This window comes from Salmo salar, chromosome ssa08 (assembly GCF_905237065.1).
Source record: "Salmo salar chromosome ssa08, Ssal_v3.1, whole genome shotgun sequence".
In the NCBI taxonomy this organism is placed as follows: domain Eukaryota; kingdom Metazoa; phylum Chordata; class Actinopteri; order Salmoniformes; family Salmonidae; genus Salmo; species Salmo salar.
This window is the reverse complement of record NC_059449.1, coordinates 22,578,900-22,650,562: the sequence shown is the minus strand read 5'-3', so window position 1 is coordinate 22,650,562 and position 71,663 is coordinate 22,578,900. Positions and strand designations below refer to the sequence as shown.

The following is a 71,663-nucleotide window of genomic DNA, read 5'->3' as shown; positions in this document are numbered from 1 at the left end:
GCATGTGTTGCCTATTTTTTTATAATAAAGAAAATGACGTTTGCATTAGTTACTTATTACAGAAGGCGTTTTTTTAAATAAAGTGCATACAAAGTACTAAGAAACGTCAAGTTCCATATTTAACTTTTTTATGTTCATTTGGAAATACCAAAAATAGCCATTTTGTATTTGCACACACAACAATGTGTTTGGTGTTGAAATAGTACAGTTATAGATGTCTTTACCTTTGCCTGCCTGCTGAGTTGGGGACCTACAGTCATATGTCTACAAGTAGAGATTCAGCTGATGTTTTATAGAGATGTGGGGCGTAATCTCACACCAAGAGCAACAGCATCAGAACATGATTAACCCTATCAGTCAAGAGATCCCAGCAAAAATTGGCTTTTCAATTATCTGACTTTAATTTATCTGCATGTCCAGTCCTTAAATTTAGCTTCACAATGAAACATTTTACAATTTTATTTTCAGGACAACAAGGGCTACAATTAGAACACAAAAAAGTATTTGACATAAACAGTTGCATTCATGAGTGTTATTGACAAAAACCGGATGAAAATGAATTGATTTATACAGCTAAAGACCAGTGATATGTGATATGACTAACATTACCTTGTCTAAACAACCCATTTAATCAGTAAACTATTGTTTTGTAACTGCAGCAGAGAGTATGATTTACAAGAAATCCCCTGACTGACTAGAAACAGACTTGCTCAGAACCCCTCCCCCCTTTCTAGTCAGTCAGGGGATTTCAGATGACTCAAACTGAAACAAAAACTAACATAGCAAAAATATTAATTAAACTCAATAAAGTAACATAGACTGGATGTGTATGATTCAATACATGTTTAGGTAGTACACGTGGTTACATACGTTTTTTGTGTTGTGCTATTTTTGATCTTCAGATAAAGGAGTGATTGGGGACTTGAGGGAGAAAGAGGGTCAACTCAAGACCACTTACACAAATCTGACTGCAGAGAGAGAACAGATGCAAAGAGAGAAAGACAAAGTTATTACCTTATGAGAGCTTCTAATGTCATGAAGACAATAATATATCATGATTTGATAGACTATCGATAATTGCTGTTTGTGTGAATAATGGCTTTTGCATGATTAAGGAGGAGTAGAATGAAGCCTTAAGTCTCTGGGATGTTTTGCCTTATTAGCCTGTTGGGGCTCGGGGGCAGTATTGAGAAATTTTGAAAAAAATATGTGCCCATTTTTAACTGCCTCCTACACCAACTCAGAAGCTAGGATATGCATATTATTAACACATTCGGATAGAAAACACTCTGAATTTTCTAAAACAGTTTGAATGGTGTGTGTAAGTATAACAAAACTCATATTGCAGGCAAAAACCTGTGAAAAATAGATTTAAAAAAATGTGAATTTTGTGACTGTACTATTTAGTGTCATTGTTTTATAGATACCATAGTGAGAAAGGATTCATTTCGCAACACCTACGGCTTCCACTAGATGTCAACGATCTTTATAAAGTTGTTTGAAGCGTCTATGATAAACAGAGAGCAAATTAGAATGCAAGGAAGTTGACATGTCATCACTTCATTTTTTTGCGCCTGCGCATAAATCTGAGAAGCGTGAGTTTGTCATTAATTGTTTATCAAGACATAGGATAGGTTATGTGAAAATATTACTGATGTTTAATGTTAAGAATGGACCAAAAGATTAATGCTAAACAAGGTTTGACATGTTTGAACGAACGTAAATAGATTATTTACTAGGTTTTTTTAGCTTTTCGGCGTGATTTTACAACCCCCCACCACGTTTTGTGGGAGCATAATGAACGCTAACTACTTGGTGTTATTTGGACATAAATTATGAACTTTGTCAAAAGAAACCACATTTGTTCCGGACCTGGGATTCCTGGCAGTGCCTTCTGATGGAGATAATCAAAGGTAAGGGGATATTTACAATGTTATTATCGATATTAGATGATGCTAACTGTATAGCATAGCTTATTGTTCTTAGCATAGCACCCCGTTTATTGCAAAATGTGATTTCCCAGTAAAGTTATTTTGAGATCTGGCCATTCGGTAGCAATTACGAGATGATAATATATTATTCTTTGAATGACAATATTATAATTTACCAATGTTTTCGAATAATAATTTTGTTATGTTCACCGGAAGCATTTCAGAGAAGAAAAAAATCTGAATTTCACGCTACAGTAAAATGCTGTTTTTGGATATAAATATGAACTTGATGGAACAAAAAATGCATGTATTGTATAACATAATGTCCTAGGAGTGTCATCTGATGGAGATTGACAAAGGTTAGTGCATAATTCTAGCTGGTTTCTGCTTTTGGTGACGCCTGACCTTGAATTGAAAATGGATGTTTGTACTTTTGTGGCTATGTACTGTCCTAACATAATCTAACTTTATGCTTTTGCCGTAAAGCCTCTTTGAAAATCGAACAATGGGGTTAGATTAAGGAGATGTTTATCTTTTAAATTGTGTAAAATAGTTGATTGTTTGAGAAATTGAAATTATTAGATTTTTGATGTTTTGAATTTCCAGCCTTGTTAGCAATCCCGACCCGGGGTTCATTGCTAACCTGTAGCCCCAACAGTTATTAAGTCATAGTGAAAGTAGAAAAAAGGGTTAAGCTGAATATTAGTGTGTCGGTTTGAAGAAGTGTCTTTGTACTTCCTGTGACCTGTGACCCCCAATATGTTATCTGGGGCAACAGTAGGATGAGAAGAGGAAGTTGCCCCAAGCGCTATGGAACCCAGACGAGATGAGAAATTGGCCCCAAGCGCTATGGATCCCAGACGAGAAGAGACCGCACTCAGTCAGCTGTATAAGGAAATAAGCAAACAGGAAACCGCTCACCCAGAGGCGGCGCTCCTTGTGGCCGGAGACTTTAATGCAGGGAAACTTAAATCAGTTCTACCTAATTTCCATCAACATGTTAAATGTGCAACCACAGAGAAAAAAAATCTAGATCACCAAGACTCCAAACACCTGTACTCTCCCTCGCCCTCCATTTGGTAAATCCGACCACAACTCTATCCTCCAGATTCCTGCTTACAAGCAAAAATTAAAGCAGGAAGCACCAGTGACTCAGTCTATAAAAAAGTGGTCAGATGAAGCAGATGCTAAACTACAGGACTGTTTTGCTATCACAGACTGGAACATGTTCCGGGATTCTTCCGATGTCATTGAGGAGTACACCGCATCAGTCACTGGCTTTATCAATAAGTGCATCGAGGACGTCGTCCCCACAGTGTACGTACATACCCCAACCAGAAGATATGTATTACAGGCAACATTCGCACTGAGCTAAAGGGTAGAGCTGCCGCTTTCAAGGTGCGGGACTCTAACCCGGAAGCTTAGAATAAATCCTGCTATGCCCTCCGACGAACCATCAAACAGGCAAAGCGTCAATACAGGGCTAAGATTGAATCGTACTACACCGGCTCCAATGCTCATCTTATGTGACAGGGCTTGCAAACCATTACGGACTACAAAGGGAAGCACAGCCGCGAGCTGCCTAGTGACACGAGCCTACCAGACAAGCTAAATCACTTCTATGCTCGCTTCGAGGCAAGCAACACTGAGGCATGCATGAGAGCATCAGCTGTTCCGGACAACTGTGTGATCACGCTCTCCGTAGCTGACGTGAGTAAGACCTTTAAATAGGTCAACATTCACAAGTCTGCGGGGCCAGACGGATTACCAGGACGTGTGCTCCGGGCATGTGCTGACCAACTGGCAGGTGTCTTCACTGACATTTTCAACATGTCCCTGATTGAGTCTGTAATACCAACATGTTTCAAGCAGACCACCATAGTCCCTGTGCCCAAGAACACAAAGGCAACCTGCCTAAATGACTACAGACCCGTAGCACTCACGTCCGTAGCCATGAAGTGCTTTGAAAGGGCTCACATCAACACCATTATCCCAGAAACTCTAGACCCTCTCCAATTTGCATACCGCCCAAAGAGATCCACAGATGATGCAATCTGAATTGCACTCCACACCGCCCTTTCCCACCTGGACAAAAGGAACACCTATGTGAGAATGCTATTTATTGACTGCAGCTCAGCGTTCAACACCATAGTACCATCAAAGCTCATCACTAAGTTAAGGATCCTGGGACTAAACACCTCCCTCTGCAACTGGATCCTGACTTCCTGATTGGGTCTGGTGAGGGTGACTGGAGTTGAGCTGTTGTGAATGCTAGAGGACTGGAGTTGGGCTGTTGGGGATTAGTAAGGGTGGAATTGGGCTGTTGAGGATGCAGAGGACTGGAGTTGGGCTGTTGGGGATAGTAAGGAGTGGAGTTGGAGGGCTGTTGGGGATACTAGAGACTGGAGTTGAGCTATTTGGGCATCGGATGACTTTAGTTGGGCTGTTGGGAGTTACTGGAGGACTGGAGTTGGGCTTGTTTGGGGTACTGGATGAGTTGGGCTGTAGGGGGTTGGAGGACTGGAGTTGGGCCTGTTTGGGGTACTGGATGAGTTGGGCTGTTGAGGACATTGGAGGACTGGAGTTGGGCTGGTAGAGGTGCTGGGATTGGAGTTGGGCTGTTGAGTTGTACTGGAGGACTGGGGTTGAGCTGTTGGGAGTGCTGGAGGACTGGAGTTGGGCTGTTGAGGTACTGGAGGACTGGAGTTGGGAAACTGTTTGAGAAGATGAATTAAAAGGCAGGACATGGAGGAAGAAGATCTGAGCGTCTTATGGTAGTTGGGAGCTGATAGTCAACTACAAACATTTTCTCAAGTTGATCAAATAGGCATACACATTTCATTTCCCTTGGAGCCTTGTATAGCTGAACAAATAATGTTAACCCTGATGTTTGTAGTTTACAGTGCCGTACCCAGTCTGTGTTAGGAGGGATGTTCAGCCTGCCTTTGTTGTGAGCGTACTGTACCCAGTCTGTGTGTTTAGGGAGGGATGACTTCAGCCTGCTTGTTGTAGTACTGTACTGTACCCAGTCTGTGTGTTATGGGAGGGGATGTTCACCCTGCTTGTTGTAGTACTGTACTGCCCAAGTCTGTGTGTTGGGGGGAGGGGGATGTTCACCCTGCTTGTTGTAGTACAGTACTGTACCCAGTCTGTGTTGGGAGGGATGTTCAGCCTGCTTGTTTTAGTACCAGTCTGCCATGCCCAGTCTGTGTGTTAGGGGAGGGGATGTTCAGCCTGCTTGTTGTAGTACAGTACTGGCACCCAGTCTGTGTGTTAAGGGAGGATGTTTCCTTTCTTGTTGTGGTACAAGTACTGTGCAGTCTGTGTGTTACGGGGAGGATGTTCAGCCTGCTTGTTGTAGTACTGTACTGTGATCTGTGTGTTTGAGGAGGGGATGTTCAGCCTGCTTGTTTTGGCAATGCATACTGTACAGTCTGTGTGTTAGGAGGATGTTCAGCCTGCTTGTTGCTTAGTACAGTACTGTGCAGTCTGTGTGTGTTGGGGAAGGATGTTCACCCTGCTTGTTGTGGTACAGTACTGTACCCAGTCTGTGTGTTGGGGGAGGGATGTTCACCTGCTTGTTGTAGTACAGTACTGCTTCCCAGTCTGTGTGTTAGGAGGATGTTCACCCTGCTTGTTTGTAGTACAGTACAACACCCAGTCATGTGTTAGGGGAGGGATGTTCACCCTGCTTGTTGTAGTACAGTACTGTACCCAGTCTGTGTGTTAGGGAGGGGGATGTTCACCCTGCTTGTTGTAGTACAGTACTGCCCAGTCTGTGTGTTAGGGGAGGATGTTCACCCTGCTTGTTGTAGTACTGTACTGTGCATGATCTGTGTGTTAGGGGAGGGATGTTCACCCTGCTTGTTGTAGTGATTACTGTACCCAGTCTGTGTGTTGGGGGAGGGATGTTCACCCTGCTTGTTGTAGTACAGTACCGTACCCAGTCTGTGTGTGTTAGGGAGGGGATGTTCAACCCCTGCTTGTTGTAGTACAGTACCGTACCCAGTCTGTGTGTTAGGGAGGGGATGTTCAGCCTGCTTGTTGTAGTACTGTACTGTACCCAGTCTGTGTGTTAGGAGAGGGATGTTCACCTGCTTGTTGTAGTACTGTGCTGTGAGTCTGTGTGTTGGGGGGGAGGGGATGTTCACCCTGCTTGTTGTAGTACAGTACTGTGCAGTCTGTGTGTTGTTAGGGAGAGGATGTTCAGCTGCTTGTTGTAGTACAATGCACTGTACCCAGTCTGTGTGTTAGGGGAGGATGTTCAGCCTTGCTTGTTGTAGTACTGTATTATTACCCAGTCACTGTGGTATGGGAGGATGTTCACCCTGCTTGTTGTAGTACAGTACTGTACCCAGTCTGTGTGTTAGGGAGGGGATGTTCACCCTGCTTGTTGTAGTACAGTACTGCACCCAGTCTGTGTGTTAGGGGAGGATCTCAGCCTGCTTGTTGCCAGTTACAGTACCGTACCCGGTCTGTGTGTTAGGGGGAGGGATGTTCACCCCCTGCTTGTTGTAGTACTGTACTGTACCCAGTCTGTGTGTTAGGAGGATGTTCAGCATGCTTGTTGTAGTACAGTACTGTACCCAGTCTGTGTGTTAGGGAGGGGATGTTCAGCCTGCTTGTTTTAACAGTACTGTACTGTACCCAGTCTGTGTGTTGAGGAGGGATGTTCAGCCTGCTTGTTGTGAGTACAGTACTGTACCCGGTCTGTGTGTTAGGGGAGGATGTTCAGCCTGCTTGTTGTAGTACTGTACTGTACCCGGTCACAATATGTGTTATGGGAGGATGATGTTCACCCTGCTTGTTGTGGTGGTACTGTGGCCAGTCTGTGTGTTAGGGGAGGGATGTTCACCCTGCTTGTTGTAGTACAATACTGTACCCAGTCTGTGTGTTAGGGAGGGGATGTTCAGCCTGCTTGTTGTAGTGATGCATTTTGCCCAGTCTGTGTGTTGAGGGAGGGATGTTCACCCTGCTTGTTGTAGTACTGTACTGTACCCAGTCTGTGTGTTAGGGAGGGGATGTTCAACCTGCTTGTTGTAGTACTGTACTGTACCCGGTCTGTGTGTTTGGGGAGGATGTTCACCTGCTTGTTGTGATACAGTACTGTACCCAGTCTGTGTGTTAGGGGAGTGATGTTCAACCTGCTTGTTGTAGTGCTGGCACTATTACCCAGTCTGTGTGTTTAGGGGAGTGGATGTTCACCTGCTTGTTGTAGTACTGTACTGTACCCAGTCTGTGTGTTAGGGGAGGGGATGTTCAGCCTTGCTTGTTGTAGTACAGTACTGTACCCAGTCTGTGTGTTGGGGAGGGGATGTTCAACCTGCTTGTTGTAGTACAGTACCTTGCAGTCTGTGTGTTGGGGGAGGGGATGTTCATGCCTGCTTGTTGTGGTGCAGTACTGCACCCAGTCTGTGTGTTAGGGGAGGGGATGTTCAGCCTGCTTGTTGTAGTACAGTACTGTACCCAGTCTGTGTGTTAGGGGAGGATGTTCAGCCTGCCTTGTTGTAGTACTGTACTGTACCCAGTCTGTGTGTTAGGGGGAGGATGTTCACCCTGCTTGTTGTAATGCAGTACTGTACCCAGTCTGTGTGTTATGGGAGGATGTTCACCCTGCTTGTTGTAGTACAGTACTGTACCCAGTCTGTGTGTTAGGGGGAGGATGTTCAGCCTGCTTGTTGTAGTACAGTACATTGCCCAGTCTGTGTGTTAGGGGAGGGATGTTCACCCTGCTTGTTGTAATGCTGTACTGTACCCAGTCTGTGGCTGTGTGTTGGAGGGGATGTTCAGCCTGCTTGTTTTAGTACAGTACTGTACCCAGTCTGTGTGTTAGGGGAGGATGTTCAGCCTGCTTGTTGTAGTACTGTGCTGTACCCAGTCTGTGTGTTAGGGGAGGATGTTCACCTGCTTGTTTGTAGTACAATACTGTACCCAGTCTGTGTGTTAGGGGAGGGATGTTCACCCTGTTTATTGTAGTACAGTACTGTACCCAGTCTGTGTTAAGGGAAGGATGTTCAGCCTGCTTGTTTTTGTGCAGTACTGTGGCCAGTCTGTGGGCATTTAGGGAGGATGTTCAGCCTGCTTGTTGGTACAGTACTGTACCCAGTCTGTGTGTTAGGGGAGGGGATGTTCACCCACTGCTTGTTGTAGTACAGTACTGTACCCAGTCTGTGTGTTAAGGAGGGGATGTTCCGCCTGCTTGTTGTAGTACAGTACTGTACCCAGTCTGTGTGTTTAGGGAGGATGTTCAGCCTGCTTGTTGTAGTACAGTACTGTACCCAGTCTGTGTGTTGGGGGAGGGATGTTCACCCTGCTTGTTGTAGTGATACTGTACAGTCTGTGTTAGGGGAGGGGATGTTCAGCTTTGCTTGTTGTAGTACTGTACTGTACCCAGTCTGTGTTTGGGGAGGATGAAATCATCATCGAATCGAAAAGTCATCATCGAAATCAAGTCAGATCATCGAAATCAAAAAATCGAAAATCGAAAAATCATCGTGAAAATCATCACGAAATCATCATCCCGAAAGATCATCGTAAATCAATAAATCGAAGAAAATCATCATCATCATCAAAATCGATCCAAATCGTCGAAAATCATCATCGAAAATGTCGAAGCTCGAAAATCATCATCATCATCCATCGAAAAATCATCATCATCATCGGCAATCGAAAATCATCATCGTCATCGAAGAGTCATCATCGTCATCAACGTCATCATCATCATCAAATCATCGAAATCATCATCGTCTATCGAGAATCATCATCATCATCGAAATCGAAAATCATCATCAATAATCGAAAATCGAAAAATCATAATCGGAAATCATCATCGAAAACATCATCGAATCATCGTAAGTCGAAATCATCATCAAATCGAAAATCGTTCTCATCATCATCATCGAAATCGCGTCGAAGTCCGTCGAAAATCATCATCATCGAAAATCATCATCAATCGAAATCATCATCAATCGTAATCATCGCGTCATCATCATCATCGAAATCATCATCGAAAATCATCATCGAAAATCATCATCAATCCGAAAATCATCATCGAAAAAATCGAAATCGAAAATCATCATCATCATCGAGATCAAATCGTCAGGGTCGTCAGAAGTCGTCGAAAATCATCATCGAAATCATCATCAGAAAATCATCATCCGAAAATCATCATCATCATCGAAATCGAAAAATCATCATCGGGAAATCGAAAATCATCGGCATGTGTGTCAACATGAGTGTCAGTCAGTCTGTAGTGTGTCAACATGAGTGTCAGTCAGTCTATAGTGTGTCAACATGAGTGTCAGTCAGTCTATAGTGTGTCAACACGAGTGTCAGTCAGTCTATAGTGTGTCAACATGAGTGTCAGTCAGTCTGTAGTGTGTCAACATGAGTGTCAGTCAGTCTATAGTGTGTCAACATGAGTGTCAGTCAGTCTGTAGTGTGTCAACATGAGTGTCAGTCAGTCTGTAGTGTGTCAACATGAGTGTCAGTCAGTCTGTAGTGTGTCAACATGAGTGTCAGTCAGTCTATAGTGTGTCAACATGAGTGTCAGTCAGTCTATAGTGTGTCAACATGAGTGTCAGTCAGTCTGTAGTGTGTCAACATGAGTGTCAGTCAGTCTATAATGTGTCAACACGAGTGTCAGTCTATAGTCTGTCAACACGAGTGTCAGTCAGTCTATAGTGTGTCAACATGAGTGTCAGTCTATAGTGTGTCAACATGAGTGTCAGTCAGTCTGTAGTGTGTCAACATGAGTGTCAGTCAGTCTATAGTGTGTCAACATGAGTGTCAGTCAGTCTATAGTGTGTCAACACGAGTGTCAGTCAGTCTATAGTGTGTCAACATGAGTGTCAGTCAGTCTATAGTGTGTCAACACGAGTGTCAGTCTATAGTGTGTCAACATGAGTGTCAGTCAGTCTATAATGTGTCAACACGAGTGTCAGTCAGTCTATAGTGTGTCAACATGAGTGTCAGTCAGTCTGTAGTGTGTCAACATGAGTGTCAGTCAGTCTATAGTGTGTCAACATGAGTGTCAGTCAGTCTGTAGTGTGTCAACATGAGTGTCAGTCAGTCTGTAGTGTGTCAACATGAGTGTCAGTCAGTCTATAGTGTGTCAACATGAGTGTCAGTCAGTCTGTAGTGTGTCAACATGAGTGTCAGTCAGTCTGTAGTGTGTCAACACGAGTGGTCAGTCTATAGTGTGTCAACACGAGTGTCAGTCAGTCTATAGTGTGTCAACATGAGTGTCAGTCAGTCTGTAGTGTGTCAACATGAGTGTCAGTCAGTCTATAGTGTGTCAACACGAGTGTCAGTCAGTGTATAGTGTGTCAACATGAGTGTCAGTCAGTCTGTAGTGTGTCAACATGAGTGTCAGTCAGTCTATAGTGTGTCAACATGAGTGTCAGTCAGTCTATAGTGTGTCAACACGAGTGTCAGTCAGTCTATAGTGTGTCAACATGAGTGTCAGTCAGTCTGTAGTGTGTCAACATGAGTGTCAGTCAGTCTGTAGTGTGTCAACATGAGTGTCAGTCAGTCTGTAGTGTGTCAACATGAGTGTCAGTCAGTCTGTAGTGTGTCAACATGAGTGTCAGTCTATAGTGTGTCAACATGAGTGTCAGTCTATAGTGTGTCAACACAAGTGTCAGTCAGTCTATAGTGTGTCAACATGAGTGTCAGTCAGTCTATAGTGTGTCAACACGAGTGTCAGTCAGTCTATAGTGTGTCAACATGAGTGTCAGTCTATAGTGTGTCAACATGAGTGTCAGTCAGTCTGTAGTGTGTCAACATGATTGTCAGTCAGTCTATAGTGTGTCAACATGAGTGTCAGTCAGTCTATAGTGTGTCAACATGAGTGTCAGTCAGTCTATAGTGTGTCAACATGAGTGTCAGTCTATGTGTGTCAACATGAGTGTCAGTCTATGTGTGTCAACATGAGTGTCAGTCAGTCTATAATGTGTCAACACGAGTGTCAGTCAGTCTATAGTGTGACAACATGAGTGTCAGTCAGTCTGTAGTGTGTCAACATGAGTGTCAGTCAGTCTGTAGTGTGTCAACATGAGTGTCAGTCAGTCTGTAGTGTGTCAACATGAGTGTCAGTCAGTCTATAGTGTGTCAACACAAGTGTCAGTCAGTCTATAGTGTGTCAACATGAGTGTCAGTCAGTCTGTAGTGTGTCAGCATGAGTGTCAGTCAGTCTATAGTGTGTCAACATGAGTGTCAGTCAGTCTATAGTGTGTCAACATGAGTGTCAGTCAGTCTGTAGTGTGTCAACATGAGTGTCAGTCAGTCTGTAGTGTGTCAACATGAGTGTCAGTCAGTCTATAGTGTGTCAACATGAGTGTCAGTCAGTCTATAGTGTGTCAACACGAGTGTCAGTCAGTCTGTAGTGTGTCAACACGAGTGTCAGTCAGTCTGTAGTGTGTCAACACGAGTGTCAGTCAGTCTATAGTGTGTCAGTCAGTCTATAGTGTGTCAACACGAGTGTCAGTCAGTCTATAGTGTGTCAACATGAGTGTCAGTCAGTCTGAAGTGTGTCAACACGAGTGTCAGTCAGTCTATAGTGTGTCAACACGAGTGTCAGTCAGTCTATAGTGTGTCAACACGAGTGTCAGTCAGTCTGTAGTGTGTCAACACGAGTGTCAGTCAGTCTATAGTGTGTCAACATGAGTGTCAGTCAGTCTATAGTGTGTCAACACGAGTGTCAGTCAGTCTATAGTGTGTCAACACGAGTGTCAGTCTATAGTGTGTCAACATGAGTGTCAGTCAGTCTATAGTGTGTCAACACGAGTGTCAGTCAGTCTATAGTGTGTCAACATGAGTGTCAGTCTATAGTGTGTCAACATGAGTGTCAGTCAGTCTGTAGTGTGTCAACATGAGTGTCAGTCAGTCTGTAGTGTGTCAACATGAGTGTCAGTCAGTCTGTAGTGTGTCAACATGAGTGTCAGTCAGTCTATAGTGTGTCAACACGAGTGTCAGTCAGTCTATAGTGTGTCAACACGAGTGTCAGTCAGTCTATAGTGTGTCAACACGAGTGTCAGTCAGTCTATAGTGTGTCAACATGAGTGTCAGTCAGTCTGTAGTGTGTCAACATGAGTGTCAGTCAGTCTGTAGTGTGTCAACATGAGTGTCAGTCAGTCTATAGTGTGTCAACATGAGTGTCAGTCAGTCTATAGTGTGTTAACACGAGTGTCAGTCAGTCTATAGTGTGTCAACATGAGTGTCAGTCAGTCTATAGTGTGTCAACACGAGTGAGTCAGTCTATAGTGTGTCAACATGAGTGTCAGTCAGTCTGTAGTGTGTCAACATGAGTGTCAGTCAGTCTATAGTGTGTCAACATGAGTGTCAGTCAGTCTATAGTGTGTCAACACGAGTGTCAGTCAGTCTGTAGTGTGTCAACATGAGTGTCAGTCAGTCTATAGTGTGTCAACATGAGTGTCAGTCAGTCTATAGTGTGTCAACATGAGTGTCAGTCAGTCTATAGTGTGTCAACATGAGTGTCAGTCTGTGTGTCAACATGAGTGTCAGTCAGTCTATAATTTGTCAACACGAGTGTCAGTCTATAGTGTATCAACACGAGTGTCAGTCAGTCTATAGTGTGTCAACATGAGTGTCAGTCTATAGTGTGTCAACATGAGTGTCAGTCAGTCTGTAGTGTGTCAACATGACTATAGTGTGTCAACACGAGTGTCAGTCAGTCTATAGTGTGTCAACACGAGTGTCAGTCAGTCTATAGTGTGTCAACACGAGTGTCAGTCAGTCTATAGTGTGTCAACACGAGTGTCAGTCAGTCTATAGTGTGTCAACACGAGTGTCAGTCAGTCTATAGTGTGTCAACACGAGTGTCAGTCAGTCTATAGTGTGTCAACATGAGTGTCAGTCAGTCTGTAGTGTGTCAACATGAGTGTCAGTCAGTCTATAGTGTGTCAACATGAGTGTCAGTCAGTCTGTAGTGTGTCAACATGAGTGTCAGTCAGTCTGTAGTGTGTCAACATGAGTGTCAGTCAGTCTATAGTGTGTCAACATGAGTGGTCAGTCTATAGTGTGTCAACATGAGTGTCAGTCAGTCTGTAGTGTGTCAACATGAGTGTCAGTCAGTCTGTAGTGTGTCAACATGAGTGTCAGTCAGTCTATAGTGTGTCAACATGAGTGGTCAGTCTGTAGTGTGTCAACACGAGTGTCAGTCAGTCTATAGTGTGTCAACACGAGTGTCAGTCAGTCTATAGTGTGTCAACATGAGTGTCAGTCAGTCTATAGTGTGTCAACATGAGTGTCAGTCAGTCTATAGTGTGTCAACATGAGTGTCAGTCAGTCTATAGTGTGTCAACACGAGTGGTCAGTCTATAGTGTGTCAACATGAGTGTCAGTCAGTCTATAGTGTGTCAACATGAGTGTCAGTCAGTCTATAGTGTGTCAACATGAGTGTCAGTCAGTCTATAGTGTGTCAACATGAGTGTAGTCTATAGTGTGTCAACACGAGTGTCAGTCAGTCTATAGTGTGTCAACACGAGTGTCAGTCAGTCTATAGTGTGTCAACACGAGTGTCAGTCAGTCTATAGTGTGTCAACACGAGTGTCAGTCAGTCTATAGTGTGTCAACACGAGTGTCAGTCAGTCTGTAGTGTGTCAACATGAGTGTCAGTCAGTCTATAGTGTGTCAACACGAGTGTCAGTCAGTCTATAGTGTGTCAACACGAGTGTCAGTCAGTCTATAGTGTGTCAACATGAGTGTCAGTCAGTCTATAGTGTGTCAACATGAGTGTCAGTCAGTCTGTAGTGTGTCAACATGAGTGTCAGTCAGTCTATAGTGTGTCAACATGAGTGTCAGTCAGTCTATAGTGTGTCAACATGAGTGTCAGTCAGTCTGTAGTGTGTCAACATGAGTGTCAGTCAGTCTGTAGTGTGTCAACACGAGTGTCAGTCAGTCTATAGTGTGTCAACATGAGTGTCAGTCAGTCTGTAGTGTGTCAACATGAGTGTCAGTCAGTCTGTAGTGTGTCAACATGAGTGTCAGTCAGTCTATAGTGTGTCAACACGAGTGGTCAGTCTATAGTGTGTCAACATGAGTGTCAGTCAGTCTGTAGTGTGTCAACACGAGTGTCAGTCAGTCTATAGTGTGTCAACATGAGTGTCAGTCAGTCTATAGTGTGTCAACATGAGTGTCAGTCAGTCTATAGTGTGTCAACACGAGTGTCAGTCAGTCTATAGTGTGTCAACATGAGTGTAGTCAGTCTATAGTGTGTCAACATGAGTGTCAGTCAGTCTATAGTGTGTCAACATGAGTGTCAGTCAGTCTATAGTGTGTCAACATGAGTGAGTCAGTCTATAGTGTGTCAACATGAGTGTCAGTCAGTCTATAGTGTGTCAACACGAGTGTCAGTCAGTCTATAGTGTGTCAACACGAGTGGTCAGTCTATAGTGTGTCAACATGAGTGTCAGTCAGTCTATAGTGTGTCAACATGAGTGTCAGTCAGTCTATAGTGTGTCAACATGAGTGTCAGTCAGTCTGTAGTGTGTCAACATGAGTGTCAGTCAGTCTATAGTGTGTCAACATGAGTGTCAGTCAGTCTATAGTGTGTCAACATGAGTGTCAGTCAGTCTATAGTGTGTCAACATGAGTGGTCAGTCTATAGTGTGTCAACATGAGTGTCAGTCAGTCTATAGTGTGTCAACACGAGTGTCAGTCAGTCTATAGTGTGTCAACACGAGTGTCAGTCAGTCTGTAGTGTGTCAACATGAGTGTCAGTCAGTCTGTAGTGTGTCAACATGAGTGTCAGTCAGTCTATAGTGTGTCAACATGAGTGTCAGTCAGTCTGTAGTGTGTCAACATGAGTGTCAGTCAGTCTATAGTGTCTCAACATGAGTGTCAGTCAGTCTATAGTGTGTCAACACGAGTGTCAGTCAGTCTATAGTGTGTCAACACGAGTGTCAGTCAGTCTGTAGTGTGTCAACACGAGTGTCAGTCAGTCTATAGTGTGTCAACATGAGTGTGTCAGTCTATAGTGTGTCAACATGAGTGTCAGTCAGTCTGTAGTGTGTCAACATGAGTGTCAGTCAGTCTGTAGTGTGTCAACACGAGTGTCAGTCAGTCTGTAGTGTGTCAACATGAGTGTCAGTCAGTCTGTAGTGTGTCAACATGAGTGTCAGTCAGTCTGTAGTGTGTCAACATGAGTGTCAGTCAGTCTATAGTGTGTCAACATGAGTGTCAGTCTATAGTGTGTCAACACGAGTGTCAGTCAGTCTATAGTGTGTCAACACGAGTGTCAGTCAGTCTATAGTGTGTCAACATGAGTGTCAGTCAGTCTATAGTGTGTCAACACGAGTGTCAGTCAGTCTATAGTGTGTCAACATGAGTGTCAGTCTATAGTGTGTCAACATGAGTGTCAGTCAGTCTATAGTGTGTCAACACGAGTGTCGTCAGTCTATAGTGTGTCAACACGAGTGTCAGTCAGTCTGTAGTGTGTCAACACGAGTGTCAGTCAGTCTGTAGTGTGTCAACACGAGTGTCAGTCAGTCTAAAGTGTGTCAACACGAGTGTCAGTCAGTCTATAGTGTGTCAACACGAGTGTCAGTCAGTCTATAGTGTGTCAACATGAGTGTCAGTCTATAGTGTGTCAACACAAGTGTCAGTCAGTCTATAGTGTGTCAACATGAGTGTCAGTCAGTCTATAGTGTGTCAACACGAGTGTCAGTCAGTCTATAGTGTGTCAACATGAGTGTCAGTCAGTCTGTGTGTCAACACGAGTGTCAGTCAGTCTATAGTGTGTCAACATGAGTGTCAGTCAGTCTATAGTGTGTCAACATGAGTGTCAGTCTATAGTGTGTCAACATGAGTGTCAGTCAGTCTGTAGTGTGTCAACATGAGTGTCAGTCAGTCTGTAGTGTGTCAACATGAGTGTCAGTCAGTCTGTAGTGTGTCAACATGAGTGTCAGTCAGTCTATAGTGTGTCAACATGAGTGTCAGTCAGTCTATAGTGTGTCAACACGAGTGTCAGTCAGTCTGTAGTGTGTCAACATGAGTGTCAGTCAGTCTATAATGTGTCAACACGAGTGTCAGTCTATAGTCTGTCAACACGAGTGTCAGTCAGTCTATAGTGTGTCAACATGAGTGTCAGTCAGTCTGTAGTGTGTCAACATGAGTGTCAGTCAGTCTATAGTGTGTCAACATGAGTGTCAGTCTGTAGTGTGTCAACATGAGTGTCAGTCAGTCTGTAGTGTGTCAACATGAGTGTCAGTCAGTCTATAGTGTGTTAACATGAGTGTCAGTCAGTCTATAGTGTGTCAACATGAGTGTCAGTCTGTGTGTCAACATGAGTGTCAGTCAGTCTATAATTTGTCAACACGAGTGTCAGTCTATAGTGTATCAACACGAGTGTCAGTCAGTCTATAGTGTGTCAACATGAGTGTCAGTCTATAGTGTGTCAACATGAGTGTCAGTCAGTCTGTAGTGTGTCAACATGACTATAGTGTGTCAACACGAGTGTCAGTCAGTCTATAGTGTGTCAACACGAGTGTCAGTCAGTCTATAGTGTGTCAACACGAGTGTCAGTCAGTCTATAGTGTGTCAACACGAGTGTCAGTCAGTCTATAGTGTGTCAGCATGAGTGTCAGTCAGTCTGTAGTGTGTCAACATGAGTGTCAGTCAGTCTATAGTGTGTCAACATGAGTGTCAGTCAGTCTGTAGTGTGTCAACATGAGTGTCAGTCAGTCTATAGTGTGTCAACATGAGTGTCAGTCAGTCTATAGTGTGTCAACATGAGTGTCAGTCAGTCTGTAGTGTGTCAACATGAGTGTCAGTCAGTCTATAATGTGTCAACACGAGTGTCAGTCTATAGTCTGTCAACACGAGTGTCAGTCAGTCTATAGTGTGTCAACATGAGTGTCAGTCAGTCTGTAGTGTGTCAACATGAGTGTCAGTCAGTCTATAGTGTGTCAACATGAGTGTCAGTCTGTAGTGTGTCAACATGAGTGTCAGTCAGTCTGTAGTGTGTCAACATGAGTGTCAGTCAGTCTATAGTGTGTCAACATGAGTGTCAGTCTATAGTGTGTCAACATGAGTGTCAGTCAGTCTGTAGTGTGTCAACATGAGTGTCAGTCAGTCTATAGTGTGTCAACACGAGTGTCAGTCAGTCTATAGTGTGTCAACACGAGTGTCAGTCAGTCTATAGTGTGTCAACATGAGTGTCAGTCAGTCTATAGTGTGTCAACATGAGTGTCAGTCTATAGTGTGTCAACATGAGTGTCAGTCAGTCTATAGTGTGTCAACACGAGTGTCAGTCAGTCTATAGTGTGTCAACACGAGTGTCAGTCTATAGTGTGTCAACATGAGTGTCAGTCAGTCTGTAGTGTGTCAACATGAGTGTGTCAGTCTATAGTGTGTCAACATGAGTGTCAGTCAGTCTGTAGTGTGTCAACATGAGTGTCAGTCAGTCTATAGTGTGTCAACATGAGTGTCAGTCAGTCTATAGTGTGTCAACATGAGTGTCAGTCAGTCTATAGTGTGTCAACATGAGTTCAGTCAGTCTATAGTGTGTCAACATGAGTGTCAGTCAGTCTATAGTGTGTCAACACGAGTGTCAGTCAGTCTATAGTGTGTCAACATGAGTGTCAGTCAGTCTGTAGTGTGTCAACATGAGTGTCAGTCAGTCTATAGTGTGTCAACATGAGTGTCAGTCAGTCTATAGTGTGTCAACATGAGTGTCAGTCAGTCTATAGTGTGTCAACATGAGTGTCAGTCAGTCTATAGTGTGTCAACATGAGTGTCAGTCAGTCTATAGTTTGTCAACATGAGTGTCAGTCAGTCTATAGTGTGTCAACATGAGTGTCAGTCAGTCTGTAGTGTGTCAACATGAGTGTCAGTCAGTCTATAGTGTGTCAACATGAGTGTCAGTCAGTCTATAGTGTGTCAACACGAGTGTCAGTCAGTCTGTAGTGTGTCAACACGAGTGTCAGTCAGTCTGTAGTGTGTCAACACGAGTGTCAGTCAGTCTGTAGTGTGTCAACACGAGTGTCAGTCAGTCTATAGTGTGTCAACATGAGTGTCAGTCAGTCTGTAGTGTGTCAACATGAGTGTCAGTCAGTCTGTAGTGTGTCAACATGAGTGTCAGTCAGTCTGTAGTGTGTCAACATGAGTGTCAGTCAGTCTGTAGTGTGTCAACATGAGTGTCAGTCAGTCTGTAGTGTGTCAACATGAGTGTCAGTCAGTCTATAGTGTGTCAACATGAGTGTCAGTCTATAGTGTGTCAACATGAGTGTCAGTCAGTCTGTAGTGTGTCAACATGAGTGTCAGTCAGTCTATAGTGTGTCAACACGAGTGTCAGTCAGTCTATAGTGTGTCAACACGAGTGTCAGTCAGTCTATAGTGTGTCAACATGAGTGTCAGTCTATGTGTGTCAACATGAGTGTCAGTCAGTCTATAATGTGTCAACACGAGTGTCAGTCTATAGTGTGTCAACACGAGTGTCAGTCAGTCTGTAGTGTGTCAACACGAGTGTCAGTCAGTCTGTAGTGTGTCAACACGAGTGTCAGTCAGTCTAAAGTGTGTCAACACGAGTGTCAGTCAGTCTATAGTGTGTCAACATGAGTGTCAGTCTATAGTGTGTCAACATGAGTGTCAGTCTATAGTGTGTCAACACAAGTGTCAGTCAGTCTATAGTGTGTCAACATGAGTGTCAGTCTATAGTGTGTCAACATGAGTGTCAGTCAGTCTGTAGTGTGTCAACATGAGTGTCAGTCAGTCTGTAGTGTGTCAACATGAGTGTCAGTCAGTCTGTAGTGTGTCAACATGAGTGTCAGTCAGTCTATAGTGTGTCAACATGAGTGTCAGTCAGTCTATAGTGTGTTAACACGAGTGTCAGTCAGTCTATAGTGTGTCAACATGAGTGTCAGTCAGTCTATAGTGTGTCAACACGAGTGTCAGTCTATAGTGTGTCAACATGAGTGTCAGTCAGTCTGTAGTGTGTCAACATGAGTGTCAGTCTATAGTGTGTCAACATGAGTGTCAGTCTGTAGTGTGTCAACATGAGTGTCAGTCAGTCTGTAGTGTGTCAACATGAGTGTCAGTCAGTCTATAGTGTGTCAACATGAGTGTCAGTCTATAGTGTGTCAACATGAGTGTCAGTCAGTCTGTAGTGTGTCAACATGAGTGTCTGTCAGTCTATAGTGTGTCAACATGAGTGTCAGTCAGTCTATAGTGTGTCAACATGAGTGTCTGTCAGTCTATAGTGTGTCAACATGAGTGTCAGTCAGTCTATAGTGTGTCAACATGAGTGTCAGTCAGTCTATAATTTGTCAACACGAGTGTCAGTCTATAGTGTGTCAACACGAGTGTCAGTCAGTCTATAGTGTGTCAACATGAGTGTCAGTCAGTCTGTAGTGTGTCAACATGAGTGTCAGTTAGTCTATAGTGTGTCAACATGAGTGTCAGTCAGTCTATAGTGTGTCAACATGAGTGTCAGTCAGTCTGTAGTGTGTCAACATGAGTGTCAGTCAGTCTATAGTGTGTCAACATGAGTGTCAGTCAGTCTGTAGTGTGTCAACATGAGTGTCAGTCAGTCTGTAGTGTGTCAACATGAGTGTCAGTCAGTCTGTAGTGTGTCAACATGAGTGTCAGTCAGTCTATAGTGTGTCAACACGAGTGTCAGTCAGTCTATAGTGTGTCAACATGAGTGTCAGTCAGTCTATAGTGTGTCAACACGAGTGTCAGTCTGTAGTGTGTCAACATGAGTGTCAGTCAGTCTATAGTGTGTCAACATGAGTCTCAGTCAGTCTATAGTGTGTCAACATGAGTGTCAGTCAGTCTATAGTGTGTCAACATGAGTGTCAGTCAGTCTATAGTGTGTCAACATGAGTGTCAGTTAGTCTATAGTGTGTCAACATGAGTGTCAGTCTATAGTGTGTCAACATGAGTGTCAGTCAGTCTATAATGTGTCAACACGAGTGTCAGTCTATAGTCTGTCAACACGAGTGTCAGTCAGTCTATAGTGTGTCAACATGAGTGTCAGTCAGTCTGTAGTGTGTCAACATGAGTGTCAGTCAGTCTATAGTGTGTCAACATGAGTGTCAGTCTGTAGTGTGTCAACATGAGTGTCAGTCAGTCTGTAGTGTGTCAACATGAGTGTCAGTCAGTCTGTAGTGTGTCAACATGAGTGTCAGTCTATAGTGTGTCAACATGAGTGTCAGTCAGTCTGTAGTGTGTCAACATGAGTGTCAGTCAGTCTATAGTGTGTCAACATGAGTGTCAGTCAGTCTATAGTTTGTCAACACGAGTGTCAGTCAGTCTATAGTGTGTCAACATGAGTGTCAGTCAGTCTGTAGTGTGTCAACATGAGTGTCAGTCAGTCTATAGTGTGTCAACATGAGTGTCAGTCTGTAGTGTGTCAACATGAGTGTCAGTCAGTCTGTAGTGTGTCAACATGAGTGTCAGTCAGTCTATAGTGTGTCAACATGAGTGTCAGTCTATAGTGTGTCAACATGAGTGTCAGTCAGTCTGTAGTGTGTCAACATGAGTGTCAGTCAGTCTATAGTGTGTCAACATGAGTGTCAGTCAGTCTATAGTTTGTCAACACGAGTGTCAGTCAGTCTATAGTGTGTCAACACAAGTGTCAGTCAGTCTATAGTGTGTCAACACAAGTGTCAGTCAGTCTATAGTGTGTCAACATGAGTGTCAGTCTATAGTGTGTCAACATGAATGTCAGTCAGTCTGTAGTGTGTCAACATGAGTGTCAGTCAGTCTGTAGTGTGTCAACATGAGTGTCAGTCAGTCTATAGTGTGTCAACATGAGTGTCAGTCTATAGTGTGTCAACATGAGTGTCAGTCAGTCTATAGTGTGTCAACACGAGTGTCAGTCAGTCTATAGTGTGTCAACACGAGTGTCAGTCTATAGTGTGTCAACATGAGTGTCAGTCAGTCTGTAGTGTGTCAACATGAGTGTCAGTCTATAGTGTGTCAACATGAGTGTCAGTCAGTCTGTAGTGTGTCAACATGAGTGTCAGTCAGTCTATAGTGTGTCAACATGAGTGTCAGTCAGTCTATAGTGTGTCAACATGAGTGTCAGTCAGTCTATAGTGTGTCAACATGAGTGTCAGTCTATAGTGTGTCAACATGAGTGTCAGTCAGTCTATAATGTGTTTGCATCCACATGCTCGCCTCCCTCCCCCATAATGTACCCTTACTTGGCAACTTGTGATCCAATCATCACGTCTCCCTCCTTCATCATCGTCTGGCTGTAGGGTCTCATGTAAGGGTCCACACTGAGGAACACAGCCTCCAACAGGACCTGAACAGTGGTCTATTCATTAGTACACACCGTAGCGAAATATTTTGCAACTGAAAATATTTTGCTACAAAAATGTGTAATTTCTTAAGGGGTGTATTCATTAGTGGACACCGTTTTGCAAAGAAAACACGTGTTTTTTTGTTGGAAATATTCTGATTAGTCCCACCCCGTTTCGGCCCATATAACCTGTTTCTAGTACAAATATATTAACCACAGGTTATCAAGTCATTTCACATGCCATGGAACATGTTAGAATTGCAAAAGGAACATGTTCATTTTGTGTGAAGTTCCCGGTAGGGCTTCAGTACGTGTCCAAGACCATTTACCCCTCTGGGGCATTAAAGGGCAATTCCGCCACTTTTCAACTTCATATTCTTTATCTCCAGCACCAATCCAGTGTCTACATGTGAAAACAGTGTGTTTCTGTGATCCGTGGTTAAAAAGATAAGAAGGTCCTCAAAAAGTATTCTGTGACGTCACAGGGTAGAATTAAAACAGTGATTTCTTGCTCCCCGTGTCACTGCAAATCTCAGTGTTGAAAAAACACCGTTTTTAAAATGTTTTAACTTTTGATGATGTCATCAAGTAGAACCTTTTTAAAGTTATATATTTTTTCTACAAAACATAGAAATGCAGCATTTCCACATATGTAGACAATGGTATTGTGCTGCATATGATGAAGATAAGGTTGGAAAATAGTGGAATTGCCCTTCAAAGTCTATCCTATCCTATCCTCACCTGTCCATTCTTGGGCTGCGGCAGCGTCTCCTCCCTCAGATGGAAGTCACTAGCCTTGGGGAAACCCTGGAAGTGCTGGTGTAACGTCCAGGCCTTGGACACAACCATGGTGCTCTGCTCCTCAGGTTTAAGACAGTAGATCTGTAGAGACTGGCTGGAGGGAAGAGGAGACAGAGGTCTGAGTGTATGAGAGAGACAGAGGGAGATGTAGAACATGTGTTGTGTGCCTTGGGTTGAAATCACAGCGTAAATATTTGCATTCCTTTGTGCATATGCTAATAAATCCTATCACAGCTATGTTTACTCAGGGCAAGTCATGAAAACTATTGTTTAGCCATGTTTACTCAGGGCAGGTCATGAAAACTATTGTTATGACATAAAAACAGATTAAGCTACTTTGGGTTGGGAGCAAAAATACATTTTCATTCTCTACTGCAATATAATGGACAATAAAGTATTATTCTTGTAATTCAAATGATTCTACTTCATTACCTGAATATGCTGATTACTGCAGCATAAAACTCAGGGGCGCAACTTTGGTTTTAGAAGTGGGGGGGGGGCATAAAAATAAATATATTATTAACAGCCTACCCGACCGCTCGGAGATGTCTGCATGGTCCTAAAGCACACATTTGCCCTGTTTTGTATCACATTCCAATGATAAAACTGGGGGGGACAACATTGAAATGTCTTCATGCTCCCGTCCCCAGTGAAAGTTGCGCCCCTAATAAAACTGAAGAAGTATGTCCAGCTATCCTAGGCCTAGTCTTCAGACTCTACATTTTATTTATTTATTTAACTAGGCAAGTCAGTTAAGAACAAATTCTTATTTACAATGACAGCCTACCCCGGACAACACAGGGCCAATTGTGCGGCGCCCTATGGGGCTCCCAATCACAGCCAGATGTGATACAGCCTGGATTCGAACCAGGGTGTCTGTAGTGACACCTCTTGCACTGAGATGCAGTGCCTTAGACCACTGCACCACTTGGGAGCCCGTGTACATTGAGTACGTTCATTACCAAGCTATATTTCACTGTGTAAAGCGTATGAACTATTGTCATCTATGTTTTCTATTAAATATTTTGGTAATTGAATGGAATAGACATCTAAGCACTGCCACTGTGGATTTCAGAAAGCTTCATTTCAGCTACTTTGCAACAGTGTTGCTATGGGTTACTATATAGGTGGCTGTAAGGACTTTGATCTCGAATGCATCTCGAATGTCCACTTCATACAGAGAAATGACACCCCAGCAATGAACTAAAGCAGCCGTTCAGAATGAAATATAGTTGTGATGAATGGGCTTTTATGGAATGCAATATATGCACGTGTTCAGACAAGACAATTCAACCCAAGGCTGGTCCCAGATCTGTTTGTATGCCAACTGTACCAACATGCAACCAACTCCTATTCCTATAGTCGTTGTCTGTGGTTGAAGTTTAATTCTTGGTTTGAAACAGACGACCAAGCTATTCTGTGCTAACCGTTATGCTTAATGTTAAACTGATCAATATGTGTTGTTAGTTCAATGTTTCTCAGGCGTCAACATGCGGAATAGACCTACTTCAGCAACAACAACAAAAAGGCGAGGAGCTGAGGAACCCTACCCGTAAACTACATGCGTGCTGGTAAGCATCTCATCCAAGCAGCCAGATAACGGAATGGGACTAGTCCTACTTTTAGCTAAAGCGAATCCACATTCGTACGAAATCCGTTAGTAAACGCGTAATTACGCGGTGTCCACATTCCCCACCGCGAAATCGACTGAATGAGTGTAGGCCAACGTCTCCTAAACGCGGAACTTGTAAATTCGATAAACCTTTGTACCAGACAAACACTGAATATTAGGGTAGAAAGTGTGGGTATGTCTGTTTACTTTACTGTTTGGTCCGTGCTTGCGCGTCTGCTGTTTCAGTTCAGGCTCGCCCACGTCTGCTGGAGAAAGTTGGCTTGTCGGTGGATCTCAGGATTGGATATCGTAGCCGATCTGTCGCAGTGTCCGGAAGGGAACTGTGGGCTTTGTTACTTGCATTGGAGTTATAATGTTGCCTAACCTTTCACCCTAATATTTCCTCATCGACCTCATTGAACAGTGGCACGCTCTGCGGTGACAGAAGTTGTAGCCTAATGCTACGTTCATAACCAAGTGGAAAGGTAGTATTTGCCATGTACGACTTGGATAAATTCCTCTTGAACGTCCCCTCCAATTGGTAATTACTAGAGGAAAACTCGTCTATCATCCCTGAGCTCAGACTTCTCCCATATGCTGATCTCTGACGTCACATACTAAGAAAATGACCTCCAGAACAGCATTTTCGGCAGTTAAATGCAACAATAAAAAGCAATCTATGAATATCGTTTTGTAACATTATAATTCGTTTACAAGCATGATATCCATGGTTAATGCAGCTTGTTGGCTTTTAGCCAATTGCAGTTTCTCAATGAGTTCAAAGCATGTGAATGCATCCAACTTGTATTACGACTTCACAACTGGTACTTAGCACCTTCCCACTTTGTTATGACCGCAGCATTTCTCCGTCAACTTATGCTGCATTCATAACCAAGTGGAAAGGTAGTGTCGTTTATACTAGAGGTGTGCCGAGTAGGCAGACAAATGAGTATTTTTTATTTAACATTTATTTAACTAGGTAAGTCAGTTAAGAACAAATTCTACAAATAATTAAATTCAAATAAGAACTAATTATTATTTACAATGACGGACTACCCCGGTCAAACCCGGACGACGGTGGCCCAATTGTGCGCCACCCTATGGGACTCCCAGCCGGATGTGATGCAGCCTGGATTCGAACCAGGTACTGAGATGCAGTGTCTTAGACCACTATACCACTAAGGAGCCCGAGTGGCGTAAAGGATATGAGCAATTTTCTTGATACGATTATGATTAGAGTATTTTTTGTATTATTCGTGATCGAAAAAATATATAAATTTTCGTGTGCCAGCACGCATTTTTCTCATGTCAGTCAGTCGCTGCTACATTGTCTAAATAGCTCAACTGGATAGTTTGCCTGTCTGTAAAGAGAAGGGCGGGCTGTATATTGATCCTGCTGTTCTGATTGGATAGAGTGAAGCTGTATTTCTCTGTCCACTGGTTTCATAATTTCACCCGATCACTTTCACTTCTGTTTCGGTGGGATCGTTCACGTTAGCCTGCTGCTATGATAATTCACATGGCAAGGACGTTTGCTATCAAGCTATCAATGAGCTTAATATCTAACAAACGGGCGAGGGTAGGGAAGAAAAATGAAACGCGCATTCTGACTGATAGCAAAATGAGGACCACAGACACAGGTCAAACACACACACCCCTCCGCAACTCCTAATCTGCAGGTTGTTTGGTCTATAAACGTGCAAGGAGAAAGGTATTTGCCTACATCTACTTAGGCATGTTAAAACATTGACGTTTTTTACAAGCACGAGTATCATCCGATCCGACTGTCAACTGTCAATTTACAGATAAGATTACGAATACGAGTATGGCCATGTCGGCACACCCCTAGTAATTACCAGTTGGATGCATTCACATGCTTTGACCTCATTGATAAGTTAATGGCCAACAAGTTGCTAGCAATTTTTTTACCTTCATTTGACTAGGCAAGTTAGTTAAGAACAAATTCTTATTTACAATGACCGCCTACACCGGCCAAACGACGCTGGGCCACGCTGGGCCAATTGTGCACCGCCCTATGGGGCTCCCAATCACGGCCGGTTGTGATACAGCCTGGATTTGAAACGGTGTCTGTAGTGACGCCTCTAGCACTGAGATGCAGTGCCTTAGACCGCTGCGTCACTTGGGACCCCAAGTGTAAACTAAGTGTTCAAAAACCATATTGATAGATTGTTTTTTATAAATAATGTTTTGTTAAATTTAACTGCCAAAAATGCTCTTATCGAGGTCCTTAGTAGGTGACATCAGCGTTCAATATGTGTGAGAAGTTGAAGCTCAGAGATTTCCCACTAGTAATTACACGTTGAAGGGGCATAAAAGTGCATTTTTCCCAGTCGTATGTGGTAAATACCACCTTCCCACTTGATTATCAATGCAGCATAACATTAAAAAACATTAGTGCTTCTGTGGTAGCAGTGGTAGCCTAGCCCTAGAAATAGTATGCCAAATTTAGGATATTGACTTAAATTTGGATATTGTCTTTTTTATTTAAATGTTTATTATTAATATACGTTTGGCATTCTATTTATAGGGATATTGGCAGCATATTTTAGCACATATTTCATTTTATTCTTCCACCTCCACATTAATTGATTCATCACTTGTTTTCCCATAGTAGCTGATAGTCATAGGCCTAGCTCTGGTCCAGGGCGTTAGTGCGCGTTTCACTTCTAAAATAACGCTTTGAACACACCGACTGTAATTAGTGCAAAATAGTATGCTGCGTCATCTAGATATGTGTGCAACAAAAGTTCAACATTCACCTTCTGCTACCATTTCTGTCAAACCGTTTACGCATACGTTCGATAAATCCAACGTATTGCAACAGCCTCTGCAACGCAATCGTGCAAGGCAAACGCAGCCTTCTATTGGAAATGAATGTACTTCTGGTTTACCAAAACGCAAAACTTCAGTCACTGTGTTCAAAGCGTAAGATAGAAGAGGAATGCGCACTAACGCTCTGGACCAGAGTTATGGAAGGAGGAACTGAAGATTGAAGCTCCAATCTATTTCGCTAGGTGGCGACAATAGTCCAGACAAAGTATCAAGGACTTTCTACACACCGATACACCAAGACTTTTGCACTATTATTACCAGTACAGCATACATGGTCTATAGGGACCTATTATATTACCAGTACAGCGTACATGGTCTATAGGGACCTATTATATTACCAGTACAGCATACATGGTCTATACTGACCTATTATATTACCAGTACAGCATACATGGTCTATACTGACCTATTATATTACCGGTACAGCGTAATGGTCTATAGGGACCTATTATATTACCGGTAAAGCATACATGGTCTATAGGGACCTATTATATTACCGGTAAAGCATACATGGTCTATACTGACCTATTATATTACCAGTACAGCATACATGGTCTATACTAACATATTATATTACCAGTACAGCATACATGGTCTATACTGACCTATTATATTACCAGTACAGCGTAATGGTCTATAGGGACCTATTATATTACCAGTACAGCATACATGGTCTATACTAACATATTATATTACCGGTACAGCATACATGGTCTATACTAACATATTATATTACCAGTACAGCATACATGGTCTATACTAACATATTATATTACCAATACAGCATACATGGTCTATACTGACCTATTATATTACCGGTACAGCATACATGGTCTATAGGGACCTATTATATTACCAGTACAGCGTACATGGTCTATACTGACCTATTATATTACCAGTACAGCATACATGGTCTATAGGGACCTATTATATTACCAGTACAGCATACATGGTCTATAGGGACCTATTATATTACCAGTACAGCATACATGGTCTATACTAACATATTATATTACCAGTACAGCATACATGGTCTATACGAACATGTTATATTACCAGTACAGCATACATGGTCTATAGGGACCTATTATATTATCAATACAGTGTAATGGTCTATAGGGACCTATTATATTACCAGTACAGCATACATGGTCTACAGGGACCTATTATATTACCAGTACAGCATACATGGTCTATAGGGACCTATTATATTACCAGTACAGCGTAATGGTCTATAGGGACCTATTATATTACCAGTACAGCATACATGGTCTATAGGGACCTATTATATTACCAGTACAGCATACATGGTCTATAGGGACCTATTATATTACCAGTACAGCATACATGGTCTATAGGGACCTATTATATTACCAATACAGCATACATGGTCTATAGGGACCTATTATATTACCAGTACAGCATACATGGTCTATAGGGACCTATTATATTACCAGTACAGCGTACATGGTCTATAGGGACCTATTATATTACCAGTACAGCATACATGGTCTATACTGACCTATTATATTACCAGTACAGCATACATGGTCTATACTAACATATTATATTACCAATACAGCATACATGTTCTATACTAACATATTATATTACCAATACAGCATACATGGTCTATACTAACATATATTACCAGTACAGCGTACATGGTCTATACTAACATATTATATTACCAATACAGCATACATGGTCTATACTGACATATTATATTACCAGTACAGCATACATGGTCTATAGGGACCTATTATATTACCAGTACAGCATACATGGTCTATACTAACCTATTATATTACCAGTACAGCATACATGGTCAATACTAACCTATTATATTACCAGTACAGCATACATGGTTTATACTAACATATTATATTACCAGTACAGCATACATGGTTTATACTAACATATTATATTACCAGTACAGCATACATGGTCTATACTGACATATTATATTACCAGTACAGCATACATGGTCTATACTAACATATTATATTACCAGTACAGCGTACATGGTCTGTAGGGACCTATTATATTACCAGTACAGCGTACATGGTCTATACTAACATATTATATTACCGGTACAGCATGCATGGTCTATAGTGACCTATTATATTACCAGTACAGCATACATGGTCTATACTAACATATTATATTACCAATACAGCATACATGGTCTATAGGGACCTATTATATTACCAGTACAGTATACATGGTCTATACTAACATATTATATTACCAGTACACCATACATGGTCTATACTGACTTTGTACTGTTAAATAAGAAGCTGTTACGTTTCTTTGCTAATACATCAGGATTTCTATTTCTTAAGCTGCTTCGCCAGTCCACTTAACTCCATAACAGTTTCTGATAATATAATGTTGGGATTTCATTACAAAATAAAAACATAAACAGCCTAAAATTCTCGTTTGAATATCCAATGTGACTAAATTATGTCGCCGGCTGGGTTTTGAACCCGGGTCATATGTGCAAGAGCAGACTGTGTTAGCCCACCATGCTAAGATAACGGTCAAGTTACCTATGGTTGTTTTCCCCAATGAGCTTAACACAAAAATCTAAAACAGATCATCAAAATGTCTCATGTTTCAAAACACATAGTTACAATGTGGACGGTGTCTTCTCACACATCCAGTGGAGGGTCGTTGTGCATGGTACGTCGTTCCAACTCTTTAGTGGGTCTGATACCTTCTTTGAGATATGAGCGCAGTCTTCAATCTGATGTTCATCATTTGGTTCCCCATCCCTCCAATACCTATAAACAAGACAACAAATAGGACGGCAAAAAGTGATTAAAAAATCAATCAAACAGGCTACAGCCCAGATAGACGGTAAAAAGTAACCTGGAACAACACAGATAATCAGACGGTAAAAAGTAACCTGGAACAACACAGATCATCAGACGGTAAAAAGTAACCTGGAACAACACAGGGAAACAGAAGGTAAAAAGACATCCAACACATACATATGACATTTACATTTTAGTCATTTAGCAGACGCTCTTACCCAGAGAGACTTACCGTTGGTGCATTCATCTTAAGATGACAAGGTGGGACAACCACATATCAAAGTCATAGTAAGTACATTTTTCCTCAGTAAAGTAGCTATCAGCAAAGTCAGAGTTAGTAAGGGGTGAAAAAGTAAAGTGTGAGTGTTAGTTCATGAAAGGCTTTTGGGGGGGTGTGATGGGGGGGGGGGTATGTGGGATGATTTAAGCTACTTTCTGAAGAGGTCGGCTTTCAGATGTTTTTTGGAAGATTGGCAGGGACGCTGTTGTCCTAGCTTCAGGGGGAAGAGATTGGACTGGGCTTCCGTAAAGGTGGGCCAAGAAACCAGAGGTGGGAGAACTGAGTGCTCGGGTTGGGAGAGAGCTGATCAGAGATGCACGCTCAAGTCTTTTGAACAGAAAATAAAAAAAGGATACCGGTCTGTAGTTTTTTATGTCAGAGGAGTCGAGTGTTGGTTTCTTGAGGAGGGGATTGGATCGGGACATTTTGAAGTCAGGGACGCAGCCAGTGGTCAGAGATGAGTTGATGAGGGAGGAGAGAAGGTCTCCAGAGATGGTCTGGAGAAGGGAGGAGGGGATGGTGGGCAGGTTGTCAGGTGGAAGTTACATTTTCCTCCTTTTTCACTCAGCTGCCCACAGCCCTGTTCTGTAAGCTCGCAATGAGTCACAGCCACAGGGCAGGAGGGGAGGGCCGAGCCGGCCGGGAGGAAAGGGGACAGTGCGAGTCATAGGATGTGGAAAGGGAGGAGAGTAGGGTCAAAAAGCCAGAATCGGGAGACAGGAGGGAAAAGGATTTAGCAGAAGGGAGAGATGATAGAATAGAAGAGGAGAGAGTAGCGGGAGAGAGAAAGAGTGAAGATTGCGACGGCGCATGGCCATCTAGATAGGGGCTGAGTGGTTAGGGATGGAGGAGAGGGAGACAGAAAAGGAAAGAAAGTAGTGATCAGAGACCTGGAGGGGGTTGCAGTGAGATTAGTAGGAGAACAGAGACCTGGAGGGGGTTACAGTGAGATTAGGAGGAGATCAGAGACCTGGAGGAGGGTTACAGAGAGATTAGGAGGAGATCAGAGTCCTGGAGGAGGGTTACAGTGAGATTACTAGGATAACAGAGACCTGGAGGGGGGTTACAGTGAGATTAGTAGGAGAACAGAGACCTGGAGGGGGTTGCAGTGAGATTAGGAGGTGAACAGCCTCTAGTAAAGATGAGGTCAAGCGTATTGCCTGCCTTGTGAGTGGGAGGGGACTGGGGAAAGGTGAGGTCAAAAGGGGCAAGGAGAGAAAACGAATCGGAAATGAAGGAAAGAAATTAATCAAAGGCAGACGTCAGGAGGTCTAAGTCGCCAAGTACGAAGAGCGGTGACCCATTGTCAGTAAATTAGCTTTAAGGTGTCAAGCTCATTGAGTAACTCTCTAAGGGCACCTGGTGGGCGATAGATAACAACAATGTTAAGCTCAAGTGGACAATTGACAGTGACAACATGAAATTGAAATGAGGAGATGGACAGGTGAGAGAGGGAGACGAGAAAATCTCCAGTTAGGAGAACTGAGTAGTCCTGTGCCATCACCACGACTAGCAGATGCTCTCGATCTATGAGAGAACACGTAGTCAGATGAAGAGAGAGCAGTTGGAGTAGCAGTGTTCTCTGGGGTGATCCATGTCTCCGTCAGAGCCAAAAAGTCAAGGGACTGAAAAGCAGCATAGGCTGAGATGAACTCTGCGTACTTGACCGCAGATCGGAAAACCAGGAATTCCACATGGGTTGTGCGTGCATGGTACACTAAATTAGAAGGGTTGTAGTCAAAGGGTGGGGAGTGTCTGTAAAGCCTACAGGGAGAGGAGCGAACAGGTACAGAACACACTAATAGTTGCCAAATCTACAAAAGAGCAGGAGAGGAGGAACCACCCCCTCCAATACAGCCACTGATTACCAAAACAACAACAGTCCCAAATTGCCCTGCCCCTTAATCCTGGTTGACGGGTCAACAATCATCTGGAAGTTATGAGCAGTCAGCAGTTCACGCACCAAGTGCTTAAAGTAGATGGCCCTAGCTAGGGAAAAGACAGTACTAGATAACAACAAATTAGGACAAATGTAATGTATCACTCCTGGAGATATCATGAGCTATAAAATTAGCTATAACATTAATCACACTGCGATGGAGCCTCAGAAACTGGTTATGTACACTCAAAAAAAAGAGGTGAAGCCACTCCCCCTTCAATTCAGGAGTCCTAGCTATAGAAGGAAGCACATAGAAACAGACAGTAAAAAGTAATCCAATACCAACACAGATAATCAGACGGTAAAAAGGAATTCGTTACAAATTAGACTGTAAAATATCATCCAGAACAAGTTCACTCACGTAGTGCCAGGTGCTGATGATTGGCCTAATGCGCCATCGTTAATCCACTCCCAAACCCCCTCTGTATTGGTGTCATGGAAACCAAGATAGATGTCCAGGCATCCACTCCATTTATGGATAAATTCCTATTGTTTTGTCACAAAGAAAAGATCCAGTCACAAAGAAAAGATCTTGAATCACATACAAACATACTTTTGTGTCAGGATTATTCACATTTTATTTTGGAGGGGGGCTTGCAAACATTGGTTAAAGATAGTGACATGATAAAGTGAAAAACAAACAGGAGTTGAAATAGAAACAAAATGTTGAAATGATCAAAACATATAATTGACTAACTCCCTCTCACCTGTTCCTTTTTGCTGTTAATGATCACCAGGTGTGCTCCTCGCTTCAGACAGTCCTGCCTGCTCTCTGTCCAGGATTTCTTCTCAGTAGAGAGGTAGTACCAACTGGACTCAAACTTCTGCCATCCTTGGGGACAGGAGCGTAGAGGTTATTTCATGACAAACCCATGATAGCGATCACATTTGTCTACATCAGGGACAAAATAGCACCTTATTCCCATACGTAGTGCACTACTTTCAACCAGGACCCAAATGGCATGGTCATTTAGAAACAACAGTGTCCTTGGTGACTTTCAGTGGGAATGGAAGCTTGTCCTTTCAGTTCCCCAAAATGTTTTGACCTAGATTCAATCAGATCAAGTGTTAAGGCGACTGCAGACAGCTGCATAGCGGATGTTTTGCTTGTGTTGGAGGTGGAACTGTGTTAGAGCCGTGAGTGGCTGCTCTTGTGACCAATGTCACGAAGCCACAACCACCTCACTTGTGTTAGATGTTCAGAACGAGAAAGTGTAGGCTATATAGAAATAATGATGCTCGAATGGAAAAATCATTCAAATAAATAATGCAGATTCTATCATTAGAATCATTACAGTGTTCGAATGTGTAAACAAGGCTGCATGGGATCTCTTAATGCGAATCTGTGCAGCCAATTGCAATGTCTGCATTAGGTACACTGAGTGTACAAAACATTAGGAACACTTGCTCTTTCCATGACATAGACTGACCAGGTGAATCCAGGTGAAAGCTATGATCTCTTATTGATGTCACCTGTTAAATCCACTTCAGTCAGTGTGGATGAAGGTGAGGAGACAGGTTAAAGATGGATTTTTAAGCCTTGAGACATGGATTGTTTATGTGTGCCATTGAGAGGATTTATGGGTAAGACAAAAGATGCCTTTGAACGGGGTATGGTAGTAGGTGGTAGTAGGTGTCAGGCACACCGTTTTGAGTGTGTCAAGAACCGCAAAGCTGCTGGGTTTTTCACACTCAACAGTTTCCTGTGTGTATCAAGAATGGTCCACCACCCAAAGGACATCCAGCCAAATTGACACAACTGTGCATTGTAGTCAGTATGGACCAGCATCCCTGTGGAATGCTTTTGACACTTTGTAGAGTCCATGCCCTGAAGTGAGGCTGTTCTGGGGGCAAAAGGGATGAAAGTCAATAATAGGAAGGTGTTCCTAATATTTTGTACACTCAGTGTATAATGCCAGGAGCTGCTTGTGGATTTGACAGCTCTAACGCAGTTCCACCTCTGACACCATCAAAACAACTGCTATGTGGATGTCAGCTAAACCGGATCTGATTAAATATACCCCTTACTGAACATGAACTGATCTGCTCTAGTCTATTTGAAATATCCAAAACTCAAAAATATGCTTTGCTTGGTTGCTTTCCACAGAAACCTTTTTTTAAACAAAAGTCTGACCCCTACTTACTGAGAAATGAACCATCACACCAAAAGGTCATTTTTGATTAATCAACACAGCTCCATCCTGTTTACTTTCCAAACACTGGGAAGACACACATGACAAACCAGATGCCTACTCAGCAGCCTGGTATCAACTGATAAGCGTCCACAGCCAGCTGCCTTCGCAGAAGCCTGATATCAACTGATAAGCGACCAGAGCCATCTAAGTACACATAAATCTGTCTTTGCTGACAAATCTAGGTGTTTTTGCCAACTCTTTGAATAATCTACATCAAAGGTTCTTAAACATTTTCAGCTCAAGATCCAAATTAGAAATTGACCTTACTCCCATGACCTAAATTGTCCTCCAATGTCCCAAATTATGAAGAAATAGTGTGTAGATGTACTCATAACTTGCAACCCACCTCCCACATGCTCAGGGCCCACTTTCAGTCCCGACCCATAGTTTAAGAAACTCTGGTCTACATGCAGAGTATTGCACAATTGATCATCCAACTAATGAAATTATCAGATTTATCTTGTATCCGTTACATGTCCGTTTAGGTTAAAAATCCATTGTGTTGGATGGGCACAGCATAAGTTAAAAATGAAATAACACTCATTTCGAGGTAATCCAATGGATTACATTAAATGACTTGTATTGTAATCCGTCCAACCCTGATCGGTAAAAATACACAAAATCAAGCGCACCTAAAATATATATTCTTTAGAAAACAATTAGGCTGCTATTTGGATCAAGCCAGGCCCCCAGTGTCCGATCTGGAGCATGAAGTCAAGTGCTCTGTTGGTCGCCCACTGCATAGCAAACTAGCAGTGCCCAAAAAACCCTGGTCTGCCTTAGAAAGACGAAATCCATTACGATCGCTAGAACGGCCCCATTTTTTTAAGATGCTGTTTTGGGCTCAACAATTTGTTTACTAAGATCAAGTTTGATCCCCTAGTTGAATTATTTGAAAGTTTTCTACAAATCGGGATATTTAATTAAATAGTGATAAATTCTGATCACTATGTTGTCATCACACAGGACCACGTGCTGACACAGACCAATCACGGGCCGGCAGGCTTAGAGGAGGCTCACGCCCTGATACACGTGCTCTCAGGCAGGATGAAAACGACTACGTCGACCATGATGCTTTGCTAGTTACGGCTGCTTTCAACGTGATCCTTAGCGATTTTCTGGGTGACATTCAGCCCCATTCAGCAATATGGCACGCTTCAAATTAAAATAATTACGGCTTCATTCGCCATCAGAAATTCTCCATAATAAATGAGTGGACGACGTCAGCGTTATCACTATGTACTGGTCTTAATGTCTATGGATCTAGCAGATCTGGAGTACTGTGAAACAGTCGATTGATCTAGCACAGTGGTTCCCAAACTTTTTATAGGCCCGTACCCCTTCAAACATTCAACCTCCAGCTGCGTACCCCCTCTAGCACCAGGGTCAGTGCACTCTCAAATGTTGTTTTTGCCATCATTATAAGCCTGCCACACACACGCTATGCGATACATTTATTAAACATAAGAATTAGTGTGAGTTTTTGTCACAACCCGGCTCGTGGGAAGTGACAAAGAGCTTCTATAGGTCCAGAGCACAAATAATAATATAATAATAATAAATAGTTTTGCTGTTTATTTAGCCATCTTACATATAAAACCTTATTTGTTCATCAACAATTGTGAATAACTCACCACAAGTTAAGGAGGAGGGTGTGCTTGAAAGGATGCACATAACTCTGCAATGTTGGGTTGTATTGGAGAGAGTCTCAGTCTTATATCATTTTCCACACACAGTCTTTGCCTGTATTTAGTTTTCATGCTAGTGAGGGCCGAGAATCCACTCTCAAATGGTACATGGTTGCAAAAGGCATTTTTGTCTTAACAGCACGGTTTGCCAAGGCAGGATATTCTGAGCGCAGCCCTATCCAAAAATCTGGCAGTGGCTTCTGATTAAATTCTATTTTCACTGAATCGCTTGTTGCAATTTCGATGAGGCTCTCTTGATCAGATATTGGTAAGTGGACTAGAAGCAGGGCATGAAAGGGATAACGAATTCAGTTGTTTGTGTCGTCCTTTTCCAGTTTTTGATGACTTGGAAATGGATATAAATAGTATTGTTCTTTTGTAAGAAAAAGTGTGTGGAATTCACCCACTGATGCAATGTATTGTCAACTGTAAATGTGAATGAAAATTCGTCCTTTTCGGGAAAGTACCTCCGTAATTGTGCACCCAATTCACTCAGGCTATATCATATTTGACATTGTCCATAAGCTTTAGTTCATTTGCACACAAAAGAATCATACAATGCTGGAAAGACCTGTGTATTGTCCTTGTTAATGCAGAAAGAAAATAGATCCAGCTTCTTAATCATAGCCTCAATTTTGTCCCGCACATTGAATATAGTTGCGGAGAGTTCCTGTAATCCTAGATTCAGATCATTCAGGTGAGAAAAAACATCACCCAGATAGGCCAGTCGTGTGAGAAACTCGTCATTATGCAAGCGGTCAGGCAAGTGAAAATTATGGTCAATAAAGAAAACTTTAAACTCGTCTCTGAATTTAAAAAAAACGTGTAAATACTTTGCCCCTTGATAACCAGCGCACTTCTGGTTATGTTGTAAAAGCGTTACATGGTCGCTGTCCATATCATTGCATAATGCAGAAAATACACAAGAGTTCAGGGGCCTTGCTTTAACAACTTAACCATTTTCACTGTAGTGTCCAAAACATCTGTCAACCTGTCAGGCATTCCCTTTGCAGCAGGAGCCTCTCGGTGGATGCTGCAGTGTACCCAAGTGGCGTCGGGAGCAACTGCTTGCACACGCGTTACCACTCCACAATGTCTCCCTGTCATGGCTTTTGCACCATCAGTACAGATACCAAAACATCTTGATCACCAAAGTCCATTTGATGTCACAAAGCTGTCCAGTACTTAAAAAATATCCTCTCCTGTTGTCCTGGTTTCCAGTGGTTTGTAGAAGAGGATGTCTTCCTTAATTGACCCCCATAAACGTAACGGACATATACCAGGAGCTGTGCCAGGCCCGCCACGTCTGTTGACTCCTTCAGCTGTAACACATATAATTCACTGGCTTGTATGCAAAGAAGTAATTGTTTCAAAACATCTCCTGCCATGTCAGTGATGCGTCGTGAAACAGTGTTGTTTGATGAAGTCATTGTCTGTATAGTCTTTTTGGCCTTTTCCCCCAGCATTGTCCCAGCCATGTCCACGGCAGCAGGAAGAATTAAGTCATCCACAATAATATGGGGCTTGCCTGTCCTAGCCACTCGGTAGCTCACCATATAAGACGCTTTTAGCCCCTTCTTATTAATGGTATCTGTTGCTTTTATACATGTCTTACTACTCGAAAGTCGTCTTTATTCTCGCTCCAAAAACTGTGGCTTATTTTTCAAATTGTCATGTTTGTTTCTAAATGTCTGCACAAGAGTGAAGGTTTATGGTTAATGTGATTGGATGTTAATTATTTTACTAGGCTACCTGTATTTTACATGGTATTGTTTTTTCGCTGAACACTAGATGGTTTAATTTTATTTTTTGCAGTGAAACGAGGCTACTCAGGCGAGAGAAAAAAAACTCACCCAAATGTATAGCCCCGTTGGAAAATATAAATGTACTGTTTGAAAATGTGAATCATTTAAAAAAATGTGGATCACATTTTTATTTGGCGTACCCCCGACAGCATTGCGCGTTCCCCAGTTTGGGCAGACCTAATCTAGCAGATCTGGAGTACCACAAAACAGTCAAGTCATTTTACAGTTTCTTACCACTGCTCTGTTTGTTTAGCTCTTCCTTCAAGTGGTCTCTCTCTTTAGTCAGGGTGTTGTAACTAGTCTGTAGCTGGTCTTTCTCTTTAGTCAGGGTGTGGTAACTGGTCTGTAACTGGTCTCTCTCTTTAGTTAGGGTGTTATAACTGGTCTGTAGCTGGTCTTTCTCTTTAGTCAGGGTGTGGTAACTGGTCTGTAACTGGTCTCTCTCTTTAGTCAGGGTGTTACTACTGGTCTGTAACTGGTCTCTCTCTTTAGTCAGGGTGTTAGAACTTGTCCTTAACTGGTCTTTCTCTTTAGTCAGGGTGTTGTATCTGGTCTGTAGCTGGTCTCTCTCTTTAGTCTGGTTGTTGTAACTGGTCTGTAGCTGGTCTCTCTCTTTAGTCAGGGTGTTGTAACTGTTCTGTAGCGGGTCTCTCTCTTTAGTCAGGTTGTTGTATCTGGTCTGTAGCTGGTCTCTTCCTTTAGTCAGGGTGTTGTATCTGGTCTGTAGCTGGTCTCTCTCTTTAGTAAGGTTGTTGTAACGGTTCTGTAACTGGTCGCTCTCTTTAGTCAGGGTGTTGTATCTGGTCTGTAGCTGGTCTCTCTCTTTAGTCAGGGTGTTGTATCTGGTCTGTAGCTTGTCTCGCTCTTTAGTCAGGGTGTTATAACTGGTCTTTAGCTGGTCTCTCTCTTTAGTCAGGTTGTTCAAACTGGACGTCTGGAATCTCTCTGCAGAGTAGTAATGACCAATGATTCGGTTATCTGTCAAAATAGAAACATATCGATTTTTTGGACAATTTTATAAAACGAAATTCAGCCACACGAGTGGATATGGTATACACATGTGCTTACATCACTGAGGACAACACAGTAATTTCCCCACTGTGGTCATTTGAACATCTAAATATTGAACTACTGATGATGAAGAATGTAAACTCAGCAAAAAAAGAAACGTCCTCTCACTGTCAACTGCGTCTATTTTCAGCAAACTTAAAATGTGTAAATATTTGTATGAACATAAAAATATTCAACAACTGAGAAATAAACGGAACAAGTTCCACAGACATGTGACTAACAGAAATTGAATAATGTGTCCCTGAACAAAGGAGGGTCAAAATGAACAGTCAGTATTGTCACGACTCCTACCGAAGGTGGCCCCCCCTCCTGCTCGGGTGGCGCTCGGCGGTCGTCATCACCGGCCTACTAGCTGCCACTGATTCCCTTTTTGTTTTACCCCCTTTTCGTTATTAGGTGCACCTGTTCCTAGTTGGGCTGATTAGCGGGCTTTATTAGCCAGCAGGCCCGCCTGCTCTTTGTGCGGGATTGTTTCTCTGTTTGCTTTACTTGGTGACACTCTGATTTTGTATTTTGCAGTAGTGCGTGTGTTTGCGCCAACAGTGTTTTGTCCCCTGTGTTTGGGGCACCTTGTTTTGTTGTGCTCTTTGATCGCTGTTTTGGGAAGGCTTGTGTTTTAGCCGTTGTGGTTATTAAAGCCACTACCCTGTATCGCTGCTTCCTGCATTTGATTCCTCCAGTATGACACCCAAGCCTTACAAGTATCTGGTGTGGCCACCAGCTGCATTAAGAACTGCAGTGCATCTCCTCCTTATGGACTGCACCAGATTTGCCAGAAGCCCTCACCCGCCGATCCAACAGGTCCCAGACGTGCTCAATGGGATTGAGATCCGGGCTCTTCGCTGGCCATGGCAGAACACTGACATTCCTGTCTTGCAGGAAATCACGCACAGAACGAGCAGTATGGCTGGTGGCATTGTCATGCTGGAGGGTCATGTCAGAAGGAGCCTGCAGGAAGGGTACCACATGAGGGAGGAGGATGTCTTCCCTGTAACGCACAGCGTTGAGATTGCCTGCAATGACAACAAGCTCAGTTCGATGATGCTGTGACACACCGCCCCAGACCATGACGGACCCTTCACCTCTAAATCGATCCTGTTCCAGAGTACAGGTCTCGGTGTAACGCTCATTCCTTTGACGATAAACGCGAATCCGACCATCACAACTGGTGAGACAATACCGCGACTCGTCAGTGAAGAGCACTTTTTGCCAGTCCTGTCTAGTCCAGCAACGGTGGGTTTGTGCCCATAGGCAACGTTGTTGCGGGTGATATCAGGTGAGGACCGGCCTTACAATAGGCCTACAAGCCCTCAGTCCAGCCTCTCTCAGCCTATTGCGGGAACAGTCTGAGCACTGATGGAGGGATTGTGCGTTCCTGGTGTAACTCGGGCAGTTGTTGTTGCCATCCTGTACCTGTCCCGCAGGTGTGATGTTCGGATGTACCGATCCTGTGCAGGTGTTGTTACACGTGGTCTGCCACTGCGAAGATGATCAGCTGTCCATCCTTTCTCCCTGTAGCGCCTGTCTTAGGTGTCTCATCGTACGGACATTGCAATTTATTGCCCTGGCCACATCTGCAGTCCTCATGCCTCCTTGCAGCATGCCTAAGGCACATTCACGCTGATGAGCAGGGACCCTGGGCATCTTTCTTTTGGTGTTTTTCAGAGTCAGTAGAAAGGCCTCTTTAGTGTCCTAAGTTTTCATAACTGTGACCTTAATTGCCTACCCTCTGTAAGCTGTTCGTGTCTTAACAACCGTTCCACAGGTGCATGTTCATTAATTGTTTATGGTTCATTGAGCAAGCATGGGGAACAGTGTTTAAACCCTTTACAATGAATATCTGTGAAGTTATTTGGATTTTTACGAAATATTTTTGAAAGACAGGGTCCTGAAAAAGGGCCGTTTCTTTTTTTTACTGAGTTTATTAGTGAAAACATAATAAACGTATAAACTTACAGTAGACAGACAGGCCTATGATCCCAGCCAGTAGGAGAACACACAGCAGCCCCAGACACACTGCAGCAACTCCGGATGGTCTCTTCCACCACTGAAAATTAGCTGAATCTCAAGGTATTAAAAACTCTCTCGGGTAATGTTATTTTTTTTTTTTATATCATCCAGAATTGTAAGGGGACTAATAGGTACTCGTCTGAGAAAGTGGTGTGTGTGTGTGTGTGTGTGTGTGTATCTGTACTTGCATTGATACCTGAAAATGTAACACCAATGTAATCCTTTTTTCTGGGCTTGTTGGCATATGTGTCTTTATCAATATCCATGGTCTGCATTGTTGGATTCTCCACCTGTGTTTGTACAGATTGTCTCTTACATTTTTACACTCAAATGTGTATCTGTGCCTTATGTATCGTTATTTGAAATACTGGAGGTGAGCTTGACGTAGTTTATTTACTCATTACAGAGGAAACAGTGGGATAGTCCCAAACGTACAAACTCAATTAGTGATTACTCTGCTTAGGTAAAATATTAATATTTTAAACATAAAGTTGTATATATCTAATCCCCCCCCCCCCACAGACAGTGCACAACATTAGCATGTATTAATCAGGTGAAATGATGAAGAAAAGTCTTACCACGGTCTTTGAGAGTTGAAAAGAAGAGATGCATCCAAATATATTACATTGGTGTGTAAATATGTCCAATGTAACAGATGTACTGAGTGAGCACGAAATGTAAGATTGGAGTTGTGTGTTTTTTGTCCAAACCACTGCACATTTTGTGTCAACATCAGCATATCCTTTACCTTATTTGGCCAAACAATTATGAACTAATATACCATTGGACGATAGGTTCAGATATACGGTAACATGTGGTTAACTTGGGCTTATCCAGAAAATGTGTGAGTCAGTATGTGTAACTAAAGTTCACAGTCAACTGAAAGTTCAAGTTACAGAATGCTGCACAGAAATGTGGGGTCATTTGGACTATTAAAAAAACATAAGGACACTTAACAATGCTCAATCACTACATTTTGTTATTCTTGTCTTAACAACAAACCAATATAGACCGTGATAAGATTTATTTTCTTCATTTCATCTGTTATGATTATGTCATATTTTATGCATTGTCTGATTCTTATGTAATGTGTTAGAAGCTCTTGGGCGATCAAAATACATACAGGACAATTGGTTTAGAGATATGGAATTTGTGCTTTAAATATGAATGTTTTACCCAATAGGAGCATGTGTTGCTAGTTGGGCAGATTTTGCACCTTTGGGACTATCCCATTGGTTCCTTTGTACTGGGTAAGCTGAATCATGCTAACCTCAAGTTTTTGACGTCTGCAAACGCAGGTGCAGTTGAAAGCAAATAATCAACCAGTCCTTCAATTCGCAAGTGGCTGAAACTATCTTGAGTGGAGCATGGGGGAGCGGCTAGCGAATAAATTATATTTAAAAAAAAGATGACTAATGTTGTTTGTTTTTAATTATGCCCAGGTCATGAGGCCCCTTGATGAAATGAGGCCTGAGGCAACCTAAGGGTAAGTCCGCCAGTGGGGAGGAGGGAAGGAGAGGCGAGAGACAGCAACCGATAAAGCCGACTCGCGCTATAGTAGACTAATAGCTGCCATAGCTAGGTTATTTATCATCCAATATGATTGCGTAGTACCTGTCTTGGCTGAATCATACCGGGAGAAGCTAGTTAATAACTAGCTAGCTAGGCTAATTAAAGCTGCATGCGTTCTCTCGTCCGACAGCTACAAATAACAGCAACTCCAATGAGAATATGAATTATTAGATGCTTCAGGATTTTGGCAATGAAGCCCTTTATCTACTTCTCCAGAGTCAGATGAACTGGATACCATGTTTATGTCTCTGCATGAAGTTTAAAGGAAGTTGCTTAATAGCTCTAGCGCAATTGCTAACTAGTGTTAGCACAATGACTGGAAGTCTATGATATCTACTAGCATGCTAGTTTGCATTGGCACGTGAAACTACAGTGCCTTCAGAAAGTTATCACACCCCTTGACTTGTTCCACTTTTTTGTTGTGTTTTAACCAGATTTGTCTATAAGTACCTCATCTCTGTACCCCACACATACAATTATATGTAAGGACCCTCAGCCGAGCAGTGAATTTCAAACACGGATTCAACCACAAAGACCATGGATGTTTTCCAATGCCTCCCAAAAAGGGCACGTATTGGTAAATGGGTAAAAATTATAAAAGCAGACATTTAATATCCCTTTGAACATGGTTATTAATTGCACTTTGGATGGTGTATCAATAAACCCAGTCACTACAAAGATACAGGTGTCCTTTCTAACTCAGTTGCCGGAGAGGAAGGAAACCACTCAGGGATTTCACCATGAGACCAATGGTGACATTAAAACAGTTACAGAGTTCAATTCCTGTGATAGGAGAACACTGAGGATGGATCAACAACATTATAGTTACTCCACAATACTAACCTAATTGACAGAGTGAAAAGAAGGAAGCCTGTACAGAATAAAAATATTCCAAAACATGTGTTCTGTTTGCAAAAAGGCATTAAAGCAATACTGCAAAAAATGTGGCAAAGCAATTCACTTTTTGTCTTGAATAAAGTGTTATATTTGGGGCAAATCCAATCGAACACATTACTGAGTACCACTCTCCAAATTTTAAATCATAGTGGTGACTGAATCCCCTTATGGGTATGCTTGTAATCATTAAGGACTGAGGAGTTTTTCAGGTTAAAAAATAAACGGAATGGAGCAAAATCCTAGAGGAAAAACCTGGTTCAGACACTGGCAGATTAATTCACCTTTCAGCAGGACAGTAACCTAAAACATAAGGAAAAATCTACACAGGAGTTGCTTACCCAGAAGACAGTGAATGTTCCTCAGTGGCCGAGGTACAGTTTTGACTTAAAAATCTACTTGAAAATCTATGGCAAGACCTGAAAATTGTCTAGATTTTAAGCAAATGAGGAATCATTGTGTGAGACAAATCAGAAAGGCAAAATCTGACTATTATGTAACTGCTCTTTTGGATTGTATTTTTTATTTTACCTTTATTTAATGAGGCAACTCAGTTAAGAACAGATTCTTAATTACAATGACGGCCTACACCGGCCAAACTCGGACGACGCTGGGCCAATTGTGCGCAGCCCTATGGGACTCCCTGTCATGGCCGGTTGTGATATAGTCTGGATTCAAACCAAGTTGTCTATAGTGACTCCTCTAGCACTGAGATGCAGTGTCTTAGACCACTGCGCCACTTGGGAGCCCGGCTTGTAATGGTAATGGAAACCCGGCTAAATTCTGGAAAACTGTCAGAGAGACCTGAAAATAGATTTGCAGCGACACTCCTCATCCAACCTGACAGAGCTTGAGAGGACCTGCAGAGAAGAATGGGAGAAACTCCCCAAATACAGGTGTGCCAAGCTTGTAGAGTCATACCCAAGAAAACTTGAGGCTGTAATCGCTGCCAAAAGTGCTTCAACAAAGTACTGAGTAAAGGGTCTGAATACTCATGTAAATAAGGTATTTCTGTTTTTTTTTATACATTTGCTAACATTTCCAAAAATCTGTTTTTGTTTTGCCATTATGGTGTGTTGTGTGGAGTAAAAAAATGCATTTGATCCATTTTAGAATAAGGCTGTAACGTAACAAAATGTGGAAAAATCAAGGGGTCTGAATACTTTCTGAATGCCCTGCATTATTTATCAAAGTGTAGCTGCTTCTACTCTTAAACCTTTGGATGTCATCTACCATACATTCTTAGAAAAATGGATTCCGAAAGGGTTCTTCAGTTGTCCCCATAGGAAAACCCTTTAAAGAACCCTTTTTTGTTCCAAGTAGAACTCATTTGGGTTCCATGTAGAACCCTCTGTGTAACGGGTTCTCCATGGAACTCAAAAGTGTTCTACCTGGAACCAAAAAGGGTTCTTCAAAGGGTTTTCCTATGGGGACAACCTAAGAGTGTAATGCTCTTTGTTTTGTTACAGGTGACAGTTTGATACTCATCACTGCATCCTGTATCAAAAGGTTGGCTGGACTTCGCTAAAGACCCGTAGATCTCTACATTACTCCCTTTTTGCTTACACGGCCCTACTTCATAAACTTCCCTCTTATCTAACTTTTCTGTTGAAGTATAGACACCTGAGTTGCCTAACCCCGTTCACACAGGATTGGTTTTTCTTGAGGTTCCTAGGGTCTCCACCGAGCTAGGTAAATCTGCTTTTAGTTTTAAAGCAACATAATGGTGGAACAAAATTCAAAATAAATAAATAATATAAAAATAAATATTTCATCTTGATGTTCTGGTGCCATTTGGGCAATTTTAAAGTATTGATTGAGGACTTATTTGTGGAGCAATGTAACTGTTTTTCTGGGTGATTTGTGATGTTTTATTTTTGCTTCCCATGACTGTGTTTTCATATTTTAATGTATATAGAGACCTAGGTCTCAATATTTAGTCTCTGTTAAAGTAAAGGTTAAATAAAATAAAATCAACATCCAATTTGACAGAGCTTGAATAATAAAAAATAAAAAATAATGGGCAAATGTTGCACAATCCAGGTGTGGAAAGCTCTTAAAAACGTATCCAGAAAGATTCACAGCTATAATCACTGCGTAAGGTGCTTCTGCAAAGTATTGAGTCAGGGGCCTGAATACTCATGTAAATGAGATATTTCTGTATTTCATTTTCAATTCATTTTTTAAAATGCTTTCACTTTGTCATTTATGTTTTTTTTGTGTAGATGGGTGAGAAAAGAATCGATTTAAACCTTTTTGAATTCAGGCTGTAACACAACAAAATGTGGAATAAATCAAGGTATATGAATACTTTCTGAAGGCACTATATCTCTAACTTCCTTCATAATGGATGCAGAGACAAAGTGCTATCCATGAGTTAATCTAACTCTGGGAAAGTAGATAAAGGGTTTCAATGCCAAAATATCAAAGTATGCCTTTCAGTAGCACTCCCCAGTTGGCTCTTGGTGGTTGTAGCCTGTCCTCCTTTAACTTTTAATTCTGCCATTTTAATTCCATCTTCCACAGGCCTCTAGCGGAGAAATTATATTTTAAAAAGATGACTAGTATTATTTTCTATTATAATACCCAGCTCATGAGGAACAAGGTCTGAGGCATTCTTTCCTCTTCTGTCAAATGGTAAATTCACCAGTAGATGCGACGAGGGGTTCCGGAAGTGGATTCTCAAGCCTCGTAACCTGTGGTGATATCGAATATTAGCGACAGCGATATTACTGTGCAACATAGACGTTACATTTTCTACCAGGATTGCAAAACAATTAATATGTCGATGTAGTGCCCATCGGTTTTGAATGTTTCAACCTTGAAACCCCATCCCAACTTAAGACATCTATTCCTGTTTTACGCACTTGTTTTACGCACTCAGTAGTTTTTATTCAGACTGATCTAGTTAGTTTTTATTCAGACTGATCTGGTTAGTTTTTATTCAGACTGATCTAGTTGGTTAGTTTTTATTCAGACTGATCTAGTTGGATAGTTTTTATTCAGACTGATCTAGTTGGATAGTTTTTATTCAGACTGATCTAGTTGGATAGTTTTTATTCAGACTGATCTAGTTGGATAGTTTTTATTCAGACTGATCTGGTTAGTTTTTATTCAGACTGATCTGGTTAGTTTTTATTCAGACTGATCTAGTTGGTTAGTTTTTATTCAGACTGATCTAGTTGGATAGTTTTTATTCAGACTGATCTAGTTGGATAGTTTTTATTCAGACTGATCTAGTTGGATAGTTTTTATTCAGACTGATCTAGTTGGATAGTTTTTATTCAGACTGATCTAGTTGGATAGTTTTTATTCAGACTGATCTAGTTGGATAGTTTTTATTCAGACTGATCTAGTTGGATAGTTTTTATTCAGACTGATCTAGTTGGATAGTTTTTATTCAGACTGATCTAGTTGGATAGTTTTTATTCAGACTGATCTAGTTGGTTAGTTTTTATTCAGACTGATCTAGTTGGATAGTTTTTATTCAGACTGATCTAGTTGGATAGTTTTTATTCAGACTGATCTAGTTGGATAGTTTTTATTCAGACTGATCTAGTTGGTTAGTTTTTATTCAGACTGATCTAGTTGGATAGTTTTTATTCAGACTGATCTAGTTGGATAGTTTTTATTCAGACTGATCTAGTTGGTTAGTTTTTATTCAGACTGATCTAGTTGGATAGTTTTTATTCAGACTGATCTAGTTGGATAGTTTTTATTCAGACTGATCTAGTTGGATCGTTTTTATTCAGACTGATCTAGTTGGATCGTTTTTATTCAGACTGATCTAGTTGGTTAGTTTTTATTCAGACTAACTTTCCTTTCTTACCATTATCTGGGTATTTGAGTTTCAATGTGAGTTCAACCATCATTCAGTTAGTTCGCTCTGTTCATTAAAAACACAATTTAACCAGCACCCATCTATTTTTTGTTACTACCTGGACCTAGCATTTGTTTTTGAAGTATTGAAACCAAACCATATGATTTGGATGAAAGTGAATGTAAGAAGCGCTCATCATTTCAAATAGGCTACATGTAGTATTAAACAGCCTTTAAACCCTCTAAATAGGCTACATGTAGTATTAAACAGCCTATAAACACTAAATAGGTCAGGCACCAGACGGGGAGCCTAAGAAGGAACGGAAATAAAAAAAGTTGCCTGTATTATTTCAAGGCTATAGCCTTCAAAGAAATACATTGTGAAGCATTTGCTAGTGCGACATACTAGGCTGGTAGGAAGTCAGGAACATTAAGCGCTATGCATTTAAAAAATTTGTTGTATCAAATCATTGTAGTCTATAAATTGCACATATAGGCTGTGACTTACGTAGAATTTAAATACAAATTATTTATGCTCAGTGCCTTACAATTCAATTTTAGAAACACCGGTTTGGCCAGTCTGTGTCTTCAGGCTCATGCTGGAGAGCAGACCAGCAGTGGAGAACATCCTCTTCACACTTGCAGAGCCACTGGGGATGCTAAACACCCTTTTGGCCACTCTTGCCAGGCTGGGAGGAGATGCAGTTTTTTTTCTATAGGTAGGTAAAAAGGTTTTCAGGCAAAATTGTCACGTCCTGACCAGTAAAGGGGCTGTTTGTTATTGTAGTTTGGTCAGGGCGTGGCAGGGGATGTTTGTTTAGGGTGTTTCGGGGTTGTTTGGGTTATGTTCTATGTTAGTGTATTTCTATGTTATTTCTAGTTGGTCTATTTCTATGTGTTGTTTATCGGGTTGACTTTCAATTGGAGGCAGCTGCTTCTCGTTGCCTCTGATTGAAGGTCCTATTTTAGAGGTGTTTGTTCTATTGGGGTTTGTGGGTAGTTATTTCCTGGTTTAGTGTTTGTTGCACCTGATGGGAATGTTTGGAGTCGTTTGTTTTGTATACATATTATTTTGTTTTTCCTTATTCAAATAAAAAAGATGAGTATACATTTTCCCGCTGCGTTTTGGTCCACTCCTTACGACAATCGTGACAAAAATATCCCAATCAAAATGGAAAGATTAAAAGTTGTGAATATGCCAGGCCTATTTTGCCAAAATCAATTATGGCCCATTGTATAGATAATATAACAAAAATGAAGGAAACTTTTAAGAGATCTGATTTGTAGTTTATAAATACTTCACTACAATGACACACTTAATTAGCTAGCCATCTTTCTTTTAGCATGTGCACATAGTAAGTACCCCACCATGCTTTCGTGATATGTGTCTTTTTTCCACAATGATTCTTTAGTTGTGGACATAACGTCATCGCTCTCCCTCTCTTGCTCTTGATCTTTGTAAGCCACCTTGATTTGGCACCTGTGTGTTTTATCAGTTTCTTTATGACAATATTTAGTGAACTTCATGACAGTAGATAAAGCAAGGGGCTATAGCAGCACACAAGTAGACTAGAAATGCATGCTGGGCCGGGCGGGGCGTGCCCTGAGCTGGTGAAGTGAGTGCTACTGGAGAGAAAGTGTAGCGGGCGAGAAGGCCGACCCTCCAGCCGCTGGGATACTCTAGTCTGGACAGCAAAAACACTTTAAAGGGCCGATCGCCAGTTAAAACAACAACAAAGCGACACTGTAACCACTGTCAAATTCATAGACATAGCTATGGATGAAAGGACTGACCATCCATGATATCAAAGTATACTTTAATCATGCTTTGAGGCTATACAGTGTTTACATAGTTTACAAACGTTGGAGTAAAACAATCTTATATTTTGGGTTCTGATGGGGCACGACATTAGAACTAAGCTCATGAGACATTTCTAAGTTATATTCTTCTAGAATCAATGGGTATGTACTATATTGTTCATTTATACGTTCAGAATGGATATAGCAGCTGCAGATTGCCCCTTTAAAGCCATTTTTCTCAGTTTCCCTGGTTGCGCAGTTATTGCTCTTTGCATTTGTAGGGCAGTTTTGTGCTCAAGTGGCTGACCTGCCCTTATCCTAAATCTGCCTCCGGTCCCTCTTATCGCCATGGGTACACCTTCCTGAAAACAATGGCACCATACTTAGCCTGAACCTGTTCTGCAAGTTCATGTCCTTAAAGATTAGAATGTTCCAATGTTGTTAGCCAAAAAGATGATAGGTTAGAAAAGGTAACATTCATCCAGGGTTGCCATCGAACAGATATGTCACATTTCTTTCCTTTTTTTAAATCTTTTTTTTTATAGATATATCACATTTCTGGTTCGTCCACAACTTGTTTCCTGCTTGTAGCAGGGCGCATTTACAGGAATCCTTTTCTCTAAAAATAAGTCACATGATTTCATGACCAAAAAGAATATATTCGGTAAGGGTGTGTGATGCAAGTCAAGGGGTCCTTGGATGAATGTCTTCAAGATGCATAACTAGCATTGTTAAAATGACTGTTTTATTTCAATACCAGTTCATGCCTTAAAAGAAGCCAGTGTTCAAATGTAGTTCATATAGAGATATTAGGATTATGAACACAGATATTGTTCTCAGGTGGCTGCCCTGTCCTTGCCCTTAGTCCTCCTGTGTCTTACATGATATGTATGACACTTTCCCCCTGCCATCCATTATCACCCATGGTTTAGTTGAGTTTTTAAGCATACTGTATTTAGACACATACATTTGTTAGAGGATCAATGTAACTACTGTATATTTTGATTTGGCACCATGAAACTTGGAATACATTTTAATAACTTTTAGAATTAACAAAGGGACAGTAGAATTCAGTACATCAAATGCCCAAGTAATCCCTTTCAGATTAAACAAGACATATTTTTAGTACATACATGTTTCATTTAGACTCAACACTCAATTCAGACTCTTGACTTTAATCATTCGAGGAGTGAAATGGGAAGTGTGTTTAGACAGACATTTAAAGTGCTTCATTATTATTATTATCACTGTTCACTGGTTTATAAACTGTTCATTAACATCCTAAAAATAAATCCCAGTCAAATCCAAAGTAGAAGTGTGAGATGCTTTGTGTCCTTCTGTTATCTTCCAATGAGTTTAATGAATGACAGCAGGGCTGCTGCTTCTGTCGCATACAGGAATCCTTTCTCAAGCATCATGCAAACCCAGTGCACAGAGACATTTTTTATTTATTTTTATTTCACCTTTATTTAACCAGGTAGGCAAGTTGAGAACAAGTTCTCATTTACAATTGCGACCTGGCCAGGATAAAGCAAAGCAGTTCGATAACATACAAAAACACAGAGTTACACATGGAGTAAAACAACATACAATCAATGATGCAATAGAAGAAAAAAATAAAAATAAGACTATATACAATGTGAGCAAATGATGTGAGATAAGGGAGGTAAAGGCAAAAAAATGCCATGGTGGCAAAGTAAATAAAGTATAGCAAGAAAAACACTGGAATGGTAGATTTGTAGTTTGAAGAAAGTTCAGAGATAAAATATAAATAATATGGTGCAAAGGAGCAAAATAAATAAAATAAATAAATACAGTAGGGGAAGAGGTAGTAGTTTGGGCTAAATTATAGATGGGCTATGTACAGGTGCAGTGATCTGTGAGCTGCTCTGACAGCTGGTGCTTAAAGCTAGTGAGGGAGATAAGTGTTTCCAGTTTCAGAGATTTTTGTAGTTCGTTCCAGTCATTGGCAGCAGAGAACTGGAAGGAGAGACGACCAAAGGAGGAGTTGGCTTTAGGGGTGACCAGAGAGATATACCTGCTGGAGCGCGTGCTACAGGTGGGTGCTGCTATGGTGACCAGTGAGCGGAGATAAGGGGGGACTTTACCTAGCAGGGTCTTGTAGATGACCTGGAGCCAATGTGTTTGGCGACGATTATGAAGCGAAGGCCAGCCAACGAGAGCGTACAGGTCGCAGTGGTGAGTAGTATATGGGGCTTTGGTGACAAAACGGATGGCACTTTGATAGACTGCATCCAGCTTGTTGAGTAGGGTATTGGAAGCTATTTTGTAAATGACATCGCCGAAGTCGAGGATTGGTAGGATGGTCAGTTTTACGAGGGTATGTTTGGCAGCATGAGTGAAGGATGCTTTGTTGCGAAATAGGAAGCCAATTCGAGATTTCACTTTGGATTGGAGATGATTGATGTGAGTCTGGAAGGAGAGTTTACAGTCTAACCAGACACCTAGGTATTTGTAGTTGTCCACAAATTCTAAGTTAGAACCGTCCAGAGAAGTGATGCTGGACAGGCGGGCAGGTGCAGGCAGCGATCGGTTGAAGAGCATGCATTTAGTTTTACTTGTGTTTAGGAGCAGTTGGAGACCACGGAAGGAGAGTTGAATGGCATTGAAGCTCGTCTGGAGGGTTGTTAACACAGTGTCCAAAGAAGGGCCAGAAGTGTACAGAATGGTGTCGTCTGCGTAGAGGTGGATCAGAGATTCACCAGCAGCAAGAGCGACATCATTTATGTATACAGAGAAAAGAGTTGGCCCAAGAATTGAACCCTGTGGTACCCCCATAGAGACTGCCAGAGGTCCAGACAGTAGGCCCTCCGATTTGACACACTGAACTCTGTCAGAGAAGTAGTTGGTGAACCAGGCGACACAATCGTTTGAGAAACCAAGGCTACTGAGTCTGCCGATGAGGATGTGGTGATTAACAGAGTCAAAAGCTTTGGCCAGGTCAATGAATACGGCAGCACAGTATTGTTTCTTATCGATGGCGGTTACGATGTCGTTTAGGACCTTGAGCGTGTCTGAGGTGCACCCATGACCAGCTCTGAAACCAGATTGCATAGCGGAGAGGGTGCGGTGGGATTCGAAATGGTCGGTAATCTGTTTGTTGACTTGGCTTTCGAAGACCTTAGAAATGCAGGGTAGGATGGATATAGGTCTGTAGCAATTTGGGTCAAGAGTGTCACCTCCTTTGAAGAGGGGGGATGACAGCAGCTGCTTTCAATCTATGGGAATCTCAGACGACACGAAAGAGAGGTTGAACAGGCTAGTAATAGGGGTTGCAATAATTTCGGCAGATAATTTTAGAAAGAAAGGGTCCAGATTGTCAAGCCCAGCTGATTTGTAGGGGTCCAGATTTTGCAGCTCTTTCAGAACATCAGCTGAATGGATTTGGGAGAAGGAGAAATGGGGGAGGCTTGGGCGAGTAGCTGTGGGGGGTGCAGTGCTGTTGAGTGCAGTAGGGGTAGTTAGGTGGAAAGCATGGCCAGCCGTAGAAAAATGCTTATTGAAATTCTCAATTATAGTGGGCTTATCGGTGGTGACAGAGTTTCCTATCCTCAGTGCAGTGGGCAGTTGGGAGGAGGTGTTCTTATTCTCCATGGACTTTACAATGTCCCAGAACTTTTTAGAGTTGGAGTTGCACGAAGCGAATTTCTGTTTGAAAAAGCTAGCCTTGGCGTTTCTAACTGCCTGTGTGTATTGGTTTCTAACTTCCCTAAAAAGTTGCATATCGCGGGGGCAGTTCGATGCTAATGCAGAACGCCACAGGATATTTTTGTGTTGGTTAAGGGCAGTCAGGTCTGGGGAGAACCAAGGGCTATATCTGTTCCTGGTTCTAAATTTCTTGAAAGGGGCATGCTTATTTAAGATGGAGAGGAAGGCATTTAAAAAAATAACCAGGCATCCTCTACTGACGGGATGAGGTCAATATCCTTCCAGGATACCAGGGCCAGGTCGAATAGAAAGGCTTGCTCGTTGAAATGTTTCAGGGAGCGTTTGACAGTGATGAGTGGAGGTCGTTTGACCGCTGACCCATTACGGGTGCAGGCAATGAGGCAGTGATCGCTGAGATCTTGGTTGAAAACAGCAGAGGTGTATTTAGAGGGCACGTTGGTTAGGATGATATCTATGAGGGTGCCAGTGTTTGCAGCTTTGGGCTTGTACCTGGTGGGTTCATTAATAATTTGTGTGAGATTGAGGGCATCAAGCTTGGATTGTAGGATGGCTGGGGTGTTAAGCATGTCCCAGTTTAGGTCACCTAGTAGCACGAGCTCTGAAGATAGATGGGGGGCAATCAGTTCACATATGGTGTCCAGAGAACAACTAGGGGCCGAGGGGGGTCTATAGCAGGCGGCAACGGTGAGAGACTTGTTTATGGAGAGGTGGATTTTTAAAAGTAGAAGTTCAAATTGTTTGGGTACAGACCTGGATAGCAGGACAGAACTCTGCAGGCTATCTCTGCAGTAGATTGCAACACCGCCCCCTTTGGTCGTTCTATCTTGTCTGAAAACGTTGTAGTTAGGGATGAAGATTTCAGAGTTTTTGGTGGACTTCCTAAGCCAAGATTCAGACACAGCTAGGACATCCGGGTTGGCAGAGTGTGCTAAAGCAGTGAATAAAACAAACTTAGGGAGGAGGCTTCTAATGTTAACATGCATGAAACCAAGGTTATTACGGTTACAGAAGTCATCAAAGAGAGCGCCTGGGGAGTAGGAGTGGAGCCAGGCACTGCAGGGCCTGGATTCACCTCTACATCCCCAGAGGAGCAGAGAAGAATAAGTATGAGGGTACGGCTAAAAGCTATAAGAATTGGTCGTCTGTGACGTCCAGAATAGAGAGAAAAAGGAGCAGGTTTCTGGGGGCGATAAAATAGCTTCAAGGTATAATGTACAGACAAAGGTATGGTGGGATGTGAGTACAGAGGAGGTAAACCTAGGCATTTAGTGATTATGAGAGAGATATTGTCTCTAGAAACATCATTGAAACCAGAAGATGTCATAGCATGTGTGGGTGGAGGAACTGAGAGGTTGGATAAGGTATAATGAGCAGGGCTAGAGGCTCTACAGTGAAATAAGCCAATAAACACTAACCAGAACAGCAATGGAGAAGGCATATTGACATTAAGGAGAGGCATGCTTAGCCGAGTGATCAAAGGGTCCAGTGAGATTCAGACAGCTAGCCGGGCCATAGGTAGCAAGCTGGTGGAAGATGGGAGGGAGGTCTGTTTTTTAGCCACCTCGTGCGTTTCCGTCTGTGGGTTAGTGGGGTTCCGTGTGGAAGGGGGGACCAGTCCAAGTTGGCAAAATAGTTAGTTATAGTGGCCCAAGAAAAGTGTCCGATAGACCTATTCAGATCGCAGCCGAAAAGACAGCTAACGATTAGCAGGCCGCAGATGGGCGATCAGGTTACGTCGCGACGGAGGGGCCAGTTGGATAACTCCCTCGGGCAGATAACGTCGGTGGTCCAGTCGTGAAGACCCGATGGGGCTCCGCGATCGGCAGTAAAACGGGTCAGGATAGGTGAGTTGTAGCCCAGGAGACACTTCAGCTGGCTAGCTCAGGAATAGCCCAGGAGTGGCTGACGGAACTCTTCAGCTGGCTAGCTCCGTAATAATGTGTGTTAATTCCGTGACCGACGTTGCCAATAGTCACTCAGGTAGCAGCTAGTTAGCTGCAAGATCCAGGTGTAAATGTCCAGAGCCTGCGGTAGAAATCGGGGAAAGGAGAGAGAATAGGTCCGGTATGCTCTGGTCTGAGTCGCGCTGTACAAAAACTGGCGATAGCTTTTCGAGCTAATGGATAGCTGAGGACAGCTAACCGTGGCTAGCTGAACTTCAACGTTAGCCAGTGAAAATGGCTAAACACTTGCTAGCTTCGGTTGTGGAATTCAGATGAGGTAAATAATACTTTCTTTTTTAAATTGGTGAGGCGGGTTGCAGGAGAGTGCTTTGAGGTTGAGTTTTTATAATTAAAAAAAATATATATATATAAAAAGATAAGTGAAGAAAAAATATATATATATGTAAATATATATATATACACGGGACACGACAAGAGGAGGGTAGAGGACGTCTGAACTGCTACGCCATCTTGGGAAAAAAAAAAAAAAAAAGACATGGCCCTCTCCATCTCCTCTCTCTCTCTCTTCCTCCTCAGAGAGGCCACTGTAGAGAGGCCACTGTTGAACAGATGTGGAGTGTCCACTACTGTCACTGTCCTCCCACACAGCTCACTCTCTCTGCTCTCACCCTTCAGGGTCAGTGACGTCAAGTTGACACCTGATTCAAACACCTCTCTGTCCAGAATGGTGTTCCCTGCTGCACTCTTCCCCTGTTCCCCACTCTGTCCAGAATGGTGTTCCCTGCTGCAGTCTTCCCCTGTTCCCCACTCTGTCCAGAATGGTGTTCCCTGCTGCACTCTTCCCCTGTTCCCCACTCTGTCCAGAATGGTGTTCCCTGCTGCACTCTTCCCCTGTTCCCCTCTCTGTCCAGAATGGTGTTCCCTGCTGCACACTTCCCCTGTTCCCCACTCTGTATTCAAGGTATAAAAAGCCTTCTAAACTTTGTCATTTTCACTTTAGAATGTCAGACTTCTGTACTACTCCCTTCACAGAACAGCACAAACTGGCAATAACCAGAATAGAAAGAGGAGTGGGAGGCCCCGGTGCACAACTGAGCAAAAGTACATTAGAGTGTCTTGTTTGAGAAACAGACGCCTCACAAGTCCTCAACTGGCAGCTTCATTAAATAGTACCCTCAAAACACCAGTCTCAACAGTGAAGAGGTGACTCCACGATACTGGCCTTCTAGGCAGAGTTCCTCTGTCCAGTGCTTGTGTTCTTTTGCCCATCTTAATCTTTTCTTTTTATTGGCCAGTCTGAGATATGGCTTTTTCTTTGCAACTCTGCCAAGAAGGCCAGCATCCCGGGGTCGCCTCTTGACTGTTGAGTTTGGTGTTTTTCGGATACTATTTAATGAAGGTGTCACAACATCCACAGAAGGGGGCGCCTCTCCTCGGTCGAGCGGCGCTCGGCGGTCGTCATCGCCGGCCTACTAGCTGCCACCGATCTGTGTTTCAGTGTCTATTAGTTATGTCTGGTTTTTGTTTGCACCTGTTTTGTGTTTTGTCATTAGTGGGGGGGTTATTTAGTCTGTCTGTGTTTAGCTAGGATTTTGTGCGGGATTGTTCGTTGTTACGTGTGGTGTTACTTTTATTATCTAGGCATTAGGGTTGCCGGGCTGCGCCCAGTCTGCCTTTTGAACGGAGCTTCTTTTTGTCAATTTTTCTGACTGTTATGCTCCCAGCCGTATGTGAAACTTACCTGTGGATTTATTAAATTAAGATTGTTCCAACGGACCTCAGTCTCCTGCGTTTGGCTCACTCCTTAAACTGTTCATTCCGTTCGTGACAGAAGGTGCCAGTTGAGGACTTGGGAGGCATCTATTTCTCAAACTAGACACTCTAATGTACTTGTCCTCTTGCTTAGTTATGCACCGGGGCCTCCCACTCTTTCTATTCTGGTTAGAGACAGTTTGCGCTGTTCTGTGAAGGAAGTAGTACACAGCATTGTACAAGATCTTCAGTTTCTTGGCAATTTCTCGCATGGAGTAGCCTTCATTTCTCAGAACAAGAATAGACTGATGAGTTTGAGAAGAAAGTCTTGGTTTCTGGCCATTTTGAGCCCATAATCGGACTCACAAATGCTGATGCTCCAGATACTCAACTAGTCTAAAGAAGGTCAGTTTTATTGCTTTTTTAAAATCAGAACAACCGTTTTTAGCTGTGCTAATATAATTGCAAAAGGGTTTTCTGATGATCAATTAGCCTTTTAAAATGATAAACTTGGATTAGCTAACACAACGTGCCATTAGAACACAGGATTGATGGTTGCTGATAATGGTTCTCTGTACGCCTATGTAGATATTCCATGAAAAATCAGCCGTTTCCAGCTACAATGGTCATTTACAACATTAACAATGTCTACACTGTATTTCTGATCAATTTGATGCTATTTTAATGGACAAAAAATGTGATTTTCTTTCAAAAACAAGGACATTTCTAAGTGAACCCAAACTTTTGAACGGTTGCCTATATTAATATAATAATTATATTAATCATGCATTGAACTGCATCCATTTATTCTGAAAACAATGCCATACTGTACAGCATGGAAGTTTGAACCAAATAGAACCTATTTTTATATTATTATATCTGAAGTGAAATAGAAAGGTGAATGCAGCAATCAGGTTGGTTCCACCATGCTAATCATAACCAACACTGATAATGTTCTCTCTCTCTCTGTGTGTGTGTGTGTGTGTGTGTGTGTGTGTGTGTGTGTGTGTGTGTGTGTGTGTGTGTGTGTGTGTGTGTGTGTGTGTGTGTGTGTGTGTGTGTGTGTGTGTGTGTGTGTGTGTGTGTGACCAGTATCTTTGAGGGCCAGGAGCTTATCTAAGCTGCCATGCCCATCAATGGAGCGCTGGCAAAGACCTCACGTCCAGCCTCACCTCTTGCCTGCTCACCAACGGCCTCGATGGGAAGACCAGAAGTAGGTAGGTTTAGTCTGATCTGTTCAAACTTCAACATTAGTATACGTTTTTTGTTGTTGTCAGAAATCACCTATCCTTACTGCCATTGGTAATACACTGAACAAAAATATAAACTCAACATGCAACAATTTCAAAGATTTTACTGAGTTACAGTTCATATGAGGAAATCAGTCAATTGAAATAAATTCATTAGGCCCTAATATATGGATTCCACATGAATGGAATACAGATATGCATCTGTTGGTCACAGGTACCTTAAAAAAAATAAAAAAATAGGGGCGTGGATCAGTATCTGGTGTGACCACCATTTGCCTCATGCAGTGCGACACATCTCCTTCGCATAGAGTTGATCAAGCTGTTGATTGTGGCCTGTGGAATGTTGTCGCACTCCTCTTCAACGGCTGTGTGAAGTTGCTGGATATTGGTGGGAACTGGAACACGCTGTCATAAAGGTCGATCCAGAGCATCCCAAACAAGCTCAATGGGTGACATGTCTTGTATCTATGCAGGCCATGGAAGAACTGGGACATTTTCAGCTTCCAGGAATTGTGTACAGATCCTTGCGACATGGGGCTGTGCATTATCATACTGAAACACAGTATCTGTGTGCATTCAAATTGCCATCGATAAAATGCAATTGTGTTCGTTGTCCGTAGCTTATGCCTGCCCATACCATAACCCCACCACCACCATGGGGCACTCTGTTCACAACGTTGACATCAGCAAACCGCTCGCCCAAACGACGCGTACACACTGTCCGCCATCTGCCCGGTACAGTTGAAACCGGGATTCATTCGTGAAGAGCACACTTTTCCAGCGTTCCAGTGGCCATCAAAGGTGAGCATTTTCCCACTGAAGTTGGTTACGACACCGAACTGCGGTCAGGTCAAGACCCTGGTGAGGACGACGAGGACGCAGATGAGCTTCCCTGAGATGGTTTCTGACAGTTTGTGCAGAAATTATTCGGTTGTGCAAACCCACACTTTCATCAGCTGTCCGGGTGGCTGGTCTCAGACAATCCTGCAGGTGAAGAAGCCGGATGTGGAGATCCTGGGCTGGCGTGGTTACACGTGATCTGTGGTTGTGAGGCCAGTTGGACATACTGACAAATTCTCTAAAACAACTTTGTGGTAGAGAAATTAACATTAAATTATCTGGCAACAGCTCTGGTGCACATTCCTGCAGTCAGCATGTGAATTGCACACTCCCTCAAAACTAGAGACATCTATGGCATTGTGTTGTGTGCCAAAACTGCACATTGGAAACAGGAAGTATGTCTAACTAAAGTTCAGTCACGCTCAAGTCCAACTGAAAGTTCAAGTTGCAGACTGCTGCACAGAAGGGTTTCAAAACACCCTCTCTCAAGCATAACCTGGGGTTATGAATGATCTAATATTCTGCTACTCCAAAATTCCCTAGTTAGAAAACATGTCTCTATAGCTTACTTTCAAAAAAATTAATTGTGAAATAATTTGGTCTGCATGAATGACAGTGCAGCGAATCTTCTTCAGTGAAATAAACCCAAACCTGGACTCAATGGAAAGCAAATGCAGATCTAGAGATGAACCATCTCAGGAATACTGACCTGGGATCAAGTCCTCCCTGTCCACATGACCTTATTCATTATGATCAAAAGGATAAACAGATCCTAGATCAGCACTCCTGCACTGACACGTTTGATAAATATGGTCCATGACTTGAGTCTGCTAATGCAGCACTTTAAAAAAAGGTATTTTACATATGTCTGCATTTCTACAGAAACTAGAGTAAGAGAGAGAGTAATGTGAAAGACAAAAACAGGAAAGTATGGTGTGAGAAAAATAGAAGTGGAGGAGCTGTGTTAGGGTGATAAGGCGGAATCCCCCTACCCTGCACTGTGTTACTTATTTTAAGTCCTATACCGTTTCTTGTAAAACACATGATCTTGCTTCTCATACAGTAGGCCTTACAAGGCCTTAAAAAAGGCTAGCTAGGGACCCCGCAATAGGCCAGCTAGCCACTCTACAATAGGCTACCTAGCCACTCTACAATAGGCTACCTAGCCACTCTACAATAGGCTACCTAGCCACTCTACAATAGGCTACCTAGCCACTCTACATTAACCTAGTGACCCTACAATAGGATACCTAGGGGAAAAAAGGCTAGTTAGGGACCCTACAATAGGCTAGCTAGGGACCCTACAATAGGCTAGCTAGCCACTCTACATTAACCCATAATAGTCTAAGCCCTGTATTACAATTATTTGATGAACATTTTTATTTGGCCTTACTGCTATTAGCCCATACAAATGCATTGAATAACAGATTCACTACATGGAACAGATAGTCCCCCTAAAAAATCTAAAGGAAGTTTGTTCTGAAGTGTCTGTCCTATATCTGAGAGATATAAGAATGATCAGTAACATTTGATTTTTTTTTACATGTATTTAACCACTTATTTTTGTCACTAAACAGTCTCCATATATACTTCCATTATTTTTTCAACTGGTACCAGGGGACCTTCAGATAGCTCGTGAGCATTCTAGAGGAAAACAACTGAAATGTCCGTGTTCGTGAGAGTCTCACCTTTCCACAGAGGGGTCATGTCAGTGTGTAGCCCAAACTGTTTGGACGCTACAGACAGAAGTTGGCAGATTGGCTGTACCGACTTCAGACGAGTCCAAAGATGCTTGTGGAGGTTGTAGAGCAAAACGGAGAACGCAATCGTGTTTGTGAGTGTCTCATAGAGGGGTCATCTTTCCATCGAGGGGTTATAATAGTTTGTAGGCCAAACCGTTGAGGTTACAGACGATGTTGTGAGAAGACCAATTTTAGGGATGTCTCATGGTCTGACAAACACCTCTCTAACTCTGTCAACTTTCACCACAGATGCGGAAGTATGACATAGGTTGATGAGGTGGATTGAGACACATCCAATGCAATAAAACATCTAGTTTAAATTGACAGATTTTGATGGGGATGTTTGTATTATGCTAATTATATTTTCCACAGGGGCGCGGACATCAACCTCAAGGGGTTTTAACCTAGCGACCCTACAATAGGCTAGCTATTAAACCTAGCATAGGCTAGCTAGCAAACATACAATATGCTAGCTAGGGACCCTACAATAAGCTATAGTCACCCTAAATTTAGCTAGCAACCGTACAGTATTTATAGGTTAGCTAGCAACGTTTAAAAGAGAGGGCTGAATTTTTGCAAGAAATAAAAACTTGTGAATGATGAATGAGTTACCTGATGCTGACACCCTGATCGCAGGATGTCAAATGCATTAAAGGGGAGATGTTTAATGTTGCATCCAGAGTGATTGTGATGTTACTAGCTATGCCTGTCATGGACTGTTCATTAACTAAAAAAATTGGGGGGCAAAAACTATTCTAGAACCCTCCTCCTGAACAGGGTTCAACAACCAGTTACTTTTGGTCAAGACACGAACAGGGTTAGAAAGTTCAGAACCATGTTTGAACACATAAAGGGACAATCTGAAGTTCAAACAAAAATGAACTGGGCAAACCGCTTAAGGATGGGGCTGGGGAAATGTAACCACTCAAATTCAGAGACTGGGCTATAGATGCAATGACTGAACATCCATGACATAAGAATTGTAGTTTTTAAAATGTCTTGAAGCTATACAGTGACTAAGTTTGCATTTTATGTTATATTCTTCCAGAATCAACAGCTAGTATAGAGTATATAATTAATTTAAAAGTGCAAAAATGGAGTTAGCAATCACAGATTACACCTTTAAAAGTAATGAATAGACACATTTTGGCATTTAGTCTTCCAATTTTCCATGTTTTGGAATTGTGGATTAGCTAAACATTCAATCATTACTTTTACCCGAAAGTATACCTTTTACCCCTATAGCTTTTGAGAGAGGGGGATATGAAAGTATACCTTTTACCCCTATAGCTTTTGAGAAAGGGGGATATGAAAGTATACCTTTTACCCCTATAGCTTTTGAGAGAGGGGGATATGAAAGTATACCTTTTACCCCTATAGCTTTTGAGAGAGGGGGATATGAAAGTATACCTTTTACCCCTATAGCTTTTGAGAGAGGGGGATATGAAAGTATACCTTTTATCCCTATAGCTTTTGAGAGAGGGGGATATGAAAGTATACCTTTTATCCCTATAGCTTCTGAGAGAGGGGGATATGATACACTTCTGTGCAGCATTTTATAACTTGAACTTTCAGTGACTTGAGCTTGACCAGAACATTTCAACTTTTGGACAAATGATAACTGTTTCCTCCCAAAGTGTCTAGCTATCTCCTTCGGTTCATGCTAACATGTAGTTAACCTCATGCAGAAACATTGGTTTTGTCTGAAACACTATTGAGTGGTATTTTTTTAGGAACAAAAACAGAGTACAAAATCAAATATGAGACAATAGACCTGTTGAGAAAGATACTTGGGGAAAAAAAATACAATTTGAGTAAATATATTTATTTGTTTATTTTGATTTTGAAAATGTAATGAATTCAAGGTTATTTGTTGATGTAAAAATTGTAATGTACAGATTTGAAGGTTGTGTCATTAGATTTGGGGTGTGTTGTGGTCGTGAGAAAAGTATTGCCCCCCCAAAAAATTGGGTCCCCAGAAATTCTGGCAGGAAAATTCAAAACTGAAAAAGTTTGAATACCACTTTTGAGGTGACCATGCAGTAGGAATTTAACAGTGAGGAGGCTGACGAAGTCGATGGATTTTTCTTGCCCAAAGTGATACTTTTTATTTGCAAGTGAAGATAATAGCCGGCAAAATGTGCAAGTATTTACAGAAATGATCAAATAGAGCATTTCAAACAAACCCGAGCAGCATGCCGACCTGTTCCCTGTCCTGTTCCTCAAACAATGAGAGTACAGGCTTCTTATAGCAATACCCAAGCCTTATACATCTGGTCAATTAACATTCAAAGCACATGATATACCATACAGACATGTTCAGATAAACATATGTAATAATACCAGCACACATTTCAATGGAGATGCTGCTATGCTTTAAGCATCAATAACCTGGGATATAAACATGCATGTCACCCGGAATAAGCTACTAGCGTTACCCTGAATAAACCATGCACTCGAACGTACCCCATTTCCCCACCAATTCTCTGAACAGGAAATTAACAGAAACCTCTTCAAATCACAAGGAAAAACGGTACATTTGCGAACAATTCTTTACCTTTAACCTAGTGATTACATACATTACGTTCTGGAGATTTTCTTCCATTCACTAAATGGTGAAACAAGGTGCTCAGGGTCTCAGGGGGTTGGGTTAGAGTGTGTGCTTGCGTGTGTGGCGTGCATTTGCCTGCATGTGCACTCGTGTGTTGTACTCCATCCCTGTTCCGTGCTCCATCCCTGTTCCGTGCTCCATCCCTGTTCCGTGCTGTGCTTTATTACTGTGCTGGGCTCCATCACTGTTCCGTGTGCTGGGCTCCATCACTGTTCCGTGTTGTACTTTATTACTGTGCTCCATCACTTCCGTGCTGTGCTCCATCACTGTTCTGTGCTGTGCTCCATCACTGTTCTGTGCTGTGCTCCATCACTGTTCTGTGCTGTGCTCCATCACTGTTCTGTGCTGTGCTCCATCACTGTTCTGTGCTATGCTCCATCACTGTTCTGTGCTCAGTGTTGGCTGTGAGTGTTAGTCTTGTGAACGGTCATGTCCATCCGGTAGTGGTGATGACTGACCCGGTAGAAGAGCTGTTCCAGAACCGACCGGCTCACGCCAGGAGTGGCGTATCCCTTGGTGACACCGACGCATCGGAACCCCAGAGTCTGGTATAGCCGGTGAGCAGCCGGCGAGTAGGCCGTGGTTCCCAAGACGACAGAGAGGTAGCCACGGTCCGCTGCAAATTGTAGAACCTTCCGCCCGAGGGCAAAGCCAACCCCGCGGTGCCGACAGGGCCTGTCCACCGACATGCGATGCAGCTCCACAGTGCCAGCTTCCCCCCGCAGGGCACGGGCCGCCACTACACCCACCACACTGCCCTCCAGCACTGCAACCCACAGACAGGAGTCTGAGAGAAATAAGGGAGGTGGAATTTGGAAATAGTGGGTTATATCAAACGATGTCCTAATCCTCCCATTTAATAAAAGCTGATGTCATTGTCTATTGACTTTTATACTTTAAATGGATCCTTTTCTTGGAAGAGCCTAATCACTGACTGGTCATCCTGTTGGGGACAAAGATTTACTATACTTTTTATTTTCTATTGATGGGGGTTGACCAAAATGAGCCTGGAGTCAGCGGGATCATGGTGACACATCCACAGGCACTAGCATGTCATTTTAGATGAGTAATTATATTCAAGAATGGAGACAGGAATGAAGCCCTGGTTTTATTTTACCTCCCTGGAAGTTTGCTTTTAACCAGGCACTGAACCTTGTGTGCATATTCATTTTTTTTACAAAATAACTATGTACAATATAACTAAACTAAAGCCAACTACACTCAAATAAACAAACAAAACGAATGACAAATGCATTTTTAAAAAACTATTCCACCAAAACTATTACCTGGAGTTTTCATGTAATGTCCCTCGATGTCGCCCATATCCGTGAGTTTGGCGCGCTCCAGGTACCCAAGGACAACTCTCCTGCTGTAGTAGTAGCGTGCGCACAGGACAGCGAGAGGCACCAAACAAGTCAGCAACAACGACTTGGTCGCAATAAAACAAACAACTGCAAAAGACATGGCGAAAAATAGATGATTGAGTAATCTAAAATGTTGACATACAATAGTAACAGGAAGGAAATTAGTTGGTACTATCGCAATAGTCACAGGAAGGAAATGAGTTGGTACTATCGCAATCGAGCACAAATTATTCATTCTACTGCACATTTCCCAGAATTATACTAAATAATGCAATCAAATAACAAACGGTATTGATGAAATGTCAAGATAGCCTAAATGTAAATTATTACATTTATAACACATTCTCCATTGTCAAAAGCACATTTTCTCAGACTAAAGCAATCATATAACAGTGAAAACTGTAACCTATTGATGGAATAACAGTCAATATATAAATTGATATAAGACCTATATCTCGCTTACTTGTCATAGCGGCGTACAGCAGCAGGCTCTCAGGGTGACGTTTTAACCCTCTAAACGCGGTGTCCGGAACCATCTCCATCAGCCCGTCAATGAATATGCGCTCGACGTCCGGATAGTCAGCGCTTTCGAAATTACGCACAACCACACGGTCCGTTCTAAATCCATTAGTCCCTTTCTGATGGTACTTTCTTGTCACGTTGTTGTTGTCTTCCATGTTATCTCACTCAGAAACTTTGTTGGTGTCTCCCTGGGAAAAGTGAACTGACTCGCATAAGTCGTTAAATACTGTCACACGTTCTTCTTCTTCTATGAGGTTATCGAACGGCGGTTGGCATCCAATTAGTTGCATTACCGCCACATACTAGACTGGAGTACAACTCCCTTACACTTTGCATGAAAAATAAAAATGTAATAAATTAAATACCCTATCATCTTACACTACTCACTCATTTTAAAATGATATAAAACAAAATTACCACCCTACTCCACTATTTAAATCTATTTAGTCTTACCTCATGCCATCACCCTGAAAGGATGGGACATCACCACTTAACACACCCTGTAACTCTTCTGATGTCAAGTCTCGCACACCCAAATACTTCTCTGCAGCGACCACCACAAACTAAATTTTCTGCAACTTATCCCTGCAGTACAGTTGATAACCATTGCTATAAATGCTAAAAATCCAATCTTACTGAAACGTATATGACTTTTTGGCCCATCCCTCTGTACTGGTACAGATCTACTACTACACCACTCCTCTCAGGATCCCTCCCTCTGTACTGGTACAGATCTACTACTCACACCACTCCTCTCAGGATCCCTCCCTCTGAACTGGTACAGATCTACTACTCACACCACTCCTCTCAGGATCCCTCCCTCTGTACTGGTACAGATCTACTACTCACACCACTCCTCTCAGGATCCCTCCCTCTGTACTGGTACAGATCTACTACTACACCACTCCTCTCAGGATCCCTCCCTCTGTACTGGTACAGATCTACTACTCACACCACTCCTCTCAGGATCCCTCCCTCTGTACTGGTACAGATCTACTACTACACCACTCCTCTCAGGATCCCTCCCTCTGTACTGGTACAGATCTACTACTACACCACTCCTCTCAGGATTCCTCCCTCTGTACTGGTACAGATCTACTACTCACACCACTCCTCTCAGGATCCCTCCCTCTGTACTGGTACAGATCTACTACTCACACCACTCCTCTCAGGATCCCTCCCTCTGTACTGGTACAGATCTACTACTCACACCACTCCTTCCCCTTGACCCATCTTCCTCTACTGCCTTCACTGCCTCAGCATATGACAACTTCTGCTCTACTCTAACCCTAGAAACCTCAACCTGCCTCTCCAAATGTGTCATTCTGCCCCTGAACAAGGCAGTTAACCCACTGTTCCCCAGTAGGCCGTCATTGTAAATAAGAATTTGCTCTTAACTGACTTGCCTAGTTAAATGAAGGTTAAATACATTTAAAAAAATGGGCACCCCTACAATTAACACATACCACTACTTTCCCCAATGCTACACATTCCTTTGTCTCATGCCCTTCTGCACACTTCTCACACCTAGGAACCTCCCTCCTACACACTGCTGCCACATGGCCATAAGCTTGACATCTGTAACATCGTAATGTATTCAGCACATACGCTCGTACAGGATAACTTGTATATCCTAACATCACTTTTTAAGGCAAAGACTCATCTTCAAAACTCAAAAGAACAGACAATGATTCTTCTATTTCCCCCATCCTGTCTGAGTCTCCCCACCCTGTCTGAGTCTCCCCACCCTGTCTGAGTCTCCCCACCCTGTCTGAGTCTCCCCACCCTGTCTGAGTCTCCCCACCCTGTCTGAGTCTCCCCACCCTGTCTGAGTCTCCCCACCCTGTCTGAGTCTCGCCACCCTGTCTGAGTCTCGCCACCCTGTCTGCGTCGCATCAAACGACGAGCATCACTTACACCGGGAATCTTTCCCCTCAGCTGGTCAACTTTTATATTTACTGCTTCCCCAGTTATCACTCCTTTATCACTCCGTTATCACTCCGTTATCACTGCTTCCCCAGTTATCACTCCGTTATCACTCCGTATCACTGCTTCCCCAGTTATCACTCCGTTATCACTCCGTTATCACTGCTTCCCCAGTTATCACTCCGTTATCACTCCGTATCACTGCTTCCCCAGTTATCACTCCGTATCACTGCTTCCTCAGTTATCACTCTGTATCGCTGCTTCCCCAGTTATCACTTTCATTGGTGCCCTTTTCTTGAGAGCGAAACAATTCCGTTTTCTTGCCTCCATTTGTTTTACTCCGAGCACTTTCTCCCTCTGACCAACAGAAACACAAACAATTATCACTGGACCACTTCTGGTTACCCTCACCGATTCCACACTACCCAACTCTGTTTTCACCCACCGTGAGACCACAAAATGTTTAAGCCAAAAGGCAAAAGTCCACTTTATGGAAAAACTTCACTCCTACTGTCACAGACTCATCTTTATCCTGACCCTCGGTGTATTCCTCTATCTCCGATAACTTCACCACACCTACCACCTGCGATACTTCACCCTCATTCACTTCCATTTCTCCTCCTGTCTTCAGCTCCCTCTGCTTACACTTTCTACCACTCTTCTTTAACAAACCATCTAGCTTTTTCCCCCATTTATATCTGACTCAACCTCACCCTCTTCTCCCCTCTCTCTCTCTCTTAGACCTCCTCTCCCTCTCTTTTTTTCCTCCAATCCTCCTCCGTTTACCAAGTATAGTACATCTCCTTATGATAATACTGTACTACTCCTGACAACCATCTTGTTCTTGCTTTCTCTAGGGACTCCATTTCCCCCACATCGTCAGATGTAGCGCGCAACAGTCAGTGAAGTAAACAACAGCCTGTCACACCCTAACCTGTTTCACCTGTCTTGTGCTCGTCTCCACCCCCCTCCAGGTGTCTCCCATTTCCCCCATTTTCCCCTGTGCATTTATACCTGTGTTTTCTGTTTGTCTGTTGTCAGTTCATCAAGTCTACCAGCGTTTTTCCCTGTACTCCTGGTTTTTGCTCTAGTCCCTGTTTGGACCGTTCTGCCTGCAGTTCTGTACCTAGTGACACTACCCTGGATTACTGACCTATGCTTGACCTGTTGTTTGCCTGCCCTCTGTTTTTGTAATAAACTTTTGTTCATTCCAACTGTCTGGATCTGGGTCTTATCCTGAGGTCTGATAAGATACCCTGTTCCTGTACGAACTGTCTGGATCTGTGGGATCGGGTCTTATCCTGAGGTCTGATAAGATACCCATTCATGCCGCAAGTATGGTACTGTTGGCTTTGGCAAGGGACCAAATCGTCAAATATTTCTAACCTTGCATTTCCTACTAGGTTACTTGTCCTTACCCAAATCAAATCAACGTCTATTCCACATTGGTTCAATGTAACTTAATTGAAATTACATGGAAACAACGTTGATTCAACCAGTGTGTGCCCAGTGGGTAGTGTTAGAAGTTTGATGAAATAGGTCACTTGGTGGGGTTTTAGTTGATCACAATAATGGTCGTGATATGTTGTCGTTGTTGCGCCCATGACACACCAATGTTCCCCTAGTGTTTGGCAAATGGCAACACAGGAACAATTACCAAAGCTTTGGCGTGAAATCATGCAGCTCCGCCCCAAATGGCACCCTATTCCCTATGGTGCATACTATTGACCAAAGCCCTATAGGGATAGGTTGTCATTTGGGACAAACCCATGCTCTTTCTTTTCTTTGGGGTGGCAGGATAGCCTAGTGGTTAGAGCATTGGACTAGTAACCGAAAGTATCCCTAAAAAGTTGGAGGGAGGGAGAGAAAATAAGGCACCCCTCGGCAGGAAAAACAGAACTAGACAATAATTTGTGCCAGGTGTGATATCCTCCTAAATAGCTCAGGCTAATGTTCTTATCGACCCAGTAAGATCAGCAGTCTAATGTTTCTATCGACTCAGTAAGGCCAGCAGGCTAATGTTCCTATCGACCCAGTAAGATCAGCAGTCTAATGTTTCTATCGACTCAGTAAGGCCAGCAGGCTAATGTTCCTATCGACCCAGTAAGATCAGCAGTCTAATGTTCCTATCGACCCAGTAAGGCCAGCAGGCTAATGTTCCTATCGACCCAGTAAGATCAGCAGTCTAATGTTTCTATCGACTCAGTAAGGCCAGCAGGCTAATGTTCCTATCGACCCAGTAAGATCAGCAGTCTAATGTTTCTATCGACTCAGTAAGGCCAGCAGGCTAATGTTCCTATCGACCCAGTAAGATCAGCAGTCTAATGTTTCTATCGACTCAGTAAGGCCAGCAGGCTAATGTTCTTATCGACCCAGTAAGATCAGCAGGCTAATGTTCCTATCGACCCAGTAAGATCAGCAGGCTAATGTTCTTATCGACCCAGTAAGATCAGCAGGCTAATGTTCTTATCGACCCAGTAAGATCAGCAGGCTAATGTTCTTATCGACCCAGTAAGATCAGCAGGCTAATGTTCCTATCGACCCAGTAAGATCAGCAGGCTAATGTTCTTATCGACCCAGTAAGATCAGCAGGCTAATGTTTTTATCGACCCAGTAAGATCAGCAGGCTAATGTTCTTATCGACCCAGTAAGATCAGCAGGCTAATGTTCTTATCGACCCAGTAAGATCAGCAGGCTAATGTTCTTATCGACCCAGTAAGATCAGCAGGCTAATGTTTTTATCGACCCAGCAAGATCAGCAGGCTAGTCTCTTTTTATTGGTATGTAACTGTTATGAAAGTTGTATTGTTTGTTTTGTATTTCAGTGCCACTTTAAAGGTGTACATGACACTGCAACACAAATGTTCCCATGGGGACAATAAAGTCACTAAACTAAAGAAACTAATCGACACACAGATAGCATAGAGGAGTAATAGGTTGTGTCTCAAATGGCACCCTGTTCCCTTTATAGTGCACTACTTTGGACCAGGACCTATGGGCCCTCCTCGAGAATAGTTCACTATAAAGTGCACCATATAAAGGGAATATGGTGCGGTTTGAGACGCAGCCCTATAATCTAGGATGACTCATCACCAGGCAGATATCTTGAGATAGATCTGTCAGAGAGCATCATGGGACATGACCAGACCAGAAGGAGCCAAAACACACATGACTGAGTGGTGGACCATACACGCAGACGCACACACACGCATTCACACACACACACACACACACACACACACACACACACACACACACACACACACACACACACACACACACACACACACACACACACACACACACACACACACACACACACACACACTGGTAGATCAGTTAGAATCCATTTACACTGAGAGATAATGTTCACTGGCATCTTCTCTCCTGAAGACACGATGACATGCTGACTGGGGAGAGAGAGTACAAATAAATATATATATAAACTAGGTCTGCATCCCAAATGGCTCTCTATTCCCTATATAGTTTGGGACACACACAGGACAGCAGGCCTGGAAGAAGGGATGGAGGGAGAGAGGGATGAGACAGATGGAGAGAGAGGCAATGAGGAGGTGGAGGAGAAAATGGAAGAGAGCATCTGGTAATTGTCCATAGTGACGTTGTTGAGTCACAGAGACGACAGACAGGACAGATTGAACCTGAAGATGGAGAGAGAGAGGGGAGAGGGATAGAGGGGGCAGAGAGAGGGGAGAGGGATAGAGGGGGCAGAGAGAGGGGAGAGGGATAGAGGGGGCAGAGAGAGAGGGAGAGGGATAGAGGGGGGGCAGAGAGAGAGGAGAGGGATAGAGGGGGCAGAGAGAGAGGAGAGGGATAGAGGGAGAGGGGGGGCAGAGAGAGAAGAGAGAGAGAGAGGGGGCAGAGAGAGAGGAGAGGGAGGGAGGGGGCAGAGAGAGAAGAGAGAGAGGAGGGGCAGAGAGAGAAGAGAGAGAGAGGGGGGGCAGAGAGAGAGGGGGGAGAGGGATAGGGGGGCAGAGAGAGAGGAGAGGGATAGAGGGGGCAGAGAGAGAAGAGAGAGAGAGAGGGGGCAGAGAGAGAGGAGAGGGAGAGAGGGGGCAGAGAGAGGGGAGAGGGATAGAGGGGGCAGAGAGAGGGGAGAGGGATAGAGGGGGGGCAGAGAGAGGGGAGAGGGATAGAGGGGGGCAGAGAGAGAGGAGAGGGATAGAGGGGGCAGAGAGAGAGGAGAGGGATAGAGGGGGGCAGAGAGAGGGAGAGGAGAGAGGAGGGGGGATTGAGGGGGCAGAGAGAGATGGGGAGAGGGGGCAGAGCGAGAGGAGAGGGATAGAGGGGAGCAGAGAGTGGGAGAGGAGAGAGGGGGGGATCGAGGGGGCAGAGAGAGAGGGGAGGGATAGAGGGGGCAGAGAGGGATAGAGGGGGGCAGAGAGAGGAGGGGAACAGGAGATGTTATGATTAGAATAGGACATCTTGTGTCAGAGAGAGAGAGAGAGAGAGAGAGAGAGAGGGATGGGAGAGAGGGATGGGAGAGAGAAAGGGTGGAAGGGGATGGGAGAGAAAGGGTGGAGAGAGAGAGGGGGGAAGGGGATGGGAGAGAAAGGGTGGAGAGAGAGAGGGGGAAGGGGATGGGAGAGAAAGGGTGGAGAGAGAGGGGGGAAGGGGATGGGAGAGAAAGGGTGAGAGAGAGAGAGAGAGAGAGAGAGAGAGAGAGAGGGGGGAAGGGGGATGGGAGAGAAAGGGTGGAGAGAGAGAGAGAGAGAGGGGGGAAGGGGATGGGAGAGAAAGGGTGGAGAGAGAGAGAGAGGGGGGAAGGGGATGGGAGAGAAAGGATGGAGAGAGAGGGGGGGAAGGGGATGGGAGAGAAAGGATGGAGAGAGAGGGGGGAAGGGGATGGGAGAGAAAGGGTGGAGAGAGAGAGGGGGAAGGGGATGGGAGAGAAAGGATGGAGAGAGAGAGGGGGGAAGGGGATGGGAGAGAAAGGATGGAGAGAGAGGGGGGGAAGGGGATGGGAGAGAAAGGGTGGAGAGAGAGAGGGGGAAGGGGATGGGAGAGAAATGGGGGGAGAGAGAGAGAGGGGGAAGGGGATGGGAGAGAAAGGGTGGAGAGAGAGAGGGGGGGAAGGGGATGGGAGAGAAAGGGTGGAGAGAGAGAGAGAGAGAGGGGGGAAGGGGATGGGAGAGAAAGGGTGGAGAGAGAGAGGGGGAAGGGGATGGGAGAGAAAGGGTGGAGAGAGAGAGGGGGGGAAGGGGATGGGAGAGAAAGGGTGGAGAGAGAGAGAGAGAGAGAGGGGGAAGGGGATGGGAGAGAAAGGGTGGAGAGAGAGAGAGAGAGAGAGGGGGGAAGGGGATGGGAGAGAAAGGGTGGAGAGAGAGAGAGGGGGAAGGGGATGGGAGAGAAAGGGTGGAGCGAGAGAGGGGGGAAGGGGATGGGAGAGAAAGGATGGAGAGAGAGAGGGCGGGGGAAGGGGATGGGTGAGAAAGGGTGGAGAGAGAGAGAGAGAGAGAGAGAGAGAGAGAGGGGGAAGGGGATGGGTGAGAAAGGGTGGAGAGAGAGAGAGGGGGATACAGAGAGATGTTATGACTAGAAACCTGACAGCTTGTGTCTGAGAATAGAGAGATGACCGAGAGAAAAGAGGGGGAACACAGAGAGCAGGGCAGATGAAGTAAGATAGAGGGGTACAGAAATAGAGAGACAGGGAAATGTAGATGGTAGGACTAGAAACTTGACATC

At 43.0% G+C, this 71,663-nt stretch overlaps 2 protein-coding genes across 4 annotated transcripts; both read right to left on the bottom strand.

Moving 5' to 3' along the window:
• Positions 1-20,952: 20,952 nt before the first annotated feature.
• On the bottom strand, positions 20,953-41,062 carry LOC106577273 (CD209 antigen). The gene is made up of 9 exons (XM_045723004.1): positions 40,853-41,062; positions 40,471-40,564; positions 40,221-40,322; positions 37,428-38,171; positions 32,213-32,337; positions 31,867-31,991; positions 29,104-29,253; positions 21,943-22,096; positions 20,953-21,204 (listed from the first exon to the last, which is right to left on the bottom strand). The coding sequence occupies exons 2-9, from the start codon at positions 40,547-40,549 to the stop codon at positions 21,097-21,099; spliced, it is 1,587 nt and encodes a 528-aa protein (XP_045578960.1). The 5' UTR covers positions 40,550-40,564; positions 40,853-41,062; the 3' UTR covers positions 20,953-21,096.
• A 20,555-nt stretch (positions 41,063-61,617) lies between these two features.
• Positions 61,618-64,728, bottom strand: LOC123723747 (N-acetylaspartate synthetase). Of its 3 annotated transcripts, XM_045723012.1 has the most exons (4): positions 64,488-64,728; positions 63,976-64,222; positions 63,435-63,599; positions 61,618-62,935 (listed from the first exon to the last, which is right to left on the bottom strand). In XM_045723012.1, exons 2-4 carry the CDS (start codon positions 64,187-64,189, stop codon positions 62,541-62,543), a joined length of 774 nt encoding a protein of 257 aa, XP_045578968.1. In that variant the 5' UTR covers positions 64,190-64,222; positions 64,488-64,728; the 3' UTR covers positions 61,618-62,540. The 3 variants fall into 3 exon arrangements, with proteins under 3 accessions (XP_045578968.1, XP_045578967.1, XP_045578970.1); XM_045723011.1 differs by lacking the exon at positions 64,488-64,728 and having other exon boundaries at positions 63,976-64,292; XM_045723014.1 differs by lacking the exon at positions 64,488-64,728 and having other exon boundaries at positions 63,435-63,517; positions 63,976-64,237.
• Positions 64,729-71,663: the final 6,935 nt, after the last annotated feature.

What these genes read in the sequence shown, in the direction of transcription:
- LOC123723747 (XM_045723012.1), bottom strand. Translation starts at nt 64,189, where the DNA reads ATGGAAGACAACAACAACGTGACAAGAAAGTACCATCAGAAAGGGACT. An exon ending in GCTGTACGCCGCTATGACAA is followed by an intron (nt 63,600 to 63,975) that starts GTAAGCGAGATA and finishes TGTCTTTTGCAG; the next exon opens with TTGTTTGTTTTATTGCGACC. An exon ending in ACATTACATGAAAACTCCAG is followed by an intron (nt 62,936 to 63,434) that starts GTAATAGTTTTG and finishes TATTTCTCTCAG; the next exon opens with ACTCCTGTCTGTGGGTTGCA.
- LOC106577273 (XM_045723004.1), bottom strand. Translation starts at nt 40,549, where the DNA reads ATGCAGACCATGGATATTGATAAAGACACATATGCCAACAAGCCCAGA. An exon ending in GAGAAGACACCGTCCACATT is followed by an intron (nt 22,097 to 29,103) that starts GTAACTATGTGT and finishes TCTTCCCTCCAG; the next exon opens with CCAGTCTCTACAGATCTACT. An exon ending in CGCAGCCCAAGAATGGACAG is followed by an intron (nt 21,205 to 21,942) that starts GTGAGGATAGGA and finishes ACCACTGTTCAG; the next exon opens with GTCCTGTTGGAGGCTGTGTT.